General features: G+C 36.3%; 2 protein-coding genes across 2 annotated transcripts; one reads left to right on the top strand and one right to left on the bottom strand.

Annotated features, from left to right (window-relative positions):
* Positions 1 to 12,489: 12,489 nt before the first annotated feature.
* ZP2 (zona pellucida glycoprotein 2) lies at positions 12,490 to 28,267 on the bottom strand. Its single transcript, XM_044657455.1, has 18 exons — positions 28,215 to 28,267; positions 27,856 to 27,944; positions 27,589 to 27,672; positions 26,945 to 27,039; positions 25,003 to 25,155; positions 24,506 to 24,547; positions 24,181 to 24,345; positions 23,293 to 23,389; positions 23,027 to 23,208; positions 19,037 to 19,160; positions 17,518 to 17,705; positions 17,341 to 17,432; positions 17,106 to 17,230; positions 15,791 to 15,980; positions 14,568 to 14,703; positions 14,388 to 14,484; positions 12,984 to 13,064; positions 12,490 to 12,632 (listed from the first exon to the last, which is right to left on the bottom strand). The coding sequence occupies exons 1-18, from the start codon at positions 28,265 to 28,267 to the stop codon at positions 12,490 to 12,492; spliced, it is 2,136 nt and encodes a 711-aa protein (XP_044513390.1).
* A 6,754-nt stretch (positions 28,268 to 35,021) lies between these two features.
* On the top strand, positions 35,022 to 66,428 carry ANKS4B (ankyrin repeat and sterile alpha motif domain containing 4B). Its single transcript, XM_044657454.1, has 2 exons — positions 35,022 to 35,221; positions 64,519 to 66,428. The coding sequence occupies exons 1-2, from the start codon at positions 35,058 to 35,060 to the stop codon at positions 65,606 to 65,608; spliced, it is 1,254 nt and encodes a 417-aa protein (XP_044513389.1). The 5' UTR covers positions 35,022 to 35,057; the 3' UTR covers positions 65,609 to 66,428.
* The last annotated feature ends 5,661 nt before the right edge of the window (positions 66,429 to 72,089 follow it).

Raw genomic sequence — 72,089 nt, 5'->3', positions numbered from 1 at the left:
ATACTGCTCTAGCTTTGCTTACAGGATTTTATGTCTGTTGGGTTTCCATCGAAACAAGCTTTTGTCAACCAATAGCAAGTTAAACTTGCTATTCCTTTGTTGCTTCTCAGAATCAAAATTCTGTCTCCCTGTTTTTCACTGACATATATAACACTAAAATCTCTTTCCATCCAGCTTCTGACACATACTTGTGACCCTAGAATAGTTGGGTTTAACTTCCCAGTGTTCTAAATAACTCTAAGACAGGGCTTCTTGACTGAGGGTCCCTGAATTTGGTATTAAAATATTAATATATCTATTTCAATATGATTAACTTTGTAATCAGGCATTATTCTGAGAGTGGAGTTAAGAACTCTTACTTTAAGACTATTAGTCTAAGAGCAGGGGTTAATGGAGATGGGTTGAATGTTCTTACCCAGATATTTCTTACCAGTTGAAATCAGAGATTGAGAGCTGGAAGAAAACAGAAATCATCTATTTCTTTTCTTTTTTTAAACCTTTACCTTCTGTTTTAATACTAATTCTAAGACAGAAAAGTGACAAGGGCTAGGCAATTGGGGTCCAGGGTCACATAATTAGGAAGTGTCTAAGGTCAGATTTGAACACAAGTTCTCCCAATTCCAGAACTGGCACTCTATCCACTGTACTGCCTAACTGCCCAACATCAGGTATTTCAATCCTCTTATTTTTTAAAGAGGAGAAAATTAAACCCCAGAGGTTGTAGCTTGCTGTAATAGTCACACATTATTATAATAATCACAATTGTCATACACTACTAGGTGATAGTAAAAATAACAGCTACCATTGATATAGCTTTAAGATTTGTAAAATATTTTATACATTTTTGATATTTAAATAAATAATTTAACTTTTTAAAAATGTCTTTTGAAAAATATTTTTATTTAATTACTTCCCACTGATGTGCAAATGTTTTTTTTTACCATATTTGTTTAAATTTCAAATTCTAAATTTTTTCTCCTTTTTCTTGTTCCTCCCCCTTCCTTGAGAAGGCAAGCAATTTGATATCAATTATGCATGTAAAAATATGTATTGCATGATAGCACGTGTATAACCTATATCATATTATCTTCCATCTCGGGGCAGGGGGGAAGAGAGTGAGGAAGAGAGATTGCCATTGATTGCCAAATGTCAAAAGAGGATTGTTAAAAATTATATCAACATGTAAAAAAAAGAAAGGAAAAATTATACATGTGAAGTTATACATATATTATCTTGTTTGATACACAACAACCTACCTAGGAGAAAAATGAATGAAGTTAAACACCAAAGGCTGTACTTTTTCTGCTTAAAATGGGAAAAAAAATTTTAAACTGATCCTAGATCTTTTTCAGTAAGTAGATGACTGGGGAAATCACTTGCTGTCTCTGGGTCTCAGTTTCTTCCCTGGTGAAGTGAAAGGGTAAGACAGTCCTGTTTTCACTACAGCTCCCAATTGCTTTGATAGTGTGATGGCTCTGATAGTATTGGTGAGGGTACTCCCTATACCAAGGGCAGCCATGTGGTGAAGTGGATACAGTGCTAGTCTAATGTCAGGAAGATCTGAGTTCAAATCTAGATTCAGATTCTTCTAGCTATGTGACCCTAAGCAAGTCACTTAACTAACTGTTTGTTCCTCAGGTTCCTCATTTGTAAAATAAGTTGGAAAAGGAAATGGCAAACCACTCCAGTATCTTTGTCAAGAAAACCCCCAGGATTGGTCATCCAAGTCAGACATGACTGAAATGACTAAAAGATAAAATAACAATTCCCTATTGTGAAATATGAATCAAACTTTCTTTGTCTATCAATCAGCAACTTTAAATTTAATCAACCAAAAACTGAAAACATCCCTACTTAACACTTTGTTAGCCATCAAGTAAGAGAATTCACAAGTAACATACTTAGAGAGCTCCACCCTTTTAACTCAATCAGTCAGGAACTTGTGAATCCTTTTGATAAGAGCTTACATTGTAATGATTAAAAATGATAAAGGCTGATATTATGAGGATAACTAATATTTTATTTAGGCCCATGTTGGTAGAATAAAATCAACCACATGCCTGTAAAAATTTCAAATTACTGCCTCAGCCATTACATTCAGTCCCTTACCTAATTTTTTTACATCCCCCAGAGAGCACGCACTCAGGTAGCAAAGAGAGCCCACCTCCAATGACCCCAAGAGTCTTATATCATTCTCTTACATCATCACACTTCCTGTCTGCCTCCATTTTTACAAGAGGAATCATGGGAAGTGTAGTTTCCAAAGTCCTCAAAACATCCACAGGAAGTTTGTCATATATCTACATATCTTAAGGCTCAAATGAGCCCAAATATCTCTAAATGGAACCCCAGAACTTATTTAAATAACACATTTCCCCCCTGAGATCCAGTAAAAAAGGCTGGTCTTTTTTAGTGGATCTTCTAAACATAGTCAACTTCTAAATTACATAAAATTGGGGATAAAAGAAAGGATGATAAAAACTAGCCACATTGACAAAAAGCCAATTTGGGGCAGTCCCCTATTGGCATAAGAGTGTACATTCAAAACAAATGCATTCAACTCATTCAACTCCCCATAGTTCAAATCAACTGCACCCCAAAAGTTCAATTTTGGATCTTCATGATCCAGTGAAGGCTCTTCAGGCATCTTCATGGTGTCTATTTAAAAAAAATCGTATACTTGTCACAAATTCAACAGGTGTAGTAAGCTTGGCTAAGATACTTTCTCAACAACTCTGTTACTGCCTCCATAGCAATTGTGGGGCAGAGCCTAAAAAAATCTGATTTTAAAAAAAACAAACTTTCTGGGTCTAAATTATCCTTAAGAATTCTAGATCCTTCTGATAAAAGCAGGCTAAAACATAGTGACTAACATCATGCATACAGAAGCTCTTCTGGCTTCCTGTAAAAAAAAATACATACACACACACACACACACACATACATATATATGACAACAATTCTTCACAATAAAATATATAAAACCTTATCCTTTAAGACAACAATTCTTTAAAATAAATATATAAAAACCTTATCATTTATACAGAAGGGACTAAGATCTAAAGTAAAATTTAAAACCTCTTATAAAATTAAAATTTAAATTCTCAAGGAATCAAAATCTCCAAGGTTGTACACAATTATCAAGATAGAATAAAAACTTACGGCATGTGATCCTATAGTTGAGATGGTAAATCCAGTATACATAAGACTATTTACAACTTTAAAAAATGTGTAAGATGTTCATAAATGGTACAGAAAATAGCATTGTTTTGATACAGTAAAAAAATGAGACCTTAAATAAATTAGGAAATACAATATGAGTACCAGATAACAAGCTATACAGTCAAAAAACCTCTTTTACCAGTTCTAATATATTTGTTCATTTTTGGGGGAGTTACAATAAAATCATAAAAGGAATTAATCTAGCAGCCAAAATTCATTAGCTTGAAATGATTCAGTGCAATGGAAAAATTAGCAAAATAACAAAATTAATTCACAAAACTAATCAGCAAAATACAGTAAGATACAGAGACTTTTTAAAAACAGAAATAAAACCCATTCAGTTCTGAGGTTTTAAAATCCACCTCTGGTCTGATTCAAGGTCTTTCCAATCAAGCTCTGCTCTGAGCTTGAGTTCAAGTCTTTAGGCAAGCCTAGTAGTATGTATGGGGGTGAATTTCCCCCTTAGTTTCAGTTTAATAATTGCAAGAAAGTTTGAAATAGGCCATGTGGCCCAATTGAAGAGTAAAGGCTAGCCAAGATGGGGAAAAACTTAGGTCTGGAGATCCATGTGAAGGGCTTGTGGGGGAGGGGTGGCTAAAGAATCACATGGAGGGTGATATTTGGAGTAAAAGTTCCTTTCAGGTTAAAAGTCATTAATGTCTATGAGAAAACTGGTAAAGTCCCAGGTGCATAGAATGAGAGAAAAAGGGGTCTTTGCATACTTTCCAAGTCTGAAGCAGCAGCGGCTGAAGCAGTCTCTGGGATCGAACTCAAAATGGCTGGGGACTCAGGAGTCGGCAGCAGGCAGGAGCAGCAGAAGCAGAAATCAAACTTGGGAGTAGATGGGAGGTCAGCAGCAGCAGAAGCGGAGGCTGGGGTAGGAAAATCAGGAGCGGCCGCAAGTCAGGAATGATTATCAAAAATTAAGACCAGGCCCTGGACATTGGGCAAAAGAACTAGCAGCCCAGTGGCATTTAAAGCCATTTTCCACTTTCCCTGAAAAGCAGCCTCGAGGCTGGAGAGAACAAGGAGAAGAGTAAGAGTGGAAAAAGAGCAGGTCTGAGGCTCCTGGAAGGATCCAGAGGTGTCTGAGTTGCATGGCTTGGTAGGCTATCTGAAAAATTGAGAGTCCACATTCCAAACTTCTGGTTGCCAAAAATGTAATGATTAAAAATTATAAATGCTGATATTATGAGGATAACTAATATTTTATTTAGGCCCATGTTGGTAGAATAAAATCAAACACATGCCTGTAAAAATTTCAAATTACTGCCTCAGCCATTATGTTCAGTCCCTTACCTAATTTTTTTACATCCCCCAGAGAGCATGCACTCAGGTAGCAAAGAGAGCCCACCTCCAATGACCCCAAGAGTCTTATATCATTCTCTTACATTATCACACTTCCTATCTGCCTCCATTTTTACAAGAGGAATCATGGGAAATGTAGTTTCCAAAGTCCCCAAAATGTCCACAGGAAGTTTGTCATATATCTACATATCTTAAGGCTTAAATGAGCCCAAATATCTCTAAATGGAACCCCCAGAACTTATTTAAATAACACAACACCCTCAGAAACCGGACGTGATTAGAAGGAGGACTATAAAAGGCAAGATCAAGGAAAAGATTGAAGCATTCCATTCCTTGGCTCTTTGGAAGAGGAGACTCTCCTGGGTAAGGAGGATTCTGCTCTGGAGGCTTTCTGGGTGGATGACTGGAACTAAAGGAAGAGGCTTACTCTGGTGAGAAGCATATTGAAGAGGTTATTGGACTTCCACATGGAGATTGGGACCTGAGGGAGTTTTTGTCAAAATTGACCCAAATTTCTTTGAATTGGCAGTTATTGGGTATTTAGCTAGGAAATTTTTTCTACTTCCTTCTTACATTTCTCTCTTTTGCTGTATTTGTATTATATTAAATTAAGAGCTACTAACAGATTTTTTTGATATAAGAAGTTAATTATTTTTGTAAATGGTGACCACAATCTCAATTTTATAATTCTCATATTTTAGTCAAACCCTAAATTTAAATCCTTACACTATACCAGTGGAGGTAGAAATCCAATGTTCCTTTCTTCATATGTTCTTCCATAACTTTTCCATAGAGGATCTTCCCAACAGATTGTAGGTTTTCCTCTAGCTCCCTTAGTATCTTAAAGGTACCATTTGAGATATCCATCTATTAGTGTCTCATTGTACCTCCTTTTCCAATTATTCATGCCTTTTATATTCCCTCTTCTGCACTAATCATCATTGGTAATAGGTATGGTCTGCTTATAATTGCCATGTATCTTTTCACATGACATTGTCTATTTCTATGAAACCATGACACTCTGTTATTTGCAGTCATAAAGCATTACTGAGAGAATACAGTTGGTAAAAAGATGAGCATTGGCAGCAGTTACTAATTCATAAGAATTATATATTTTTAGCTGGAACATATTAGAGATTATCTACTTCAATCTCCTCCTTTTATAGATGAAGATACTGAGATCCAGTGACACTGAGTACTTGACCTAGGACATATAATCATCAGAAGATCTGAGATCAAGAATGGGTTAGTGTTTAATAACTAGTTCTCTAAATATATATGTTTATATAGAGATTAAAGTTAAATCTGTATTATTAACATTTCCCCCATCATTGTCTTAAGTCTAGACAATCAACAAGACAATGAATCAAGTGCTGATGTATGTTTGCCATTTTCTAAGGTATAAATGCTCACACCAAAATTTTGATAATTGACTCAATTCAAGTTGGCTTCAAGATATCCTGGGACTCAAACCCAGGTCACCTTACTTTGAGCCCACAGTTTATATCAGGGTATGATGTTGCCTTCATGTTGAAAGCTGAAAGTCTTACACAATTTCCCTGATGAAATCTAGCTTAATCTATTTCTTAGACCTGGGTCTAGAACACTCTAGGGTAAACACAGGAAGCAGCATGTTCCAGGCAAGTTGAATTACAGCACCAGTTGACCATCATCTCCCCTCAGATGAGGGTGAAAATAGACCAGGGTCCTGGACCAAAAATCTCTGAAATAATAATGCTTCCAGACCCATGTTCTAAGCCATCACCCTAGGAAGCAACTCTGTGGACTGGCACAGTCTGGCAATTAATTCTGTAGATGAGACAGATATATCTACTGAAGATCTAGAAAAGAAAGTCCTTGTCAAATACAAATGGTTTAACATAAGAAACTGATTTTATCAGTGAAAAGGAAACTAAAGAGGTGCCATTGCCATCTGCTTTGCCATTTGTTTTGTGCCCTAAGGACCAAGGAATCTCACTTCAATTGAAACCTTCCACATGGGTTGTCTCCTCCACTGGAATGGGAGCTCCTTGAGATCAGGGACTATCTTAGTTTCCTAGTTATAGTTCCAGAACTTAACTCTGCTTTGTACAGAGTAAGCAATTAATAAATGCTTCATTAATTTACTACCTGCAGTATTTATCCATGATTATATGTTGATAGACTAAATGAGCTGCTCATTCAGTTACATCTCATAATCTGGGCAATGCAGTTTTACATCTGCTTGAAGCAACAAGGCCATACCATATTTATAATAAGAATTTATGTGGCGAAAATAGCATAAAAGATATAAAAAAATATCATTATAAAATGGTCACACAGTGAGAGCAGAGGACAATAGATGGAGATTATATATGTATGTGTGTTTGTGTGTGTGTATACACACATACATGTATGTACACACACTTAGTGGTATGAAAACCATGACAAAATATGGTTCTGGCATAATATATGATTTTATCTTTATGTCAGTCTGGAGACAAGTGCATTTAGTCTTCCCCCACCTTAATGCTATATATTTAAATTGCTTAGGGCTTATTTGCTCCAGTCAAGGAAAGAGTGTATTAAAGCAAATGTGTTTCCCATTTCTTTTAGGCTGATTTCCTCTAGAATATTTCATATTTAATCAGAAGAGCTTTAAGCTAAAAAGGAAGATGGATGTGGATGGAAGATACAAACGTATGAAGAATAGCTACAATGTAGGGAAAATAGTAATGGATATAACCAGAAATCCATAGGAAACAATTCAAGAAAAGTACCAGCAGTAAAAACCGATGTCTATATATAAAAGCACAAATTATGGTCAACAAGCAGGATCTCTAATTCATTCCAACACAAGGAGGTAAAATTTCTTTCATATTTACTACATATTCGAACTACATATTTGGGTCCTATTCAAGTGGTACTTGTTAGGTATTTTCTACATTGTCATATACAATTCAGTTCTGAGGCATAGCCTGAAAAAAAAAACCCAGAGAGACTCAAAAAGTGGCAAGACTAGAAAGCCACAAGTCTTGCAACATAGGCCTGGCATCTAGAAAAGGAACAATATCCTCGTTTACTACCTGAATCTGCTTCACATTATAGTGAATTTTACTTTTGAGTGTTTTTAAATTAGACCTTAATGGCTTCTGAGATTCCTTTCAGTTTTTAAATTCCATAATTCTAATCTGGAATGATTTTTGGTCTGAAAATGATGAGAACCTTGGGGGAAGTGACCCCTCCAAATTAAATGTCTGATAGAAATGGAGAGGAATTCAGGTCCTCATTGAATCTGAGTTGAAAGAAACCACAAAGTCCATCTTGTCCAGCCCATAATTTCACAAGAATGCTCTTTTGTAACACACTTGACAAGTATTCATCCAGACTTTGTGTAAAAGACTTCCAGTGAGGAAAAACTTAATCTCCCCCTGAGACAAACTATTCTACTTTTGGAGAACTTAAACTGCTGAGAAGTTTTTTTTTTAATTTTTTGATATTTCTATTGATTATTTGGAGTTCTGTCCTCTGGAGCCAAACTAAGTCTAAATTCCATTCCTTATGACAATCCTTTGTCTGGAAGACAAAAATAATATCTAGTCTCTATCATACTCTGGATCTTTTCTTCTTCAGGCTAAGTATCCCAGTTCCTTCAAACAATTCTTCTATGACATGATCTTGAGACTATTACCATCTTGACTGAGGATATACTGCTTCCCAATATATATTCTGTTCCACCCAAACTGTACTATTTGCTATTTCATCTTCTTTCCATCTATGCTTCTTCCTCTCCTGATTTCATCACATAACTCAGCTGCCTTCTCTTCCCCCTTCTACTGGCCCCCTCATCCCACTGGCACATTACTTCCAGGATCCTTTTCTTTTGGGGACTGATCCAGATTGGCCATGCTTCAATCCTCTCCCAGCTGTACTTCTAATTTTCCAGATTTCATCACGATGGTATTTCCTCAGCACCTGGGACCTTCTTACTCTTGAACATCCCTTGTCATGTCAGTCTCCTTTTCCTACTGAGGAGTTCCTTCTGGAGGCCTTCATTTTGGGTATAAGTTCAGGCCATTTCCTCTATAACTACCGATATTAGACAAACTATAAGCAAATTAGTTCAGCTTAATAACAGGGGAAAAAATCCCAAAAATCTATAGAGGAAGGGGAAAAAACCCTTGGTAATATAAAGCATTTATGCTAAAAAAAATAAAAAGCACAGAAAAAAATAGACTTTGGTAAAGTAAACTGTACCTAACAACAAAGAACTAGCATCATCTGTAATGAAGTAACATTATAAACCTTTCCAGTAATATTAGGGGTAAAGAACAGTAGTCCATAGTTACCACTGTTATTTAATGTAGTTCTGGAAAATTGAAAATAGCAATAAAAACTACATTGAGTAAATAAATGGGAGAGGGAAAGGCATAATCATTTATTACCTACGTGTCAGGTAATTATGCTAAGTGTCTTGCAAACCTTATTTAATAAACATAAAAGGAAGAAAATTATTTAGAGAATAGAAGAGATCCAACAATATATTCATAAGAGTTTGACATCTATTCTTCAGAGTTCAGGAAAAATACAATTCCATGAGCTAAAATGCTACGAGAGAGAATTTAATTCTTGAGAATTTCCCTAAGAACTCAAGAGAGAAATCATTCTAATGGGAAATGAAAATGGGAGTTGTATGTAGAGATTGATGTGGATGTATAGAGATCTAACCAGCCCAGACCTAAAAATTGTGTATATTTTACTTGATTGTGCATATTACAACAGAGGGCTTTTTCATTTTTCATTATTTTGGGGGAGGGAGGTCAAGAACATTGGGGAAGTGACAGTGATACAAAACAAAAATGAGGAAAAGAACATAAGTTCAAAAAGATAGCCAAACAATTCAGGGTTGGTTACTGTTGTGCAAAATTTCATATACATTTCAAAAACTTTACTTGAGAGATTTAGTTTCATATACAACTTCTTTCATTCTTGATACATGGAAATGTTCATGTTTGTCGAGATCAGAAAAGAAATTTAAATATAAATATACATATTAAAGTGAGATAGAAGATAAAAGCAAATGTAGAGCTAAAATTTAGAATAAAGAGACAAGCTGAAGACAATAACTTAGAAAGGATCAAAGAGGGGATTAGACCCTTCTAGAGAAGATAGACAGTACCCTCTCAGAGGAGACAGCTGCTCAATTCTTATTTTGTGCCTTTTTTTTGGGTCAGAAAATTAACTGCACTAGATATGATAGCATAATAATAGCTCATGAAGTTTTGACTTCAGACAAGTAAAGAGATCTTGATCAACTTAGTCATCTCACCCAGATGAACTAGGGACTTGGGTAATGAGGAACTGGTGGATATGAATGTTTAAACCTGGTCAGTGATATTTGAAGGATGGTAGAGAATTGAAGTAGTATTTAAGAGAAATGTATAAACATACAACAAATTCATTGGTTCATATATAATCCTGCTAACCTTTAGAAATTAAAATGCATGCTTTATTAAATTGACAATTTTTTTAAAGAAAAAAGAATAAGTATTGAAAGACAAGTGTGTCTTGATTTTCAATATAGGGAAGAATATGGAACATGCATTGTTTAGGTCAGTGAGCCTTTGGTTCTCAGAAAAATTTTACAAGATATATTATCAAAGATATGGTTAGTGAATATCCCAAAAGAGGAAGCAATAAGTTATACAGCAAAAATGATTTGTTACCATCAGTCATATTAGCCTAACAGTTCCTTTTTTGATAGAGTTTTTTAGGTCAGAGGAAAGTACTAGAAATACTTGGCAGAAGTGTTATCCTTATGGAAAATAGAGATGGAGGCTTAAAGAAAAAGGTACAGTTGTATGAATCCTCAATAGCTGCATTTTAAAAAGTTATTAATAGCTTAGTTTGGAATGGAATCTCTAGTGGAGTGCCTCTTTGCTTAATAACCTTATCAAATAGTTGGCAAGATTCGTAAGCAGCAAGTGGCATAAAACCAGGAGAGGTAGTCAATACATTGGAAAAGACAAAGGATCCAAAGGTTCCAACAGGTTAGAATGCTAAGCCCTCTCAAGTTACAGAAACCTTCAGAAATTAGGAACATTTGCAAAGATGGAACATACCACATATTAAATTTATGGCCAGGGAAAATTTATGAGCATTGTGGGAAATAAAATGGATAATTTTGACATTAAGTTAAAAAGTGTTTGTACAAATACAACCAATGTAGCCAAGATTAAAAAGGAAAGCAGAAAATTAGGGGGAAATGTTTATAAGCAGTTTCTTGGATAAAGGCCTCATATCTCAAATATATAGTCAAATTTTTAAGATTGAGTCATTTCCCAATTGATAAATGGTCAAGGGATATAATTAGGCAGTTCTTGGAAAAAGAAAGCAAAGCTATGTAGTCACATGAAAAAAATGCTCTAAATCATTGATTATAGAAATGCAAATTAAAATATTTTTGAGGTACCATCTCACACCTATTAAATTGGCCAAAATGATAAAAAGGGAAAATGACAAATGTTGGAGAGGATGTAGAAAAATTGGGACACTGATACACAATTGGTGCACATGTGAACTGTTTGAACCATTTTGGAGAACAATCTGAAATTTTGCCCACAGTTATAAAATTGTGTTGACCCTTTGGCTTAGCAATACCACTTTAAGGACCATTTCCCAAAGCATTCAGGGGAAAAAGAAAAGATGCTCTAAAATATTTATAGCAGCTCTCATTGTGGTGGCAAAGAACTGGAAATTAAGAGAATGCCCATCAATTGGGGAATTGCTGAATAAGTTGAGCTATACGGTTGTGATGGAATACTACTGTGCTGTAATAAGCAGGTTGATTTGAAAAAATGGAAAGACTTGCATGAAATAATGCTGAGCGAAATGAGCAGAAATAAGAGAATGCTGTATACAAGTAACAGCAATATTGTTTGTAGAGTTACTGTTAATAACCAAGCTATTCTGAGTAATATTAATTTTCAAATCAATTACAAAGGACTCATGAAGGAAAATGCTATCCACTTCTAGAGAAAGAAAAGTAGATATATGAAAGTATGCATTGATGGTTCCACATATATCTGTATCAAATATTGGCCTTCTGTGATGCAAGGATAGAAGGGAAGGATGGAAACAAGTTGGAACTCAAAATGTATATGTATTTATATATGCCTTTACTTTCTTTCCAAGTAACAACTCTAGAATAGAAAAGCAAGAGCTAGGCATAGTTAAGTGACTTTTCTGGGGTCACATAGCTAGGAAGTGTCTGAGGCTAGATTTGAAACCCAGACTATCTTGACTCCAAGTCTGGAATTCTACCATTGTGCTACCTAGCTGCTCCAATAAATATATTTTTAAAAAAGAAAAGAAAACTTACTATTAGGGAAATTATCTTATTTCTTCTTTAACTTCATAGGTATGACAGAATAGGTACATAAGAAATAATTTTAGTGGATTTTTAATGACCTAGATATGCTGAAAATGCAAAAAAGGCAGCAACTCTTTTTGCTAATAAATCTAGATAATGTACACACTATAATAAACTTTATTTGGCAACCTCATCATGTCCAGAGGAAGGGGATGGATCTCAAGAACTGTTTTTAATTCATAAAATATAATCCCTCTAGCTTATTATTGACAGAGCTTGAATTTGATCCACAGATATATTTAAAGTGAGATAGAGAGCATGTTTAAGATCTCCAAGTAGCCCACTTAGTTTCAGTAGAAAGAAAATTGGAATTTAACCATAAAATGTAAATATCTCTATTTCTCCAGCTAAAGAAACCACACTATTTTCTAGTATAAGTACTGATTAAAAAAAAACAGTTTGGGAAGGTAGTCTCCAGGATGGATGCAAAGAGCTATAGAAAGAGGTCAATGGTTGACTATTGTCAACTCTAAACACACAACCAATTCCACTCTCAAGAAGTACAATAAAACAGATGCTTAGATGACTTTATTAAGCAAGTTCCTTTGTTAAACCACAGTTCTTGTCCTACCTAGCACGCATTTAACAAGACAAAGTATTACCACAACAAATATTACTACAACTAGAACAGCCCCTACTTTGAGGGCAATACTTGTTTTTTTGAGCCAAGGTCTTTCAGAATCCATGGGTCCTAAAAGGCAAGGAAAACATATTCAAGAGTCAGATTTTAAGTCATGCCTACACAATAAAATTAAGGTCATTCTTAAAAGTTCCCATGGTAAAGAACAGCACTATCAGTCTTAATAAGATGTCATTAGAAGCCCTAGCAACTGTCAGAATCAGTACTTTCCCAACTAAATTTTCATTTGCTAATGAGGATCTAGTGCTAAAAGGATAAAGCCAATTCTTAATCAGAAGAGTGCTTTTAAAAACAAGTATAATTAACTGGTTTAGGAATCTGAGTACAAGACTTAGTATTTGAACTTAAAGTTAAATAACCCTAAGCAATAAAAATAAGTTTCTCCAATGTCTTGTGTCATACCTCTAAATGAGGGGGCCCAATCTGATACCAAGAGGAAAGGTCCAGGAAGACTTGTAATTGTAGGCTTTTCTTTAATGGTCTCTTTGGGAGAGAAAAAATGTATGTACATATGTATACATACACAACCATGCATGCATACTTAATGTTAACATCTGGTTATCCAAATTAGTGATGGGAACATGGATTTATAAAAGCACGTATTATGGAATGGCATTCCTCTTCAAACCACTATAAGCAACCTTATTAGGACTAGTGGAAACATTCCTAAGATTTTGTTTTCTAAATGAGTCCTAATGTTTCTTATTCTTAATTCTGGTGGAAGTGATGATGTCTACAAAAGATGAGACAACTGATGAAATAGATGCTTCTAAAGCAATTCAGAACAATGGTTCTATGGTGAGATGGTATCCTTGATTTTTTTAAACTAATTTATGGTTCTAGGCAGCTATTTACTCTCCATGCTTTTAAGAGACAAGGTTAAAGGAGTAAGGCAATAGTTAAATGACTATTTAAAGTAGATAAATAGCACTATAGTACCCTTAAACCCTTAACTGTGTTCAGTAATGCACTCAGTACTGGGATACATAGGTGAACAGTCCCTGCCCCAGGAGAAACCTAGTCTGGTATAGCATGGAGAATAACAGGTAAATAGTCATAGAACAATAAAAGAGTAATCTAAAACAAAATGCTGTAGGAAAGTCTATAGAATAAGACTCCCACTATTCCTCCCCCTCAACTGAATCAAGAAAGCCTTCATGGAGGATGTGATATTTGAGTCTCAAAGAAAGCAATGAACTTTTTTTAAAAAGAAGGGGAGAATGTGAACGGAAATGACCTCCAGGAATTGATGCAGAGTGAAAGGAGCAGAGCCAGAAGAACATTGTACACAGAGACTGATACACTGTGGTAAAACTGAATGTAATGGACTTCTGTACTAGCAGCAATGCAATGATCCAGGACAATTCTGAGGGACTTATGGAAAAGAACGCTATACACATTCAGAGGAAGAAACTACAGGAGTGGAAACACAGAAGAAAAGCAACTGCTTGAACACATGGGTTGATGCAGACATGATTTGGGATGTAGACTCTAAAGGAGCACACCAGTGCAACTATCAATAATATGGAAATAGGTCTTGATCAATGACACATGTTAAAAACAGTGGAAATGCACATCAGCTATGGGAGGAGGGATTTGGGGAGGGTTGAGGGGAAAGTAAGAACATGAATCATGTGACCATGGAAAATTTTTCTAAAAATAAAAATTCAAAGTCATAAAAAAATAAAATAAAATAAAAATAAAAAGAAGGGGAGAGCACAAAGATTAGGGAATAGCAGTTCTTACCTCCAAGATGGGCAAGGCTTTTAAAGCTTTGAGCCTGTCACAAGGTCTTTAAGTATTTACCTCTTTTGGTCCTAGATGACGAAGGGCAAGTCACTGAACACAAAGGAGAATCTGGATAGGACTGGTCACAGAGCAAGACACTGCAGTGGAAATAGATCTAAAGAAGGGTATAAGTGAACAAAGGAAAGAAAGTCTAATAACTTATCTCACAGGAGGGCCAATGCAACTTTGATTACTTACCAGGCTAGAGAGAGCTTGACCACCAGATACGAAAGCAAAAGTAGTTACTTCGAATCTTTGGTAGTGATTAGGGTATTTCACTGAAGAGCCCACATGATGAAATTTTGTGCGGTAGTTGTCTAGTTTATAATCACAGCTAGGAGGCAAGAAAAAAAAGACAACATGGTTTGATCCTGTAAAACATAAAGCCCTTGGTGCAGTTTGAATGAGATTAAAGAGTAATTGGGAAATATTAAACAAAATAAATAAAAATGTAATATAATCTCTGTTCCATTTCAAAACTAAGTCAATATGTGGCCTGAAACACTCCTTATGCATGGATTAGTGGTACTATTTCTATTTTCTATTTCTATTTTAATATGACACCATTGGTTTAGACATATTCCACCTGTAACTTTATTACAAAACTTCTAGATGCTTCCAGAGATAAGTCTCTGGTCTTTCAATAAGCATTTATTAAGCACCTATGATGTGCCAGCACTGTGCTAAGCCCTACATTCATGAACCCCAGCTTCTATTACTATTTGAGAATTTGAGAATATATGCTAGCTTGGAACATGATCTTAGATTCAAGAAAAGAAAAATGGCTCAACTAAGAGTCACCTGATCATGCTTGGCCCCATCTCCATCCTGGCTCAGGTCAAGGAACCTCTTTAATAGCTCCTGCCCAGTTCAGAAACCATGCCCTGGAAGAACTTCTGTCCAGGGACCCTGCTTTCATGAATCACTATATTAAGAAAGCCTTAGTCAGGCTTTACTTCACTCCCTCCTTTCAGACCCCCTCATCCATAATGTCTTTTTCAGGCAACTGACATTTCCCCTTTCCATATCTTCCCACACATATACCTTTCCCTAGAGTTCTGATGTCATGAATCATGATCAGATCAGCTTCATCATAGTTTCTAAATGGATAGTGTCAATTTAGTTTCTCACCATAGCAAATTACCCTTTCCCTTGCCATCATTTCCCAACATGTATTGCTTTCCTCATCAGAATGTAGGCTCCTTAAGATCAGAGGCCATTTTTATAACCCCAGTGCTCAAGCTATATAATAAGAGCTTAGTAAATGCTATTTCCAACCATTCATTTTAAGAAGGCAGTCCAACTTCACCTTTCCTATGGACCTGAGTGACTGCATTGTTCCATAGGTAGCTTGTTAGTTTAACCATCAGAATTTTGCGCCTAAGAATGGATTAGTTTTGAGGCATGGGATGTAGACTTACCCATCTACAATGACATTCCAGCGGGGAAGAGAGGCAGGGTCCACTGATGTTGTTGCCCAGCAGTCATCTAAGACTAGTTTGATGTTTGGGTCATTTCTATTTATAACTTGTACTTCCAAGTAAATTGGTTGACGCATGAATTTTACAATTGGGTACTGATTGTCCCTATAAGGTTGTAGATAGGACTTGTCTAGGAGAGAAGGGAAAATTTCTTATAGGATATTTGAAGTGTTGAGATCAGAGTTCAAATATGAGGAAACCAAGAGGCATAGTAAGATAGGGAAGTGCCAGATGGGATTCAAGAAGACCAAAAGGAAAATCCTGCCTCAAATACTTATTAAGTGTATGAGTCTGAGCAAGTCACTTAGTTTTAGTTTTCTAATAATTATATATTTAGCATAATATATCTTAGTATAATTATATATAGTCCTATAAACTATAATAATAATAATAATAGGGGAAGGGAAACAAATAAGTATTTATTAAGTGCTTACTCTTGTCAATGTTATCTCATCAGAAACCTGAGAGATGGGTGCTATTATGCTCATTTTTTATAATTGAGGAAACTGAGGCAGGTAGAGGTTAAGTAACTTGCCCAGGGTCACACAACTCATAAGTATATGAGGCCATATTTGAACTCTGTTCTTCCTGACTCCAGACCAAGCATTCTATCTACTTCTACTAGCTGCCTCTATAATAGCACCCCTAACACATTTGTTATGAGAGCCAAGTAATATGTAAATTGTTTTACAAATATTGAAGTACCATAAAAATACTAGGCTATTAGAATTCATATTATTGTTACTATCATTCCAGTGTGTCCAATTCTGTGACCCCATGAACCATAGCATATCAGGACTTTCTGTGTTCAATTATCTCCTGAAGTCTGTCCCAGCTTATGTGCAAGGGGTTATTTCTTGACAGAGATATTGGAGTGGCTTCTTGTTTTTCTTTTGCCAATGGATCACCTTTTGTTATAACTCTCTACTGTGATTTGTCTATCTCGCATAATCTTGCATGGCATAGCTCGTGGTTTCACTGAACTACATAAGCCCCTCCAACATGACAAGACAGTCATCCAGGAGAGATTATTTTATTGTAATAACACGGTTGATAATAATAGAAGTCACTGACTATAACTACTCAGGCATAACTAGGATTGGGTAAAATTAAGTTGGCAAAGGTCACTTTGCCAATAGGGACTAAAATGCATACGGGCTATGGAAAAGTGACAAATAGGAAATTGGTCTTGTCTTGGGGAGGAGTTCAAGTGCCATGGAATTGTGCTTCTCAGAAACATCTATATTGCTCTTACCTGGATAGCTCTGAAGGGTTAAGGAAACTAATCCTGGTTCCACTGAAGCAATTGGAGAAGGAGGACTGCTGATGTTTGTTCTGACTATGAGGTCAGTACTGCTATAATAGCATCTCACTGTCAAACTAAGGGAGATGGGGGTAGAGGAAGGAAGACATGAAGGTAAGAGTTTCCAAAGTTAGACAATCTGATACTGACCTAGAGACAATCTAGTACTAGGCTTAGAGCCTCTTACCTGAATTCACTGTCTCTCGTGATTTTGCTTGGGGGGAGATTTGCCCAAAGAGCATGTATTTCATTTTCATAGACAGCTTGGTCTCTTTCAAACTTAAGGACAGTTAAAGGAAGAGCTCTTTAGTAACTGGTTAACTTGAGGACAGGTCTTGATCTTTTACCCTTCCACATTACTAACCTTTGCACTTGTTCCACACCCATTCAGGGGTATATGAAATCGAACCATCTCCTGAAATGGATCCTTAAAGGCTGGCTGGCAGGATGTGTCTCTTACTTGGAGTGTGTCCAGGTTCAAGGCTGGCCTAGTTTGATGACTGTAGACCTCAAAGTCCATAAAGCCGTCTTGGGTACAGGTACCATCTATAACTATAGTTTACACAGAAGAAAGATTTGTTTACTGCGTGAGCTTTAGAAGCTACTAACTTGTTGGTTATTTAGTTAAGGAAAGATAAAGCACTGGATCTGAAGTCAGGAAAATCCAAATTCAAATCTAGTCTCAGACACTTAGTGCTATGTGACTATCGTAAAGATGAGGCACCAGGGATGTTAAAATATAACCTAAATGGTTTGTGGGTCCACACTGGGTTGAAGGAGAGACAGGATCAACCAGGATAGGGAGACCAGGATTCACTGTTTTAACATCTGCAGGAATGGCAGTTGGCCTAACGGACACCCAGCTCACCCTAGGCCAGGGTCTATGGAACCAGCAGGCAAGGTAAAAGTTTATACAGTTTAATTGAGGGTAACTAAATAAAGGATGGGATAGGGAATTCTACACTTGAAAACCTAAGGGGCAAACCACAGTGGGCAGGGAAGGACTTAACTACACTATTCTAATTGACCCAAGTCAGGCAGGGCCCAAAGGAGCAGTACTGAAGTCACAGGGGAGGCTCCCTCAAACCTGGTTCCAGCCAGGTTTTGGTCAGCACAGCTAAAGGGCCTGAGGGTGGCTTTGGGGCCTCATGGTAATCCAAGGATGATCACAGGATGCCAAGAGCCAAGGTGATCCAAGGTACTCAGGTAGGGAGAGTGATCTCAAAATGCTGTCCACCAGATCCCAAACCACTTCCCCACTCGATGCAGCTCTGCAGGTCTTGTCCACTTGCTGAAAGCCTCCACGTCTCAGGATCCCAGGGAATCTGGATGCAGTTTTTCCCTAACTCTGAGATCTCCCAGGGTTAGCAACAGTTATGTTCCCAACCACTAATGGAGTCTCTCTCAAAGCACAAGCCCTACTTCCTGTTCCTTCATTCCATTTTGGAATTCTCTAGCCCTTCCCGCTAGGTCCAACACTAATACTAAATTAATTACTAAATAAACCCTCACAACACTATGGACAAGTCACTTGATCTATCAGTCTCAGTTTCTTCAGCTATAAAATGGGAATAATAATAGCAACTACTTCCCAGAGTTGTTATGAGGATCAAATAAGATTGTAAAGCACTAAGCACAATGCCCAACACATAGCAGACAATCCGCAAATGCTTATTCCTTTCATCTCTCCTCAATGGGGGAGAGTTTTACCTGATGAAATACTGGTTTACGACTTCTAGTACCTGATTCTTTGATAGAATATTAGGCCCTTCGATTCTGTGTAACTCACTTGAAACGTACGTCCATAAAGGCTGGTATGGCCAGAACGGAGAGAAGAAAAAACAAAATAAAATGGTAAAGACAAAGTCAAATAATGTCCTTACCTACTGAAACAGGTGACTCACAGGATACAGGATTGATGATCGTGGGTACCATATCCCCATAATAATCAAAAATTAGCTTTACTAAAGGCAAGTAAAACTGAACACCTGCACCATTCTCAGACACCTGGAAAGAGAATAAGGATTAATATAACTAGTCACCAGGGCTAGTGTGAGGTAGCAGGATATGTTTATAGATTTGCTTTTAGTGTTTAAAAAAAAGGAAGGAAGGAAGAAGGAAGCAAAGGAAAGAAAAGGGAAAAAAACAGGTCAAGTGACTCTAGATCAATTCATTCTGGAGGTTTTTTTTGAGTAGGGATTATTTCCCTTTGTACAACAATGCCTCAATGTGATGAATGTCCCAAGTCCTTGTTGAAATTCAATCTTTTTTTGGTCATGTATGACTTCTTATGACCCCATATGAAATTTTCTTGGCAAAGATACCATTTTCTTCTCCAGTTTGTTGTATATATGAGGGATTGAGGCAAACAGGGTTAAGTGACTTGCCCAGGGTCACTCAGCTAGTAAATGTCTAAAAATCAAATTTGAACTTGGAAAGATGAGTTTTCCTGACTCCAGACCAGGCACTCTATCCACTGTTTCACCTAGCTGCCTGTTCTAATGTCTATGCAAAGTCAAAAATAAGAGACAATGAGATAGAGACCACATACAACAACAGAACATCCTCTTCCTCCTCCCACCAAATCACCAACACTTATGTGGGGACCCAGAAATGTAAGCATGGGACAGAAGAAAGGTATAGTCTTAGGAAGAAGTAGGTCTGGCTCAGACATCAACTAGCTACGTGGCCCTGAGTATCTTGTTTTACTTCTCTGGCTTCATTTCTGAGTGGGTTGAGTTGCATTATCTCAAAGGACTGTCTCAACTTGGAAGTTATAGGAAGATGTATAAGTGGGAGACAGTTATCAAAAGCCAGTCACTGTGTTACAAAGGAGACACAAAGACTCCTGGGTCTTTAATCCAGACAATGGTGAAGAACAAATGACTGCAGGATACTGGTGTGAAGAGGGATGTCCACTGACTAAATGAACACGAGGCATATTATAAATCTGATAGGCCTACATCCCTCAGTAGTCCTCACTCATAATGATATGATTATAGAATCCTAGATTTTTAAAAAAATCTTACATTTTTTAAAGTTAGTTTGTTGATTACGTTAAAATTAAAAATACATAAAAAATCCTTCCTTCCCCTCTCTGCACCACAAAAGGCATCACACAACAATAAAAAAATGTATATATGAATTATGTCTTCTGTTTCTACTTATCAGTTCTTTCTCTGGAGAAGGATCCTAAATTTAAAGCCAGAAGTGACTTTATAGGTGAGTGGAATAAAGATGACCACCATCTGAATTACAATTACAAACCTAGAGGCAGAAAATGAGAGCGAAAGAGAGAGAAGTTTACTTCTTTTTCTCATGAGGAAAAGCAAATGCTCTACTGGCAAAATGCAAATCATCTGGGTCCAAATACAAGCGTTTTATAGGCTCCTGAGATCCCGCCCCCTCCTCTGTCTGGCCACTCTTTGGCCAGGCTCACAATCTAAGCACAAATTCTACCCCAATAAGGAAATAGCAAAGTACATGAGCTCATCACATGGGTAAGAGTGCCAACTCTAAATTTTCAAGGGCAAGATGAGATAAGGAAGTAGCAAGCAACTGGGCTGACTCCTTGTTTCTTGGGCCCTGATGATGCCCTTGAAGTGAGAGATAAAAAGTCTGGTCCTAAAATAACTAGACATCCTTGAAGCTGAAAACAGACTTATTTACACATTTCATTTCTGTTGGGGTAGGGGAGGTATAAGCTGGATGCTTTGCCTTGAGAATAGTGGGTAATAAACTGAGTGCTTTACTTTAAGAATTACACACTTAATTCTATCCCATTCACAGGTCATTGGGTCCAAACTCATTCATTTTAAAGATGAGGATACCAGCTACCAGAAAAGGTATACAATTTGCCCGAGGTTACCAGGTAAGTGGCAGAGGTGACCCCATAAAGCAGTACAGAGCTCTTTGTACTTAAGAACTGATGTTGAGACTAGTGAACAAATCTTCAAGAAAAGGCTCCTATGTTTTAACAAAGAATTTTAGAAAATTTTCTTAAAAAAGTAGAAAATGAAAGGTTTGCTACTTGTGAGGTTGAATAGGTGTGTGACCTTAGGCCACTGGGAAAATTCACTCATAGTGCATGAGACATTCACTGTACCAGAGAGCTGTTATGTTTTAAAAACACAGAAAATTAGATCGTCAACAAATAGCTTCCTGGGATCTTAACACTGTAAGTGACCATATGTGTAGAGATTTAGTTTAATCTCTTCATTTTAATGAGGTCTGGATTCCTTAAAGTCATCAATAAAGTAATTTTTCTTACTTATACCTTCTTCCTTTGAGAGGCACTATGAGCTAAAAATTATCTTAACTTTGAAAACAATTACAGGGGTAGCACCAGGTGGTTCAGTGGATTGAGAGCTAGACTTAGGGATGGGATGTCCTGGGTTTAAATCTTACCTCAGTAATTTCCTAGCTTTGTGATCCTGGACAAGTCCATTTAAACCCCCCATTGCCTAGCCCTTTCCTGCTCTTCTGACATAGGACCAATACATAGCATTGATTCCAAGACAAACTAAGGATTTAAAAAACTAAAACTTTAATATATTATTTTATTAAATACTTCCCAATTGCATTTTTTTAACCTTTACTTTCTATCCTAGTATTAATTCTAAGACAGAAGAGAAGGGCTAGGTAATTGGGGTTAAGTGACTTACCCACATATCTGAGGTCATATTTGAACCCTGGTCCTACTTGACTGTGCTGCCTCTCACTGTCCCTTCCTTCCCAATAACGTTTAAGAAATTTTCAAGTTCCAAATTCTCTTATTTCCCTCCTACCCTTTGAGGAGAAAAACATGATATCAGTTGTCGGAAGCCATTGAGGCTGTGAGGTTTAGCATGGCTACTCACAAGCTCTGACAATCCAGCACGGCAGGTTGTCAGGAGGATGGAAATTCCACACTCAGTTTACCCCATGTGATTCTTTTTACAGTGACATTCACTTGCATTGAAATTATTGCAATCAATATCCTTATCCGGCTCAAAGTAGACACAAAAAAACAATACAGGTTCATGGCAAGAACAATCACAGCCATAGACTACCCACTATCCCAAAATAAACCCCTGTGCAACCCCCCAGAGTATAGAAATTTCCCCTAGAATCAGCCCAGCAAAAACCAGCAGTTAGTGAGTTAATGCAAGTTTCTAAAGTTCCCAGCAAGAAAATATCTGGCCTGAGTTTGTTCCCAAACTCCTACAGACCAAAGAAACAGTGAAACACAAGGAAATTAAGGCAATGACAAATTAGCACAGAATCATCCTACCAGAACTGCATTCTTATTAACCCCATAGCAGAAAGAATAGCATGGGAACAAAATTTGGACCAGACTGATATTATTGTATCTTATTAGATGTAATCAACTACCATAACTATCTCCTTGATTTATGATGGGAATGAATAGTATAACGTAACTATATACATGATATAATTAGTTAAAATATAATTAACTATTATGCTTAGCTAGGAACTGATGTTCTAGAACCTTACGGATGGCTGAAAAGAATAAGTTCCAACTAAGCCAGGCCATAATGAATAATTCTTGACAAGCTTGCTTCTTTGTTTAACCACAGTAAGATAATTAGTAAATGCCAATCTTGTGATGTTTCAAAAGTTAATATATGATTTTGAAAGTATGGGAAATCAAAACCTGTATGAGATCATAAAGAAAAAAGGGTATAAAAATGAAAATCAGCAGATGGCACTAGAAGGAACAGCCTCTGCAATTTGACTTGCACTCTGGCTTGTTTTCATTTCATTTTCACCATGCCATCCCACCTCCAGAGACCCAACCAAGCGAAGAGCAGGCTCTTCGCAATCAGTAATACATGTAGAAGGAAAATCATGCCAAACCATAAGAAACTTACTTTAGATTTCAGAATTCTTTTGTTGAAGTGAAGTCTTGAACCATTTCTTGATTCTAAAGCAATACCACTGCTCTTTGACATATTGATGAGAATATTCTGATTCTCTATATTTATGGCTGTCAATGTCCCTGGAAACTCTGGTATAATAAGAGTCAGATGTGTTGAATTACAGGTGGCTGGACCTGGAAGAGAGATTAGTATTGCTCATGTCAATCTTATACAAGACTTCTATATAAATATGTAGTCTTAGCTTCTAGTGGCCTTACCTAATATGCAAACCATTCGGGAGGAGAGGGTAAGTCTCTGTTCAGGAGATCCATATGTAAGTTGGAGAGCCAGGGTATACAGGTGATTGTCTCCTTGCTGTTAAAAAAAAGTTGTTTAAAATTCAAATAGACATCAATTTGAAAAAAAAATTTGAAGAAAAAGCATCAATACCAAAGCTAATCTATGTATCAATGCTTTTGTTTGAATTACATAAAACCTAACCATTTTGATAAAACAGCCTTTTCTCTGGCTGTGAGAAACTAAGTAACTGTGACTTTACTTTATAAATTAGGAAAGCACTTTTTGTATGAAGTAACTGCTTCATTAAGCATTTCTGATACTTCCATTGAATAAGCATGAAAACTTGCGTGCCTACATTTTTTGTTGCTGAAGAATACTAATAGTAGTGGGCAGAATGGTTACAAAGATATTTAGTGGGCAGTTGTCCTTCACAAAATATGAAGGATATGCCGTTGGGGCAGCTAGGTGACACAATGGATAGAGTGCCAGTTCTGGAATCAGGAAGACTCATCTTTCTGAGTTCAAATCTGGTCTCAAACACTGACTTTGTGACTCTGGGAAAATCACTTGATCCTCTTTGTCTCAGATTCCTCATGTGTCAAATGAGAAGGAAATGGCAAACCACTCCAATATCTTTGCCAAGAAAACCCCAAGTGGGGTCATAAAGGGTCTTACACAACTGAAAAAAAGAGTGAGATAAATTGTCAATCTTCACATCTGTGGAAGGAGTTTATATGCCCTAGAGTTCTCTATAACTAATGAAATCACAGGTCCAGACCAAAATAAAGAAATAAGCAAATAAAAAATTCCTGCCACAGAAAGGGATATTCAAATATTACTTTCTTTTTATAAAATCACACACATACCTCATAGTGCAGGACTCCAGCAGCATCGAAAGAAACTTGGAGGATGACCTTCCTAGCATCCCTGACGAAAGTGTAGCCCTGCTGCATGGCTTGATGAAGAGAAAGTGTTTGTGTTCTAGGGCTATCACCCACAATGACCATCCAAGTCATCTGAGGTTCTGAAACCTGAAATCAAAAAGGCTTCTTAGATGTTTATGCATAAATTAAGTTTTATAGGCAAGGTCAAATGATGCTTTATCCTTAAAGCCCTTTAAAATAAGTTAATACCCACAAGTAGAAATGCAAGTTACTTTTAAGTTCTTAATTAAAAAATAACAACCCATACCATAGTCTCATCAAAATCAGGTAGGTTCTGTGGAAAGGAAATCTGAAAGAAAAAGAAATTCTAGTTTTTAAAAAAATGTACATATTTACATATAATCTTAAAAGTTTACAAAGCACTTTATGTGCATTCTTATTTGATTCTTGCCACAACCCTATAAAATAAGAACTAAAATTGATTACTGCCATTATACAGGTGAGGAAACTGAAGTTTAAAAAGCTTAAATAATTTGCCCAAATTGTCCTGGCTAATATGAAAGGCAGGATTTGAATCCAGTTATTCTCAGCTAGAAGTCTACTATATTTTCATTAGACCACAAAACAGGGTTGTGACAGCTATTAAGTGTCTGAGGTAAGATCTGAATGTAGGCCTTCCTAATTCCTGGCACTATCTACTAGGCCACCTGGCTGCCACTTGCTTAGACTTAGATATATATCACATGTATAATAAAGAAATCAAAAAGCTACCCTCCAAAAGGATGATCAGATTGACATACTCACAGACATAGAATCTTTGGTACAGTTTGTGGCTGTCAAAATTCCACCACGACCCTCATCACCTTGAATGGCAGGACATCCGACCTGGTAGATTATAGTCTGGTTGCTTGTGATCTTGTTGGGCAGGAACCGCAGATTTACTTGATACTTCCCATGCTGAAAAGAGACAAGATGCAATTCGTTCTGCTATAACAACTCCTGAATCAATGAAATTTTGCAGGCTAAAAGTCCTGAATTCAAACTATTACCTCACTCAGAGGTATTTTGCACATGCCCATACACATAAACACACACATATCCTTGAAACAAGGGTAAGAATTATATCTCATCCTCCAAGGTTTGCTATCTGTTCCTGTGTTCAAATCCTATACTCAGATTTCTTTGCAAAATTTAAAAAAAATTTTTTTTCTTGAAAAGGAGCAAGGCATATCCTGTACCCATGTGTGACCAACCCCAGGCTTTCCATTTCCAACTCCCTCCCATTATTCTACCAAACAAGCATGAAGTATATATAAATAAAAATGATGCGAGACAAGTTATAGCTTAGGTTTAGAAACCAATGTAGTTTAGGAGTTGGTCTAAATGTCCTCTAAAGATGGATTGGTATTAGCTTACCCACCATGCTATCATTTACTATGTAACTTTCAGAAGGAAACATTTTCTCAAGTCCCATTTTCTTTATCTATAAAATGGAATGCTTACATTTCCTATTTAATGAGATTACTATAAGTATAAAGTCAACTGGATCATAGGATTTGACTTTAAGAAAATATGGAAGGACTTTCCATTTTAGAATAACATAACAGGTGAAAACGAATGTGAATTAAGAGATTTGGTGGAGAATACAATTATAAGGTAACATTTATAGTACAAGTAGTCACACTATAGTATCTCTTACAAAATTAAAGTAAAGGGTAGTAAGAAATGCAGGAAAAAGCTTTTCCTCAGGAATTATGGATTCTTTTATATTATCTAAAAGGGAAAAAGCATTTGTGGAATTAACCTACCAAATTCTGAGAAATATTTGATTGATATTTTTATAATTATATAAGTTTATAAGCAAAAGTAACCAGAAAAATCATTTTACACATTCTTTCAATTAGTTGCATGTAATTTTCAAGGATTTAAAAGTGGCAAATCCCTCAGAAAACTATTAAAGAAGATTTTCCACTTTTATAATTGAAATTTCGGAGTGTATGGCAGAAGTTAGTGGAAAGAAAAAAGTTAAAAAGAAAGTTAATGGGCCAAAAATTTCTAAATAACAATAATTTATATTTTCTAATGGAAATAAAATGAAGACATGCACACACAAAGTCATTGACCTGATTGAGGGGACCCAGTCTGACTCACTTTATTAGCAACTATAGGCTTCACTGTTAATAAACTGATCTTGCTCAGAACACAAAGAATTATACTTTTTTCCCCAAACAAATCTTGTTCTCTGTACTCAGAATCGGGTTGCTGAGATCAGAATACCTCAAACCAAAGTGAGAAGCATTTTCATCATTTTAACCCCCTTACTTTGCAGACAAAGAGCTCCAAAAAGGAAATTGTCCACAATCTCAGTAAATAAGGGAATTAGAACTATCATGCCAAACCTACTCCCAAGTTAGTTTATGCCTTGGCATGCTGTTCACAAATTTTTTTTTAAATGGCTTATATAGCATAGATACCTTGGATACATGAGTTCTAATGATTCCTCAGGTTTCTTTTTTGTTAGTGATGATTATCACTAATAAACAGAGGCTCAGCTATACACTGTCAATAAATATCACAGGCCTAGTCTCCAATTACAGCGGCCTCCTAGAAAATAATAGCTTCTCTTTGCCACCTGTAATATTTATCTGACATCTGTTTTCATGGCTCAGTGGTTTTCCATTTGCCACAACTAAAATACCCTATCCAGTCAGAAATGGCTCAAATTTATCCCAAAGCAAACACTTACCACTCTTTCAGCACAGCTCTCATACATGACTCTCATGGTAAGATTTTCTGAGTTCATAACAGGGGCACAATTCAAGATTTCATTGCCAAAGGAATCTAGAGGAGTCAGAGAGGAAATCAGAAAAAGTCACAAAGCATCACGAAAGTTTCAGCAAAGTGCTTGACTTTGGTTGGTGTTCATTGTAGAATTTGCCCCCCACCTCCAAATATTCCCAATCCAATTTATCTCCTAATGTGTGTGTGTGTGTGTGTATATACATATATATATATATATACATATATATATATATATATTTTTTTTTTTAAGGGTCAGCTAACCCAGAGACAAAGCTTTTGGAGGGTTTGTTTTTCTTTTTAGCAAAACTACACTTTTCTAGGAAAAGCAGGAAGAGATTTCCATGGGAATTGACTCTCCGCTATTCCCAATCTTTCCTGCTTTATAGTCTGTCCTACCCTGCAAGATACTTCAGCTGTTACAAACCCAGAGAACTCATTCAAGGTAGGGATTGTCATTTTCCCTCCTTTTAATCCTAACCTAATGTTCTACACACAGTGAACACGTATTTGTTGGAAGTTCAACCTTGATGAGCCTGAACCAAGTGTTGTCAGTAAGGTGGGTCCAATTAACTAATCGGCAAGACCTACCAACCACATCTGCTTGCCAAGACTCATTGGCAAGATCTTCAGGAAATCCAATCTTCATTTCATCATCATAGCAAGCAACTGTGCCTAAAAACCAGAGGGGAGTGAGAAACATATAGCAGCTCTTTCTTCCCCATCTCGAATACAGGGAGAAAGTTTCTGCCTAGATGTGGGAGGAAGCGGTGAAGGGGATTACTTTACCCACCCTCTCTTTTACTAGGAGCCTCTCCACTGACACTAAGAGGAAGGGAGAAACAGCCTCCAACATACCTGGGAAGCTGGTGGCTGAGAAATGACCAACCACTGCACAGTTTACCAGGGTCACAAGGCAGAAGAGCCAGGGAAGCTGTGGGCAGTAGCTGTGGGACAAAGAGAGAAGTTTGGCCTCAGGAAAGAAACGTAACAGGGGCATCTCTGCCTTCTTTGCTAAACACGGGGGACCTTCCTCCTTTTTGTATCATGAAGCGCTTTGGTGCGCTGAAAAATCTATGAATCCCTTCCCCGAATGATTTTAAATACATAAAATGCATTGGATTATAGAAGGAAATGCTCCGCATTCAGGTTTGAAGATCTCATAAAATCCATCCGCAGACCCCAAATTAAGAATCAATGTGCCTATGGCTACTCACCATGCCCCTTTGGGGGTCCCACTTAGTTTGAACCCAAAGACCTTTCTCCGCATTGTTAACAAACCTCAGAAGACTCAGCTCGCAAGCCTGAGCTTATGTAGGGGAGGTTGTGCGCCTGTAACGTTTCCTACAGTCCCCCTCGCCACTCCCACCCCCCCATGCAGGTGGTGCCTGGGCTCATCCCGTGATTTCTGAATTTCATTGAGAACACCTGGACCGGGCAGAGCGAAACGAGAACAAGCACTATAAGCACAAGCTGGATGCGTACTGAATCCCACTAGAGAGAAGGGGAAAGTGTGGTCCAAGGTCCTCTCAGCAGCGGAAAGTAGGCCCAATGCTTTTGTTCTGGGGAAGTGGGGATTCTTTACAATCCTGCAGTTCATCTGAGGCGTTCCCCATCCCCTTTACAGAGTGAGCATTAGCCTGGAACCTTGAAATTGCCCCAGAAGCCCCAGGTAAGTGTTTTGGAATCCTTCTCAATGGCTGAGGAAAATGGCAATCTTTCCCACCGGGGAGCTATAATACTAATCAAGGTTGAAGGAAACAGTCTCCAGAGAGCTTAGGTAGCTAGTGGATAGAACTCTGCATCTTTGGATTAAGAAGTATTAGAGTTAATATCCAATCTCAGATACTTACTAGCTGTATAACTATTAGGGTCACTTAACCTTTGCCTCAGTTTCCCCATCTGTAAATGGGGACAATAATAGCACCTACCTCCCAAGATTGTAGTGAGGAACAAATGGGATAATGTTTTCAAAACATTTTGTAAGCTTTAAGGAGGTACATAAATGTAAGTTGTTTTTTTTTTTAAAGAATTTTTTAAAATGTAACTTGTTTTTTTTAAAGATTGATTTCACTAGGAAACAGGCTGCTTAAGAAAAGAGATGAGTGTGATGTCTCAAACTCTTCTGCCACTACCATGAGAGCAGAGGATTTGGATATAGAAGAGACCTATAAAATCATTAATGTTCAGTCATTTTCAGGCATAAGCATATTTGGCTGCACTTGGTGTTTTCTTAGCAAAGATACCAGAGTGGTTGGCTATTGGCTTCTCCAGTTCATTTTATAGATAAGGAAACTGAGGCAAGCAGGGTTAAGTGACTTGCCCAGAGTCACACAACTAGTGTCTGAAGCCAAATTTGAACTCGAGAAGATGAGTCTTGCTAACTCTAGGCCCAGCACTCTATTCAGTGTATGGCTTAGCCACATAAGATCATTTAGTTCTAACCCCTCATTTGACAACTGAGGAAACTGGGTCTAGAAAGAATAACTGACTTCCCCCAAAGTTATACAGTTAGATCAACATTCATACTTAGGTTCTCTGATCCCAAATCCAGTGTTCTTTCTTCTAGCTCTGGATGCAGTGAGTAGTTAGACTTTTTTTCTCCCAATTTCTTGGTTAATGTCTAAATTTCATGTTTAGTTTCCACTAAGCCAGTATGGAATTTTCCTTGGAAAATTTTCCTTGGTCCTTTTTTTTTTTCTTTAAGCAAGGATTATTTTTTTAATGTAGGCAATTGCTTGCGAATTCCCCATACTAATAAAATTACAGTACCAGACTGTGCTAAAACTCCAAAATGCTTCACACACAATCAGCAGTATATGTGCTATCTAGAAATGCAGGACACGATTTGAAAATTAATCTACAGTATTTAACATTTTCTCCATCTCCTTCTAATTCTAGAGATATAAATGGCAAGTGAAACCATGTGAATAGATGATTCACTAGGAGAATTTGTTTAGGAGTGAAGCCAAGGAACCTGATCAAGTCATTATCATCTTTTTGTTTTGTTTTGTTTTGCTTATACTCATTTGAGTATTACTTTGATTATAATTCAGTCTGCCATCCTTAAAGAAGATGACCGCCAATAAAAGTTTTCAAGGGGGCATCTCTTCTGTCATTTGCACATGGATTTTAATTAGGGTTTTTTTTTTATTTGAAAAATGGTAACAAATATATGAAAATTGAGATTTTCAGGTCAGAATAATTTATAGGTATGGAATTTATAGGTATGGAATCAGAAAGATAGAGAATAAAAAGAGAACTTTCCATAGATCACTAAAGCCAATCAGGAGCAAAAGTAGAATTAAAATTCATGGCACCTACTATGAGTGCCCCCCTCCCACCACCCACACCCTCTCCATTATCCTTTATCCAGATCTTGAAAGGGTTAGTTTCTTTCTTTCTATTCTTTTCCTTTTTGGCTGGGCTTTAAAAAAAAACCACCCTCTTCATTGTTTCTAGTCCTAATTAGAATGTAATACAGTCTGGGATTTAACATTTTTAAAATGTGCAGTTGAGAGATGCCAAATAATACCTCATGCAAACCAGATGGTACAATAGCAACTTTGTCTTTTTTATTCTGGCAGGAAAATAAGACTGTGAATAGTTTGAAATTTATGTGAACAAATTAAGTGCCACCATCCCTTCAAAGGCATTAAAATTCCACAAATCAATCTACCCATCTAGTTTTCGTTTTTCCTTTTCCTTTTTAATAAGAAAGAGAATGGAGAATGGGTAGGCAATGGCAATGATGGGAGGGAAAAGTGTCTTTTTACATCCTTTTCATAGGAAAACAAGCCAGTTATTCCTAGTGTCTAAAATCTCGGGAACAAAAACGTCTTATTCAAGTTGGCTGAAACAGTTTTGGTTCAGTGATAAAAAGGAAAAAAGAGATCCAGCAGTCATTTTCTGGATCGCTTTTTCTATAACAATGTGCTTATCTGAACAGATAATGAGATTTTATAGGATCATGCACAAGTTCACCACAGATTGCAAGGTAGTAAAGAGATGTATTGTTTGGGCTTCACATGGTTCCTCTGGGTCGTGTTGTAACAAAAAGTTTTTTGAAACTCCCTTATTTCCTTGTTGGTTTTGCCTTAAATAAAATAAAAATCAAGACAACATCAATTGAGAATGCTTTGTGAAAGGCAGATCACTCATTGCCTTTATTCTTATTACCAAAATTCATGTGGGTTTCTACTCCACACAAGCAAATTTCTTTTATAATTGGAAATGAATAGTTTTAGAGACCAGAGAAAAACTGCTTATTGAAAACCAGATCTCTTGAGTTGGGAAGGGAAGAGAGAGCCTACTCATTACATGAATGTATGTATTTCTGGGCCACCCAAGCCCCTGAATTTCTCTTGCAATTAGCAATGAATAGCTTTAGAGAACAAAAGGGAAAAAAAACCTACTGGAAAGTTTGCTAGCAAGTTTTTCTCAGGGTAGATTAGAAATCTGTACACACATGAGTTTGTAATACCCCTTGCTTTTTTCTCTTTGCCCTTCCCAACCCCAACCAAATGACCACACAAGCCTGAAATATCTTGTAGTTCCTAATAAGGTAATTTTACTGCTGTTACTTTTATTCAATTAAAATTAGATTTTCTGACATATTTGATTCAGAATGTACGTGCGCAGACTTGTTGTCTTTCATTTAGTTAAATTTGCAGGAGAAACTATAAATCTGTAAGAATAAAAACCCCAGTAAATCAGACTTTGCGTTGAAGAAATTATTGCTGGCACAATTGAGGAGTTGAAGATGTGTGAAAACCCATATCTAATCCTCTTTTTTAATCCTTTCCTATGGCCAGAAGTGGCATTAGGAGTGGATTAATTATCTATCCCATCAGTCAGGGCTGGCCAAGCTAAGATAATAACAACAACAATAATCACTTATTTATTTTCTCATTCGATCCTCACAACAAAGCTGGCAGGTAGGTGCTAGCATCATCCTCGTGTTATAGTTGAAGAAACTGAAGCAAACACAAGTTAAACAACTTGCCCAAGGTCACACAGTAAGTATCTAAGGGAAGATTTTAACTCCAGTCTTCCTGACTCCAGGCTTATGGTTTTATTCACCAAGTCACCTAGCTGATTCAAGAGAATCCCTAAGTAGCTTTTCAAAACACAAGGAGGAAAGGTAACTAAATATTGGAAGTAGGAACAGAGATAGTAGAACACTGGCCAAATATAAATAAGGCTGAGGCTAACTAAAGATCCCGAAAGAAATTAAATGCTTGATTCCAACAGAAAGATAAAACTAGGCATTGCCTTACCTTCTTTGAAGAAGTAGGGGATCAGAGCATGAAACAATACTGATAATATTTGACTTTTTCATGGTATTGCTTTACTAAACTGATTTCTGTCTCTCTTTTTAAACTTTTTGTTATAAGGAATGGCTTTCTGTGTAGAGGAGGGGGAAATAAGAATTGGAGAAATGCAGGTAATGTAAAAACAAAAGATTCCAACAAAATTTATTTTAGAAAGAAGAAATACAAAGATGTTGAAATATTTTAATTTTTAGAAAAATAGTTGAATAAGAAACTCCACAAATTTTCAAAAAAGAAATAGGTCTGATTAGTGAATAAACCAGAGCTTTTAATGAAGAATTCAGTAAAACAAATGAGAGCATAGGAATTTAATAAATGTTGCCTGGTAAAAACCAGCTTGATTGGTAAGGTCTTGGACCCCCTTTCCCACCCCACCCCCACCCTCCATGATGCAACTATACAAAAATCCAGACACTTCTGAACATTACCCTTTTCAGTATTTCCTAGAATGGTGCCATTAGAATAGTTTCCTTCTTCCCTTCTCCTCATTTCTAGTTCCTTGCTCTATATTCTTCCCTACTCATTTTTTTATAATTTTGTAAATACTCTCACTTTCTTCTGTAGATAACAAGGTAGCCTCTAATTTGAATCATACTGATTCTTTGTCTCAAAAAATCTCTAAGTTTGAGCCTCAGAGTTTTTGTCTTTGATAGAAGTGTGAATTCTCCTTCATTTAGCCACCAGTTGCAGGGATAAGGATTGAACACTGAGATTATCTTTGCAAGCGGCTATTAACTTCCTTCCCTTATGAGTAACCATAAAGTTTTTTATTAGAGCTATCTTTGTGTGGGCTGGAGCTTTTCTTCTAGACCCTCCTGCACTACAAAAACACATGCAATAATTTCCCCCCTAAAATGATAGAAGGTCTAAAAAGAGAAATGGAAAACATGACATTCAAAAATATAAGTAGAGACAATTTGTTAGGATAGAGTCAGAGGAAAGCATCATTGGAAGAATTTATACATTTTTAAATTGTGAATATTTTGTTTGATTCTAATTACATGTAGACACAATTAACATTAATTTTTTCAAGTTTTGAGATCCAAATTCTCTCCCACCTTCCCCTCTCCCCTCATTGAGAAGGCAAGAAATTTGATAATAGGTTATACATGTGCAGTCATGTAAAACATTTCCATATTAGTCATGGGAAGAACATATTCTATAGGAGTCAAATTGACATTAAGAAAAGGATTCAGAGATAATCCAAGGATCATTGATAACTTGGGAAAATATTATTGACTTGAAAAATCTAATGTGGGAACAATGCATAAAAATTACCCAGAATATGGATGGCAAAGTTCTAATAAATAAAAATCCTGGAGAATGAACAACCCAATTTTTAATCGTTAGGCAAGATAGTAATTAAACAACAAAATTTCATTGTCCAACAATAGATAATGCAGAAAAGAGAGAGGCTTTTAGCTATTAAAGAAATGTTATTCAAATAACTTACTATTAAATCTTAAATAGAAAAGATTAGACTATAACATACCAACAAAAATAAAGAAATTATTAGGATCCACTCCAAAATGATATATCATACAATGTGGAGCATATTCACCAATTTTTTAAAAAGTATGCTTTCAACAAAAAAAGAGACAATTGGAAAAAAGTACCATTGATGCCTTTTGATGTTATATCACATTCCCCTCCTCTCCCAACCCTTTCCTTTTCAAGGCCTTTCCAATAAGATATTTTCATCATTCTTTCAGGAGAAACCAGAGACAAATGGGTTATTTGATCCAGAAGTAGTTCAAATGGGAGAAATGTAAGAAAAGTAAATAAATACAGTTAAAAAGCAAAACCAAACCTGTACTCTCTTATGCTCTGGGGCAAGATATGGTTGTTACACTTTACATTGGTTGAGGGACAAAGAGAGATCATCTAGGAACAAAAAAATATTAAGAGGATTAAAATAAGCAAGATAGCAAATTTAATGTTCTAGTGGATTAAAAGTTTCTTTGTGAGTGAATTTCTGTTCCATTTCTCTTTCATTCATGAGGTAGTTATAACTCCTGAACAAAGTTACCCTGCCCTAACAGAATTTATTCTTCTTCTTGGCCAAATCACTCAGTCAGCTATTCCTCCTACTGTTTACTTGGCAATCAGGAAAGGGATCAAAGGTCAGCTTTCATCTCTAATTATTATTGGGAGGTAACTGAGAATGGAAGATATATGAAGCAGAGAAGCATTCTCCTAGAATAATTTCTTATTTGTGACAGTAAGATACAGGAACAAAGAAGACATGAGGAGAGAAGAAAGCATAAATATAAATTTTAAAAGGACACTTTCCCAGTAAAATCTTGAGAGTAGTGCTGGATTATATGACAATGACAATTGTCTCCTATTGTTCAGTGATTATACTGCCTGTGCTACCTTTAGGATAATTAGCTAGTGACTTGCCCACTATTTCAATTCCTATTTTCCCCCAATCTGTGGAATAGTTGGGAGTATGAGGGAAATAAAATAGCTAGCTGCACAGCCATTCAGGAAGAAAAACTCCCACTTTCAGACGTAAGTACTTTTCTAGCTTCCTCTTAGGGAAGCAGGCTGGTGATGAGCTTTGCCCTTTGATTTCTACCTTGCTGAAGGTGGTGCTGCTCTTTATAGTCACTGATTAACCTTCTCCATTGAGGCAAGGCTGTGGGGTAGATTACTCTGCCTGGCTGAAGACTTAAGGAAAACCCTCCATGAGCTTTGGGTGGGATAAAGGGACTTTAATTTAAAATGTCAACCCGTTATCACCAGGCCGCAACTGATGGCTACCTGGAAATTCTGAAAGAGGCTACCAAGCGAGATCTCAATCTTTCTGATGAAGATGGCATGACCCCCACACTTCTGGCAGCCTACCATGGCAATTTGGAAGCCCTGGAGATCATCTGTAGCAGGGGGTAAGTTTAGGCTACAGTTTTCAATAAGCCCAAATTATATGAGGGATTTTTATACTTGAATGGCACTCAGGATGAATTATATGACTCTTTTCTGAAGTGTTTCAATAACTTTCACTATGGGAAAGGGGGAAATTCTATACGTAGAACACCTTCCTTATGCTTTCTGATGACAGGTCAATGCATGGTTTTAATGTAGTTTAAATGGGTTGGAAGTGGACTAGAGGAGAAGCAATTCTATTATGCTCAACCTGTAAGAAGTTCTGTTTCCAGGACTATTACTACTCTAAATTCCAGTTTATAGAATTTTATTTTCTCTTCATTTTTGAAGCCTCAACATGAACTTTCCCTTTCTTGAAGCTCTAGTCCCTGCCTCTGTAGCAAGACCAAGTTCCAAGTTTGGGTCACAGGCTTATTTATAAGCTGAAGTTTTATAAGCCACAACTTTCAGTTTACCCAACTATGACAATCACTTTGTCCAAACCTACACCTAAATAATAATTTCTCTTTGCTTTAATTGAGGCATTATTTGTTGTTGTTCCATACCTGATTCTTCATGACTCCATTTGGGATTGACTTGGCATAGATACTGGAGTGGTTTGTCATTTCCTTTTCTAGCATGTTTTTACAGATGAGGAAATAAGACAAATAGGGTTAAGTGAGTTGGGTTAAGTGACTTGCCCCTGGTCACGTAGTGTCTGAAGTCAGATTTGAACTCAGGAAGATGAGTCTTTCTGACTTTATTATAGGTTCTTTATCCATTGCACCAACAAGTGAGGCAGTTGATCTAAATCTAATTTTTCCCATACCGTTTTCCAATTTTCCCAGCAGTTTTTGTCAAATACTTGGTTCTTGTCCAAAAAAGCTAGGATCTTTTGGTTTATCCAACACTAGCTTGCTGAGGTCATTTACTCCAGGTCCATATCTCTTAGCCAGTACCAGATTGTTTTGAAAAATCACCACTTTATAGTATAATTTAAGATCTGGTAATGCTATCCTTCATATTTTTTCATTAGTTCCTTTGATATTCTTGATCTTTTGTTTTTCCAGATGAACTTTGTTATAATTTTTTCTAATTCTGAATAAGGAGAGTAATTAATTTAAATAATTAAAATTATATTAGCTTGTCTTATCCATGAACAATCAATGTTTTTCCAATTGTTTACATCTAGCTTTATTTGTGTGGTAAGTATATTGTGTTGTGTTCATACAATTTCTGAGTTTATCTTGGCAAATAGATTCCCAAATAATATCTAAAGTGATTTTGAATGGAGTTTCTCTTTCTATGTTTTGTTGGAAATATACAGAAATGCTGATAATTAATGTGGGTTTACTTTGTACCCTGCAACTTTGCTGAAATTATTTAATCAGGAGCAGAACCAGGAGAACATTGTACACAGAAATTGTGGTATAATCAAATGTAATGGACTTCTTTACTAGTAACAATGCAATTATCCAGGACAATCCAGAGAAACTTGTGAGAAAGAACGCTATCCACATCCAGAGAAAGAACTGTGGGAGTAGAAATGCAGAAGAAAAACATATGATCAATCACATGGTTCAATGGGAATATGGTTGGGGTTTTAGCTTTAAAAGATCACTCTATTACAAATATTAATAATATATAAATAGGTTTTGAACAATGATACATGTATAACCCAGTGGAATTGCTCATGAGTTCCAGGAGGTAGGAGGGAAGAGGGAAGGGAAAGAACATATGAATCATGTAACCATGGAAAAATATTCTAAATAATTAATTTTAAAAGTTATTAATTTAAAAGTTATTTCCACTAGCCTTTTAGTTGATTTTCTAGGATTCTCTAGGTAAACCTATCATATTATCTACAAAGAGTAATAGTTCAATTTCCTCATGGCCTACTTTAATCTCTTTGGTTTCTTTTTCTTCTCTAATTGCTATAGCTAGCATTTCTAATACAATATTCAATAGTAGAGTAGTGGTGATAATGGGCATCCTTGTTTCACTCCTGATCTTATTGGGAAAGCTTCTAATTTGTTCCCATGCTTGCTGATGATTTTAAATAATTACTGCTTATTATTTTGAGGAAAGGCACTTTTATTCCTGTACTTTCTAGTGTTTTCAATAGGAATTGATATTGTATTCTGTCAAAGGCCTTTTCTGCATCTATTGAGATAATCATGTGATTTTTGTTAGCTTGACTGTTGATATTGTCAATTATGTGGATGGTTTTCCTGATATTAAACCAGGTCTGCATTCCTGATATAAATCCTACCTGGTTATAGTGAATAATCTTGTGATAACTTACTGTAGTCTCTTTGCTAGTATTTTATTTAAGATTTTTGCATCTATGTTCATTAGGGAGATTGATCTATAGTTTTCTTTTCTCTGTTTTTTGTCTTCCTGGCTTGGGAATCAGTGCCATATTTGTGTTATAAAAATAATTTGATATGACTCCTTCTTTGCTTATTTTGTCAAAGAGTTTGTATAGTATTGAGATTAGATATTCTTTAAATGTTTGATAGAATTCACTTGTGAATCCATCGGGCCCTGGAAATTTTTTCTTAGGGAGTTCCTTGATGGCTTGTTCAATTTCTTTTTCTGAGATGGGATTATTTAAGTATTCTATTTCCTTTGTTATTAATATGGACAATTTGTATTTTTGTAAATGTTTGTCCATTTCATCTAGTTTGTCATATTTCTTGTCTTATGATTGTGCAAAATAGTTCTTAATAATTGCCCTAATTTCCTCTTCCTTAGAGGTGATATTGCCCCTTTCATTTTTGATACTGTTAATTTGATTCTCTTTTTTTCTTTTTTTAAGTTAGGTCAACTAATACTTTATCTAATTTATTTGGAGTTTTTTTTTTTCAAAGAACTGGCTCCAAGATTTATTTATTAGTTCAATAGTTCTTTTATTTTCAATTTTACTAATTTCTCCTTTGATGTTTATGATTTCCAATTTAGTTTTTATCTGGGGATTTTTAATTTATTTTTCTTCTAGGTTTTTTTTTTAATTTTTTAAACCCTTAACTTCTGTGTATTGGCTTATAGGTGGAAGAGTGGTAAGGGTGGGCAATAGGGGTCAAGTGACTTGCCCAGGGTCACACAGCTGGGAAGTGTCTGAGGCCAGATTTTTCTTCTAGTTTTTTTAAGTTGCATGCCCAATTCATTAATCTCCTTCTTCTCTATTTGTTATTATAGGCACTCAGGGATATAAATTTTCCCCTGAATACTGCTTTGGCTATTTCCCATAGATTTTGATATGTTTTCTCCTCATTGTTATTCTCTTTAATGAAGTCAATAATCTTTCTTTGATTTGTTTTTTGACCTACCAGTTTTGAAGAATTAGATTATTAAGCTTCCAATTGATTTTAAATTTGCCTTTCATGATTTTTATGATTTTTCTTAATTATAATTTCTTATTTATTATTTTTATCACATTATGATCTGAGAAAGTTGCATTTCAAATTAAGACATTAATGCATTGCTGGTGGAGTTGTGAATTGATCCAACCATTCTGGATGGCAATTTAGAACTCTGCCCAAAGGGCTTTGAAAGACTGTCTGCCTTTTGATCCAGCCATACCACTGCTGGGTTTATACCCCAAAGAAATAATAAGGAAAAAGACTTGTACAAAAAAATTTATAGCTGCACTCTTTGTGGTGGCAAAAAATTGGAAAATGAGGGTATGTGCTTCAGTTGGGGAATGGCTTAACAAATTGTGGTATCTGTTGGTGATGAAATACTATTGTGCTCAAAGGAATAATGAACTGGAGGAATTCCATGTGAATTGGAACAACCTCTAGGAATTGATGCAGAGTGAAAGGAGCAGAACTAGGAGAACCTTATACACAGAGACAGATATACGGTGGCACAATCGAATGGAATGGACTTCTCTACTAGCAGCAATGCAATAATCCAGAACAATTCTGAGGGACTTATGAGAAAGAATACTATTCACATCCAGAGAAAGAACTATGGAAGTAGAAACATAGAAGAGAAACAATTGCTTGATCACATGGGTTGAAAGGGATATGATTGGGGATATAAACTCTAAGCAATCACCCCAATGAAAATATTAATAATATGGAAATAGGTCTTGATCAATGATACATATAAAACCCAGTGGAAGGGGGGGAATGGGAGGGAAAAATAAAAATTAAAAAAAAGAAAGCTGAATTTCATATTTCTGCTTTTGTGTATTTGTTTGCAATGTTTTTAAGCCCTAGTATATGGTCAATCTTTGTATATGTGCCATGTGCTTTAGAAAAGAAGGTATATTCCTTTTTATCCCTATTCAATTTCCTCCAATCATCTATTAGCTCTAATTTTTCTAACATTTCATTCACTTCCCCTACTTCTTTCTTATTTATTTTTTGGTTCAATTTGTCTAGTTCTGATAGGGGAAGTTTGACACCCCCCACTCTCTATTTCCTCCTTAAGTTCCTTTAATTTCTCCTTTAAAAATCTGGAAGGTGTACTATTTGGTGTATATATGTTGAGTACTGATATTTCTTCATTATTTATATTACCTTTTATCAAGATGTTGTTTCCTTCCTTATCTCCTTTAATCGAATTTATTTTTACTTTGGCTTTGTCTGAGATCATGATTGCTACTTCTGCCGCCTTTGTCTTAGTTGTAGCCCAATAGATTTTGCTCCAGCCTCTTACCTTTACCCTGTATGTGTCTACCTGCCTCATGTATGTTTCTTGTAGATAACATATACTAGGATTCTGGTATCTAATCCACTCTGCTATCCACTTTCATTTTATGGGTGAGTTCATCCCATTCACATTCACAATTACAATTACCATCTGTGTATTCCTCTCCATTTTGACTTCCTTCTTTAATCCTGACCTTTCTCCTTTTATTCTTTCCCTTCCCTCCAGTGTTATGCTTTTAGTCAGTCTCCCCATCCCCCCACTTATATTACTTTCTTTACCCTACCCTTCTTACTTCCTTCTTACTATAGGGCCTTTTGGTCACCACCCCCCCACCCCATTTCCATCCTCTTCTTCCCTCGTATTACTCCCTTCCCCACCACCCCATTTCTTATTCCCCTTCTATTTTCCTATGGAGTAAGATACAATTTTATACCCCAATGAGTCTGACTATTCTCTCTCTGAATTAATTCCAATGAGAATACAGATTTAGTATTACCTGTCACCAACCTCTTCCTCAGTTCCATTATATTGATATTTCCCCCCTCCCCCACTTCTTTATGTGATATATTTTACTCCATTTTACTTCTTTGCTCATTTCTTTTACTATTATTCTCTTTCCTACCCCACCCCCTGATTTTATTTTTAAATATATCATCCTAATATGTTAACTACCACTCCTCTTTGTATACTTAAATACTATGACACTAATAATAATTTTTTTTTAAACCCTTGTACTTCGGTGTATTGTCTCATAGGTGGAAGATTGGTAAGGGTGGGCAATGGGGGTCAAGTGACTTGCCCAAGGTCACACAGCTGGGAAGTGGCTGAGGCCGGGTTTGAACCTAGGACCTCCTGTCTCTAGGCCTGACTCTCACTCCACTGAGCTACCCAGCTGCCCCCTTTAAGAAAGATTCTATTTTATCAAGCATTTCTTTCTTTCTTTCTTTCTTTCTTTTTTTAATTTTTTAAACCCTTAACTTTTTCTGTATTGACTTATAGGTGGAAGATTGGTAAGGGTAAGCAATGGGGGTCAAGTGATTTGCCCAGGGTCACACAGCTGGGAAGTGTCTGAGGCCGGATTTGAACCTAGGACCTCCTGTCTCTAGACCTGGCTCTCAATCCACTGAGCTACCCAGCTGCCCCAACAATTTTTAAGAGTTATAGATATCATTTTTCCATATAGGAATATAAGCCATTTGACCTTATTGAAGCCCTTAAAATTTTCCTCTTATTTTCCTTTTTATGCTTCTCTTGAATTCTGTATTTGGGCATCAAATGTTCTGTTAAAGTTTGGTCTTTTCTTCAGGAATGGTTGGAAATCTTCTATTTTATTAAATGACTATACTTTCCCCTGAAAGAGTATAGTCATTTTTCTGGATAGTTGATTCTTGGTTATAGACCCAATTCCCTTGCCTGCCAGAATATCATATTCCAAGCTTTTCAGTCCTTCAATGTAGAGGCTACCAGGTCCTGTATGATCCTGACTGGGGCTCCATGATATCTGAAGTGTTTTTTTCTAGCTGCTTGTAATATTTTCTCCTTGTCCTGGGAGCTCTTGAACTCAGCTATAATGTTCCTGGGAATTGTCATTTGGGGAGAGTTATGACCAGTAGGGGGCTAAGTTAGTATTTAAGATAACTCAGAAGAAGCCCACTGGCACAGCTTGATATGAAAATAAGATTTGATCCTCACACCAGCTGAGCTAAGCTTCCTTTAAGAGTGAGAATTCTCTAGCCAAGAAGACCTTAGGAACAAGTCACTGGTTGTCAGTTGGCTAGAAGGTAACCAGGAAGTTGAATGTTGATTTCCTGAAACCTTTGGTTATATTTATAAAGTTAGCACTAGCTTGAAATGGCTATGACCAGCTTAAGATGTTATCAGGATCTGACTACACTTTCACAGATATTGTCATCAAAGTAAGTTTTTTTTTTTACTTTTAAAGATAACTATAGGCTTAAACTGGGTTTATTTGGTAAATCGAGGAGTAGGCAAATTGGGAGTAGGAGAGTAAGTGATGCAAAACCTGAATAATTTTGCCTAAAGTATTATAAGCCTAAATAAATATTTAAAATGAAGATGTACCCTAAGGAGCAGAGTACAAAGGGACATTGGAGGGCTCCCTCTGATTCTGAAGCTGTTTGATGCTGAGCCCAGGGCTATGAAGCCCCTGGGTCAGATGCTGGTGTAATTGTTGTTGTTTGGTGAATAATCCTGAATGGAAATAAAGCTTTTTGGTTAAGCCAATAAAAAGTGTTTGATATGGCTACCAATGAAGGTTGACCTTACCTGCCTGCCTATATCAAACTTCCCACCTCCCAGGGCCCAGTCTGTCACGTCATGCCTCCCTAACCCAAGGAGATAAATGAGAACTTGAGGGGGTCTGTGGGCCTCAATTTATACCCTGTCCCTAACTGTTACCTTGGCAGATGCCCAGGGCTGCTTTGCCAGGTTCTGAATTCCAAAGTGGCAAACTGCTTTTTTGTACCTACAGAAAATGGCTGCCCATTTCTGTTCATTACAGGAGTTAATGCAAGAGGTGATCCATGGATTCTTTCAATTTCTATTTTACCCTCTTGTTCAATGATATCTGGGTAGTTTTCTTGGATGATTTCCTGAAGTATGATGTCTAAGCTTTTTAAATTTTTCTTTTTGGTCTTGGTCTTCTGGTAGACCAGTAATTTTAAAATTCTTTCTCCTGAATCTTTTTTCAAGGTCATTTGTTTGTTTGTTTGTTTGTTTGTTTGTTTTGGTGTTTCATATTTTCTTCTATTTTTTCATTCTTTTGATTTTTTTTTCTAGATTCTTGATGCCTTGTGAAGTCATTTGCTTCTAATTGTTCAATTATAATTTTTAAAGACTCAATTTCATCCATGACCTTTTGATCCTTCTTTTACTTTTGATTAATTTTTCTTTTTAAGTCATTCTTTTTATCTTTTTTTTTGCCTCATTGTCTAGCTGTCAACTCTGGATTTTAAGACACTATTTTCTTGTTTTAGTTCATCTGTCTCTGTTGCCAGATGACTTGCTTTGCTTTTTTTTTTTTTTAAACCCTTGTACTTCGGTGTATTGTCTCATAGGTGGAAGATTGGTAAGGGTGGGCAATGGGGGTCAAGTGACTTGCTCTGGGTCACACAGCTGGGAAGTGGCTGAGGCCGGGTTTGAACCTAGGACTTCCTGTCTCTAGGCCTGACTCCTTGCTTTGCTTTTTAAGTTCTCTTTTTCCCAATTTTCTTCAACCTGTCTTATTTGGTTTTTTGAATTCTTTTTCTGAGCTTTTTCAGAGCCTTAGTCCAATTTATTGGATTTTTTTTAGGTTTTGATTGATGTTCCTTAATTCTCCTCTGTTCCATCTGTTCTTTGTTCTTCATCCAAATAGAAGCTTTCAGTTGTAATTTCCTTTTTTCTTCTGTTGTTTACTCATATTTTTTTCTTTTCTCCTCCCTCCTTGTGGACTATACACTTGCTCCTCTGTTTGTTTGCTGGATCTGTGAGTTTGAGCATTTCTGCCATGAAGGGGATTCTTCTCTGTTCTGATGGTATAATGGATTAGATTGGTTGAGCTGTCCTGCTGAGCTAATCTTCCCTGAGGCCAAATCATCCCCAGGTGCCCACAGAAGCTGAAGGTGAAGGTGTGGAGGCTGAAGGTAACCAGCTGGCCCTCCTCTCTCCTCCTATTTGCCAGCCACCTCCCTGCCAGTTGTAGTCAGAGCCTAGAGCTTTAAGTGGTACCAAGGTACTCCATTACAATTGCAGACTTCACCTTGGAATCCCACAGTTAGCCAGAGTCCTACCACAGGTCTCAGTGTAATAAATGGGGGAGGGCTGTTGGGTCTTTCCCTTATACCCTAAAATTCAAATTTCTCTGCATATCTTTCAGGTTGTATCATGTAGGAGAGTCCTGTGGTTCCATTTTATTGTTGGGTTTGGATTTCTGTCTTTTTTAAAGTGCTTTTTTTTATTGGTATGGAAGAATAGTCACAGAGGATTTGGCTTCTGCTGCTTCCAAGCTGGCATCTTGACTCTGTTGCAACTGAGGCATTTGAAATCCCCTTTACCCTGAGGACCAAAAATAAAGATAAGCCGTGGGGGTGGGGGAAAGGAAGAGAAGTAGAAGTAGGAAAGTTTATTTTGAGGAATGTCAGGATCCAGGTCAGCTCCTATAGTTGTGAAGTTAGCAAAATTAGACTTTTGTGTATTCTGTTCAACGTTAACTTTCTCCAGGTCCCAATTATGGGGATAAGCCTCCCCTACTTTGCTACTCTCCTGTTATTCCCTGATTATTTCAACCTATTTTCCCCTTGAAATTTGTTTAATGTCTTCTCTCATTAGGTTCAAAGATGATCTGATAAATTAACTTTTCCTAATGTGCTAATGGAAAAGGATAATTCCCAAGTTAATTGCCTTAATGTTTATCCTTTCCAACTTTGTCCTCTAATCCATTTGTAATCCACAGATAATGATTTCAAAGCAAAAAGGTAATAATCTCTTTAGGCAGTGAGCTTTCTCCTATCCCTCTAGGATGGTGCCTATCCACTTATTTACATATAGTGTGTGTAAATAGAATTAGCTTGATCCCATTAATAGTCAAAAAATCTACTCAACCCAGGCGTGCTAATGATGTCACTCTCAGCTCCCTTAGTGGGGAGGGGAGACGAGTTACCCACACGTGACAATAAGTAACAAATCAAGAATAAGGGACTGCCCTTTGGGCAGTCCAAATCAATGTAGAAACTGCCATTTGTCCATTTGAATTAGAGGTAGACCACAGGAAGTGATGAAAGACACTATCTCTTTAAGTAAGTTAGTGAACTTCCTGTGGGGGCAGTTGCCGTCTCGAACTGGAAGAAGAAGCATCTCCTGAGACCACAGACAGATTACGCTCTATATTGTCACGTGGGTAAGTTAGGCTGACTTCTTTGGCCTAGCTGGGCCAATTCTAAACTCTGCCTATCTGGCTGTTGGGCCCTGTGGCTTACAGCTTCATTATTAAGCTTTATAACCTTCTTCTCTCTCAGTCCAGGCTGGACTAGCCTCTACTTTTCTCTTTATTCCTACTTTTACCTACCGATTGTAAATAAACTCTTCAACCCGATGTTGACTTGGGTCTGATTTAATTATGGAATCAACCTAAATTGTTGATTCCTGGCGGCCACATATTTTTAATATATATAATACCTAAATTTTATTCCTTACAAGTGTCAGCCTTGAGCAGAATGCCATTAATAACTTCTTCAGGATCCAGTTTGCCTACACTGTTCCAAATAGAGAAAAGAAAATAATCATATCGCTACTTAGGATGAGGTTACCACAAAATCTCTTGTATTTGACTCAAGCAGCTAATTTTCTGTGAATAGTAGAACAAGGTCCAAAAAGGATTATTCATTTAGAAAAACAAAAGCAAAAACAAAAATGTGACCTCCCCAAAATGTAAGAACATTGTCAGCCAACACAATGTAATTCTGTCAGATAGAGTGAAGGGTGCTATGGAATGTTTGGTAGCAAGGGAGAGGATGTTCCACTTTAATTACATTATTCAGGTAAGAGAAGAAAACAGGGAGGAAAGAGTTGGAACTTCCACCAGATACTTTCAAAGACTGCTAATCTCAATACAGTATGTGACAAGTATTGATTTGAGGAGTCATAGTAGAGAAATGAGAATGGGGAAGGAAAGGAATCTAAAAAGGGTAGAGAAAAAAATATATGTACCCTAAATTTCATTCCACAGGGGTCTTTAAAAATAGGAGAAACAGCTATCTGTCTAGGGTGATTTAGGTATAATATTTTCTAGAGGCAGGGGGCTAAACCTTGAAGGTCTTCCATTCTAGCCTTAATGTAAATTAATGAAATTTTCAATACCTATATAATGTAATGGAAAATATATTGATACAGTCACCCCTTGACATTGTCCAATGGACCAAAGGACCAGTAACAGAATGCTTCCTAAACAGCTAAGTCCATCATCAACCTAGCACATGTGACCTAACAGAGATGTCCTAAGGCAGTGATGGTGAGCCTTTTAGAGAACAAGTGCCCAAACTGTACCCTCATGCTGCACGTGAGCCAACCACTTACCCCAGACAGGGGAGGGAGGAAGTGCTCCCATTGGCCTATTGGGCAGAGGAGTTGGTGATGTGAAAAATGTCCTGAGGCACATTGGACAGGGGGGAGGGGAGCAGCCCCCTCCAGCATATGTACCCTGGGTTCTCCAACAAGGCCCTAAAGAAACTCAGCTCAACTACAGGCATGCCACATGGTATGACCTCCACTGCATATTTAATTATTTATTTGTTTCTTTGTTTTTTAAACCCTTAACTTCTGTGTATTGGCTCCTAGGTGGAAGAGTGGTAAGGGTGGCAATGAGGGTCAAGTGACTTTCCCAGGGTCACACAGCTGAGAAGTGTCTGAGGCTGGATTTGAACCTAGGACCTCCTGTCTCTAAGCCTGATTCTCAATCCACTGAGCTACCTAGCTGCCCCCTCCACTGCATATTTAAATATGGAATTTAATAACATTTATCTTGATAAGCATTACCACTGGCATAATTAGGCCCAGACAGGGTCCCTTTGATTGGGGAGGTACAATTGACACAAAGTGGCAGGAATTACAGAAAGAGGAAGTAAAATAAGAGAAGCCAGAATAGAGGATGGAAATTGCTCTTTCTGGTGCTCTAGCTTGAGACTTTTTATTAGGCAAACCAATACACTCTGATTACATGATTGATATCCATGATAGAAGAAACAATACAGATGGTTACCTCAAAGATACAAGATCCAGTTTTAACACAGGTCAGACAAATTCCTGTTATAGGAAAAGCTCATATTTTTATGGCCATGTGACTTGTTGATAAGGAAGTTTGGGAAGAGGTGAGAATGAAGATTCTTGGAGACTTTGGGTCTGGGATATTATTCTAGGTCAGTAGTGTTGGGAGTGTTTGAAATGCTAAATCCAAGGATGCTTGTAATGCTAATTAGGAAACACCTTAAGAAGGAGGCTGAATTTCAATTGTGTATTAGCCAGAGTCACTGAGGAATAGACTTTATGAAATTTGGAGTGCCAGCCAATTCTTATTATATTTTAAGGGTAGAAGGTCAGGACTCATTAACTCATGAGTATTTTTTATTTTGACACAAGAAAAATGTCTTGCAATACTATCTTGTTTTTTTTGAAACCCTTACTGTGTATTGGCTCCAAGGCAGAAGAGTGGTAAGGGCCAGGCAATGGGGGTCAAGTGACTTGCCCAGGGTCACACAGCTAAGAAGTGTCTGAGGTCATATTTGAACCTAGAACCTCCCATCTCTAGGCCTGGCTCTCAATCCACTGAGCTACCCAGCTGCTCCCACTATCTTGTTTTTAATGAATCCTAACTTTTACCTTGAGATCCAGGGTGGCAACATCATTTCTCTCATTGTAATTCAGTCCTGGCAATTCCTTCAATAAGCTTACTAGAAACAAAAACCAGAAGAAAAAAGTTGTGGCTAAATGGATGGATGGTTAATAGGTGTTCCTTGGAGAAAAAAAGGAATCAGCAGATTCATTTGTTGTGCATGTTGAATAGGTGGAAAATTTATGTGAAAAACTTGATAAGATTTTCCAAATTAAATCAGTATACACTTGGATATTTAGTTTTCATTACAAAGGATGAATAAGTAACAATGGCAAGAAATATATTGGGGGGGGAATAGATCAGCAAAAAAGAATGAGAGAGTCTAAAGACTTGTAGATCACCCAGAAACCTTAAACCTAAATACCCTAATTATTTTTTTAAAGAAAAGAATCATTAAACTCTGAACATGATTGGTACCAAATAGCATTTAAAAAAAAACCCAACCTGATTTTTTTAAAACATCTTTAAATAACTCATTACTGGTGTGGGAGTTACTCAGAATCAGCTGTCTTGTCCTCCCAGTAAGACTATAGACTTGTAAGAGCAAAAATAAAAATTAGTACTGTTGTGTAATTTCTAACCAGGTACACAAATGAAAGTCTCCGAGCCATAAAGAATTGGGTTTATTGTATGAGGGTCAATCCTACAACAAAGCCAGACTTCTGGTCAATACCAAAAGACCCCCAACACTGTGAGAGACCTTCTACATACCCCAAAGAGTAGCACAATTTATATACCAAGTTAAAAATACTGTGCTAAAAATAGATCAGGACATACTTCTCATTGATAGAAAGAAGTCACTTGAAGATGACTTAGAAGTCACTTCATGGAAAAGAGGGGAACGGTAGAATCTGGAGTAGTGAAGCAAAGGAAGAGAGTAGGTGGTGTTGGGTAGTACCAGGCTTTGAACTCTGTGTTGGACCTATTTCAAGACCATGATTATTGCTGAAGGTACATGATATAGCAGCCTTGAAGGGTGGGGCTGACACCAAGGCCTGTGCTAAAGCAGTTATTTACTTAATTCAAAACTTTAATGTTTATACTAGAATAATCACAAAAAGCCTACTAAAATTATGACTTATGCTAACTATTTTAGAATTATAATTATGATTATCTCAAGACTACTACTACCAACATTAAAATCTAATCCTCATATAAGGGGGTAGGGTTTTTTCTCTCACATTATAAAGTAGGAAGAAAGAATAAAATGAGAAAAAACTTTATTCAATTGAAACAATTTAATCATGACCTACTTAAACAAAATTTTTTATGAAAAAGAGGTGATAATGGAATAAAGGGCATTGACATAGACAATGATAATTTCATGCATTAGTTTAACTCATAAAAACCATAAATTACCATAAAATAGAGAATCAAAGAGCCAAAAAATGCCTTAGTTAGCAAACTAATAATAACTTGATTTGTTCACCAAACAGAGCAAAATGGCAGCTAGAGGAAGCACTAGTTTAGAACAAAACTCATTTGAAGAATCTTGTGTAGAGGGATGATAGAAGATTATAAGTAGTATGTACTTATGAATCAGAGAGAAACAATATAGGGTAGAAACAATTTAAAGAAAGTCTGGTAATAGACCCAACCAAACAAATTTGATCCTAAGAAAATTTAGGAATGAAAAAGGATAGAGAACAACAAATAAAAAATGGGGAAAAAATTTTATAACAAATGTTTTTCATCAACAAGGGCAGTAGAACCACCACACTTGTACTAACAGTTCGAGATGTGCTTATAGGGGAGGTAAAAATGATACTAGAGAGACGGAAAGTGGGAAAAGCAGCTGGATTAGATCAAGTATAAACAGAGGGGATTTGTGTTAGAAGTGACACAATTAAGAGGAAAGTATGAATCAATTCATTAGGTATATCTATAGGCAGAAAAGAAACTAAAGATATATTTACTGTGAAGATTAAAATTAGTATGCAAAATACTAAATATTATATTTATAAATATTTTATTAATAATAAACTAACAAAAGAGACTAACTAAAAGGTACTAACAGCTCTGGCTCCCAGGAACAAAGAGAAAGAGGGAGGAGTTACAGCCAACTATAAAACAATAACGTGATCACGCAAGCCTGGAGGCACAGGAGAGATTAAAGGGAATTTTGAGAAAACTAAGGGACTTATGGGGGATGAAGTCCAAGGTTCAAAATTTCCATTTATACATTACTTTTTGCTTCTGTAAGAATAGAGGACAAGCCAAATAAGGAAGGCGACAAAGGGTAGGTTTCTTGGAAGAGTTTGAACCACTGAGGTTTGTCTCAGTTTAAATTTGACATGGAAACACTTTTCAAAACACTGGATAAACTGAGGAATATTTTAAGAACAATTTCCAAGCCCAGATGCTGAACTATATTCTATATTCTTAGGTTGAAATAAGAACATGGTTAAAGACAACTAAAGAGGAAATGATAATAATAATAATAATTACTAGGATTTATATAGTGCTTGAAGGTTTACAAAGTACATTTCACCCTCACAGTAACCCTGGAAGATAGATGCTATATTATTTCTATTTTATAGATAAAGAACTGAGGCAGGTGGAGGTTAATTGACTTACTTAACTAATTAGTTTCTGAGGCTGAATTTGAACTAAGATATTCCCATCTCCAAGCACTCTGGTCTATTTAAAGTATGACTTAGCAGTGGCATAAGATTAGGGAGTAAGACCTGAAGAATTATCAGTTTTAAGAAGGATTAAAAAGGAAGTAGTTTCAAGATGAGGAAAGGGAATTAAAAAAAATTTATTTAGAATGTTTTACCCACCCTTCTTACCTCTCCCCTCCCGGAGCTGACAAGCAATTCCACTGGGTTTTACATGTATCACTGTTCAAAACCTATTTCCATTTTATTCATATTTGCAGTAGAGCGATCTTTTAACATCAAAGCCCTAATCATATCCCCATCAAAACACGAGATTGATCCTATGTTTTCTTCTGTGTTTCTGTTCCCATAGTTCTTTCTCATAAATTCTTCTGGATTGTCCTAGATCATTGCATTGCTGCTAGTAGAAAAGTTGATTGTGCCACAGTATATGAGTCTCTGTGTACAATGTTCTCCTGGTTCTGCTCCTTTCACTCTGCATCAATTCCTGGAGGTCTTGAGGAAAGGGAAATTTTTAAAAACATGTTACTGGAATAATTACTGAGTAAAGCAAATTAATAGAGGGGATGAGTTGGTGGGGCAAATTAGGGAAACCTATAGAGGGTTGGTACAAGGATAGGGATGTCATTGTGGAGTTGTTGAGACTGAGGAAAGGAAGTTGAGTCGTATTTATTAACTGGTTATAAAAAGTTTAAACAAGTGGATTGAGGAATAAACATCCACAAGTCATTAAAAAAATCAGTACTGAAATCTCAACTATTATGGAGAGTATTATGTAGCAACTTATATGCTTTTTCTGCTGCAACTGAGTGACTACTATCTGTTTTTCCAAATGTAGGCAAATCTTCTTTGTGGGTAGTTATAGTATCATAGATTTAGAACCAGAAGAGATTTCAGTTCCTCTCTCACTCTCATTTTAAAGATCAGGAACTAGGGAAGTCAAGTGCCTTGTCCAAGTTCATACAGATAATAAGAGTCAAAGAATGTCTTTCCATAGTTATAAGCAAGAGAGAGGTCATCCAGTACCTAAGGTGTCTATGATTGGCCCCTTTGGTGTTATAAATTTTTGTCAGTAGCTTGGATGAGCAATAGATGACAAGCTCATCACATCTACAGATGGTTTGACTTTGATATAGTGCTCTGGTATAGATAGTCCTACTGATTCAGATCAAAATCTCTCTACATTTCCTCATCCTGTATGCTTCTTTATCAAGTCTTTATATTAATCCTCTGTAGAGTGTCCACTCAACATGCTAAGTCAGCACATCCCTGGTTATCAGAATGCCTTTTTTTAAAAAAAGACTTCCATTCATTTTAATGGCCAGAATGAGTGTAGGATTTAAGACCTGAGTTAAAAACCTCATCTTTGCTAAGCACTGTTTGTGTAACCTGAGGCAAATTTCTTAACCCTCTGGGATTCAGTTTACTCATCTGTAAAATGAGGAGACTGGACTCAGTGACTTCCAAGGTCCCTTCCATATGAGTATCTACGATCCTATAACCTAAGATTCCTTCAAGTTATTTGTAAAGATTTGATTTGTATAATAGAAATTGTCGCATGAGGAGTAAGAACTATAATAGGGCAAGAATGGGCAATAATAATTTCTAGAGATGGGAGGAGAAATTATTCCAAGGTTTGAAGTATATCTATGACTGACCCAACTTTGAATATAAGGTGATCCAAAAAAAACATAGAAGTAGAAATTTCCTTCCTTGAGGCAAGAAGATTTTTTTTTATCCAATGTAAAACTTTACATATTATCTCTATTTAATTTCATCTTTTTAGATTAAGCCCATTGTTGTCTGTTGAGAACTTTTTAGAACTTGGATCAGTAAATGACACAAATTTGAGAAGGCAAGCTAGAAGACAAATTTATTGATTGTGCAATGCTGATGAGACCCTCAATTGTGTCCTGCTTTGTACAATTGCATTCCTAAAAAGTGGCATATGAATTTAATTTTTGTAGGTTAAACATTTTAAATATGCTTTGGAAACTCACTGTTAAGGAATTTTGCAAGAGATTCTTTTGTGGTCTTTAATGCTTTTGTAATACAAATTTTATTTCCTGATGTGTTTGTTTTGTAAGTTTGGAATTTTGTATATTGGATTTCCTTAAAGTAGGGCATATTAGCAGAATCAGATCAATCCTTGTTAATACAATTTCTCCCATACTGGAAACCCCATGACAGGACAATCCCACTATCTTGTGAGGTTTTAATTTCAAGTATTTATGGTTGGAGTCAAAACTTTGACTTCTGCTGGGAAGAAAATGTTTTACATACTTTTCTTTCCAATTTCAATTTCATTTCAACCCAAGTGTAACTTCAGGGAAATGTAATCAAGTTTTTTCTTTTAATTTTTATATGACAGTAATTGAGATGATTTATAATTACCCTTTGATGGTCAGAGTTTCTAAAGAGCTTTTCAACTGTTTTGTTGTTCTAAAATAACAGAATAGTGAGTTTGGGGATTGAGATGTTATATATGGCCCCTTTATGTCTTGAAGCTATGCTCCTCTCAGTACAGCCCAAAATCACATTGGCTTTTTGGCTTCCATGTCACACTACTGTCTCATTGAGCTTACTGTCCATTTAAACCTCATGTCTTTTTAAGGCAAATTTTCTAACCATTCTATAATCATGAAGCTATTTTTTTACACTAACGGGTAAAATTTTACATTTATCTGTATTGAATATCATCTTATTCGGATCAACACAATGTTCTAACCCAGTGATGGAGAACCTTTTATTATTTTTGAATTGAAAATTTTTATTTAATTAATTATTTAGAATATTTTTCCATGGTTACATGATTCATGTTCTTCCCCCACACACACACACCCCTGTAGCCAATAAATAATTCCACTGGATTTTACATATGTCATTGATCAAGACCTATTTCCATATTATTAATATTTGCATTAGGGTGATTGCTTAGAGTCTACATCCCCAATCATGTCAGATGGCAAACCTTTTAGAGGGGTGAATGATGTGAGAAATGTCCTCAGGCAAGGGGGAGGGTAACAGCCCTGCCCTGTGTCCCTCTGACTTTCTAGGAACAAACTCTGGTGAACTCTATACTGGGGCAATGACATGTGTACCCACAGAGAGGACTCAGAGGGCCCCCTCTGGCACATGGGCCATAGGTTTGCCACCACAGTTCTAACATGTTGAAACCTTTTGGGATCCTGACTCTTTAGATGCTACAAAACTGAAAAGGATAGCTAACACACTGGATGACACACTTGATGAACATGCCATCTATTCCCTTATCTAAGTCATTGACAGAAATGTTAGAAATAATATAGGGCCATGAACAGGCCCCTGGAACATTTCAGTGAAAATCTTTAGCTAAGTTGTCATTAAACCATTAACTACTGCTTTTTTTTTTTTCAACTAGTACCAAATCTTTCAAACTGTATTATTATTGAGCCTATATCTCTCCACTTCTTCCATAAGAATAGTATGAAATAATTTATAAAAAGCTTTGCTGAAGTTTAGGTAAACTTTATATACATTATTCCTCTTGGTTTCATAGCCTTTTGGAAGATGAAGTAGATATACTTCAGATAATAAGAGGACTCCAAAAGATATCCTTCAAAAGTGTAGTCTGATCATGTCTCTAGCCTCAAAGATAAAATTTAAACTCCTCATTTGGGTTTTTAAGGACCTTTTCGGTCTGCCTACTAATCTATCTTTCCAGAATTGGTATTCTATATTTCCGATGAACTGAATTGGACAGGACAGGTTTGATTTTTTTCTACTTAAGTGTAAAACTATATTTTTTTGGCCCGATGCTCTAGACCAGGGGTCGACAACGTATGGCTCTCGAGCCATATCTGGCTCTTTTGAGGGCCAGATATGGCTCTTTCTGCAGGAGCCATAAAGTCAATTTTTTTTCAGGTGCTGTTACAGGAGCATGCACTGTGAACACTGTACGGCTCTCACGAAATTACATTTTAAAAAAATGTGGCGTTTACGGCTCTCACAGTCAAAAAGGTTGCCGACCCCTGCACTAGACTCTAGACTCCTCTAGGAGAAGAATCATTTTGGATTCCAACTCTGTCATACAGTATAGTTGCTCTCCCTCTCAATTTTTGTGATATTTAAAATTTGATGGTTACACCATTTATACCTTTATCCAAGCCATCATTGAAATTGTTAAATATCACAGGGCCATAGCCATTTAGATACCTGGATCCCTGCTATAGAGACCTCCTGCCAAATTTCTTTTTTCATTGAACCATTAATGACCATTTTTAAAATCTTTTCTTATTCATTGGATTCTTGCCTACTGCTTATAAGCATGTGTGGCTTTTCAACCAGTTCAGAATCTAACTCTATGACCATCTATCCCACATCTCTCTATCTTTCTTGAAAGAATAGTATGTAATACTTTATCAAATATTTCTCTAAAATTTGGATAAAGTATAGGCATTGCATTTACCTGTCATAAAAGGAAATAAGATTCGTTTGGCATGATCTATCTCTGACAAAGCTTTGCTGGATCTTTGAAATCATCACTTCCTTGGTTAGCTATTCACTAACAGTTTCTTTAAATGATTCATCTTCAATTTTCTCAGGAGTCAGTGCTCACTGAAGAATTTATTTCCTTTTTTTCTTCTGAAAATTTAGCCTTCTCTGGCACTGCAGTGCCCCTCCCATTTCCTATTATATTGTAAATATCCCAAAGAGTGGGCTAGCCATCATATCTACCAGTTCTTTGAGTACTTCAGGATACAGTTCAGCTGGGTAAGGCAGTCTAAATTGATCAAGGGTGGTGAGATGCCCTTTTACTCACTCCTTACTTGAGTATTCCCTTTGGCCATTTTTGTTCTATTGTTTACAGTTCAAAGATGATTCTCCTTAGCAAAGAAAACTAACACAATAAGAAATGAGCACTCTACTTTCCCCTGCCATCCCACCAACTTCCAACCCAAGCAATAATTCTGTACCTTTTATCATCCTCTTTTTCTCTCCCTTAATATAGGGATTTGTTTTTTCAAAACTCAACCCATTTTGGTTGACTTGAACTTTCTTCAGCAAATTAAGCTTATTCTAAGCCTTAGGAATACTGCCACTTTTTTGCCTGGCACATAATAAGTGATTAAGAAATGCTTTTTAAATTCATTTATGGGAGCCATGACAACTAGTGCCCTTTCCACTTATTTTTGCTTATATTTCTAAGCAATCTGATTTTTTTTTCTCATCAAATTTTCATAGCTTCACTTCTTCCTGTTTTGTATTGGCTTTTACATTTGAAAGATGGTATTTTGGCACAAGTTTAAAGGTCTCTGGAGCCCTCCAGTCACAACAATACTTACCCCTATCAACCTAATTTCATGATTGTCTATTTTCCTGAATATCATTGAAGAAATTGGGGCTATCCACCATAATTTAGTTCCCTCTTCTCTATAGATCTATACTTCAAATCACTTTCATGTCATTCTCCATTTTCTCTTTCTTTGCTATAATCTTTTTTCTCTCTTTTTTAAAATGTTTCATTTTTAACCTCAATTACATGTAAAAATAATTTTAAACATTCATTTTCTAAAATTTTGAGTTTCAAATTCTCTCTCTCCCTCATCTCCCTCCTCTCCCCTCTCTGAGATGGTAAGTACTTTGATATAAGTTATACATGTGGTATCATGCAAAACATATTTCTATATTAGTCATGTTGTGAAAGCAGACACATTTTAAAAAATCCATAAAGAAAATAAAATGAAAAATACTATGCATCAACAGATTCCATCAGTTCTTTCTCTGAAGATGGATAGACATTTTCATTATCAGTTCTTTGGAGTTGTCTTGAATCATTGTATTGCCCAGAAAAGCCAGACCATTTCAGTTGATCATTATACAATATTGCTACTACTGTTTATACTGTTCTTCTGGTTCTGCTCACTTCTCTTTGAATCAATTCATATAAGTCTTTTTAGAATATTTTGCCATGGTTACATAATCCGTGATCCACTCCCTCTTCCACCCTCCCAAAGCCAACAAATAGTTCCACTGGGTTATACATGTATCATTGTTCAAAACCCATTTCTATGTTATTCATATTTGCAGTAGAGTGATCTTTTAACATCCAAATCCTAATCACATCCCTATCGAACTACATGATTGATTATACATACATACATACATACATACACACACACACACACANACATGTATCATTGTTCAAAACCCATTTCTATGTTATTCATATTTGCAGTAGAGTGATCTTTTAACATCCAAATCCTAATCACATCCCTATCGAACTACATGATTGATTATACATACATACATACATACATACACACACACACACACACATATATATATATATATATATTTTTTTTTTTTAAATAAAACCCTTACCTTCCGTCTTGGAGTCAATACTGTGTATTGGCTCCAAGGCAGAAGAGTGGTAAGGGTGGGCAATGGGGGTCAAGTGACTTGCCCAGGGTCACACAGCTGGGAAGTGTCTGAGGCCAGATTTAAGCCTAGGACCTCCCATCTCTAGGCCTGGCTCTCAATCCACTGAGCTACCCAGCTGCCCCCTCATATATATTTTTCTAATGCATTTCTGGTTCCACAGTTCTTTCTCTGGAAGTGCATAGCATTCTTTCTCACAACTTCCTCTGGATTGTCCTGGGTCATTGCATTGCTGCTGGCAGAAAATCTATTACATTTGATTGTGCCATAATATATCAGTCTCTGTGTAAAATGTTCTCCTGGTTCTGCTCCTTTCACTCTGCATCAATTCCTGGATGTCTTTACAGTTGACATGGACTTCTTCCAGGTCTTTATTCCTTTCAGCACAATAATATTCCATCACCAACATATACCACAATTTATTCAACCATTCCCCAATTGAGGGACATGGTTTTCCATGTCCCTCTCATTTTCCAATTTTTTGCCACCACAAAGAGCAAAGCTATAAATATTTTTGTACAAGTCTTCTTCCCATTTTCTCTTTAGGGTACAAACCCAGCAGTGGTATGGCTGGATCAAAGGGCAGGCAGTCTTTTAAAGCCCTTTGCACATAGTTCCAAATTGCCCTCCAGTCTGATTAGACCAATTCACAACTCCACTAGCTGTATTAGTGTCCCAATTTTGCCACATCCCCCTCTAACATTTATCACTTGCTGTCATATTGGCCAATCTGCTAGGTGTGAGGTGGTACCTCAGAATTGTTTTAATTTGCATTTCTCTAATCAGGAGGGATTTAGAACATTTTTTCATGTGTTTATTGATAGTTTTTATTTCATCACGTGAAAACTGCCTATTCATGTCCCTTGACCATTCGTCAGTTGGGGACATGTAATTCTTTCCAGCTTTTTCTGAAGTCATCCTGCTCATTATTTTTTATAGCACAATAGTATTACATTACAATCACATGCCACAACTTGTTTAGCCATTTCCCAGTTGATGAACATTCTCTCAATTTGCAATTCTTTGCCACCACAAAAAGTGTAGCTATAAATACTTTTGTACATATATGCTGCCCCACCCCACTTTTTTAAAAAATCTCTTTGGAATACATATCTAGTACTAGTATTGCTAGATTAAAACGTATGCAAAGCCATTTAAAATCACTATAGAAAATATAAACTATTTGGGAATCTATCTGTAAGACAAACACAGAAATTATATGTACACAATTACAAACACTTTACACAGAGAATGAAATGTTAGAAAAATTGGAATGAATAGCTATCTGGAGAAAACTGAATAGTAATAAAAAGGAATATACCTTCTTCTCAGCAGAACATGGTACATATTCAAAGATTGACCATGTACTAGGGCATAGAAATATTGCAAACAAATGTAGAAAAGCAGAAATAATGAATACAACTTTCCTAGGTCATAATATGATAAAATTATACTTAACAAGGGTTCATGGAGAAGCAAACTTAAAATTAATTGGAAACTAAATAATCTAATTCTTCAAAACTTTTGGGTCAAAAAAGAAATCACAGAAATAATTGAGGACTTCAGTAAAGAGAATGACATTGAGGAGATGCCATATCAAAACCTATGGGATATATCCAAAGCAGTACTCGGGAAAATTTATATCTTTGAGTGCCTATAGCAACAAAATAGAGAGGAAGAGATCAACTTAAAAATTTAGAAAAAGAACAAATTAAAAATTCCCAGATAAAAACTAAATTGGAAATCCTAAAAATTAAAGGAGAAATTAATAAAAGTGAACATAAAAGAACTGTTGAACTAATAAATAAGAGTAGGAGCTGGTACTTTGGAAAAACAAAATAGATAAAGTACTGGTTAATCTAATTTTAAAAAAGAGAGAAGATTTAACAGTATCAAAGATGAAAAGGGTGATCTCACCTCTAATGAAGAGAAAATTAAGGTAATTAGTAAGAACTATTTTGCCCAATTATATGGCAATAAATATGACAATCTAGGTGAAATGGGTGAATATTTACAAAAATATAAATTGCCTAGATTAACAAAAGAGGAAATAGAATACTTAGATAATCCCATCTCAGAAAAAGAAATTGAACAAGCCATCAAAGAACTCCCTAAGAAAAAATCCAGATGGACTCACAAGTGAATTCTATCAAACATTTAAAGAACAACTAATCCCAATACTATACAAATTATTTGACAAAATAAGCAATAAAGAGTCTTACCAGATTCTTTTTATGACACAAATATGGTATTGATTCTAAAGGCAATCAGACCAAAAACTACAGATCTCCTTAATGAACATAGATGCAAAAATCTTAAACAAGATACTTGAAAAAAAGACTACATCAAGTTATCAGGAGGATTATCCACTATGACCAGGTGGGGTTTATACCAGGAATGCAGGGCTGGTTTAATATTAGGAAAACCATCCACATAATTGACAATATCAATAACCAAACCAACAGAGATCACATGATTATCTCAATAGATGCAGAAAAAGCCTTTGACAAAATACAACACCTTTGATAAAATACTACACCAGAAAGTATAGGAATAGAAGGGCCATTCCTCAAAATAATAAACTATGTATTTAAAACCATCAGCAGGTATCATCTGTAATAGGGACAAGTTAGAAGCCCTGCTGATAAGATCAAGAATGAAGCAAGGATGCCCATTATCATCTCTATTATTTAATATTGTACTAGAAATGCTAGCAGTAGCAATTAGAGAAGAAAAAGAAATTGAAGAGATTAAAGTAGGCAATTAGGAAACTAAACTATCACTCTGTAGATGATATGATGGTCTACTTAAAGAATCCTAGAAAAAATCAACTAAAAGACTAGTGGAAATAATTTAAAACATTAGCAATATTGCTGGGTACAAGATATACCCACATAAATGATAAGCATTTCTATATATTTCCAACAAAATTCAGTAGCAGAAGTTAGAGAAACTCCATTTAAAATCACTCTAGACCAGTGATGGGCAAACTACAGCCCGAGGGCCAGATACAGCCCCCTGAAATGTTCTATCCAGCTGCCATTATTCCCAATCTGATGAATACAATGAGTAGGATACAATACAATGAAACTTTGAAAGAGTTGCCTTAGAAACAGTCTGACAGATGAGCATTTCCTCTCCTTTAATTTCTTTAAAAATTTGCCCATCACTGCTCTAGACAATATAAATTATTTAGGAATTTATCTACCAAGACAAACACAAGAATTATATGAACACAACTACACTTTTCACACAATTAAGACTAGATCTAAATGACTAGAAAAACATTAATTGCTCATGGGTAGGATAAGCTAATATAATAAAAATGACAATCCTACCCAAATTAATTTTCTTATTCAGTGCCATACCTATCAAACTACCAAAACTTTTTTTATAGAATTAGAAAAATTATAATAAATTTCATCTGGAAGAACAAGATATCAAAAATATCAAGGGAAATTATGAAAAAAAATGTGAAGGATGGGGGCCTACCAGTCCAGATGTTAAAGGGGAAATAAGGTAATCCTAAAAGATATTAGATAACTAGCTAGTCAGAGTGTGTGTGACCAGGCTAGCTGAGTTACCCTCCCTTCTAACTAGAGGGCCACAAAGGGTTAGTCCCTGGGATGAAACTGAGAACAGGGACGAACAGGACTCTGTATTCAGATAGAGACACCTATGGGGTAAAGTATTGGCGTTTGGCCAGGACTTAGCGAAATGCCTGGCACCCCTTGATGTCCTTTCTGATCCAGGTCCTATCAGGGAAGCAGCAATATTGAATGGCTTCAGGTTTGACCTCACTGAAGCCTATTTAGAGATGCTCCCCGTTAGCCCTCCTCTACACCCTCAACCTCCCCTTTATATCTCTAAAGATTTTATCTGACTGCGTTGGTATATAAACTCAGGAAAAGATTTAATAAATTAGTAATCAGGGAAGGATTGGGAAAGAGGGAAACAGGGATGCCCTAAGTTAATGAACACAGGGACAGTTGAAGGGTCCTTTTGGCATTTGGCAAAGGCCAAATGCCGGGTCTGAAAGCTCCCTCAGCTCTTCTTCTTCTTGACTATGCTGCTAATCTAAGCTAATTAATGAATGATCGCAAAAGTCTTTAGACTGAGAGAGACAAGTTTCTTCCTCAAGACTGGCCCAGTCTGTCCTCCAGGATAAATCCTCTGGACAGCTGATGGGTTCTGCCAGTCTATTGAGAACACTATCTACATCCAGAGAAAGAACTGTAGGAGCAGAAATGCAGAAGGAAAACATATCACATAGTTTGATAAGGATATGATCAGGGTTTTTATATTAAAGGATCACTCCACTGAAAGTATGCATAACATGGAAATAGGTTTTGAACAATGATACATGTCTAACCCAGTGGAACTGCTTGTCAGCTTTGGGGGGAGGTGGAATCATGTAACCATGGAAAAATATTCTAAATTTAAAAAAAAACATGTTGCTAATAAAAATAACAATGAAATGTTATTCCACTTTCCACATAAAACTAGATCTAAACAATAAGAAAAACATTAATTACTCATGGATAGGATGAGCTAATATAATAAAAATGACAATCCTATCTAAATTAATTTATTCAGTGCCATACCTATTGAACTAACAAAAATATTTTATACAATTTGAACAATAATAATAAAATTCATTTGGAAGAATAAAAGATCAAGAATATCAAGAGAATTAATGAAAAAAATGTGAAGGATAGTGGCCTAGCAGTACCAGTTCTTAAACTGTACTACAAAGCAGTGATCATCAAAACAGTCTGGAAGGGAAGCAACAGACTGGGAAAAAAGTTTATAACAAAATTCTCTGACAGTGGTCTAATTTCTCAAATATACAAAGAACTAAATCAAATCTATAAGAAATCAAATCATTACCTAATTGACAAATGGTCAAAGGACATGAATGGGCAGATTTCAGATGAAGAAATCAAAACTATCAATAATCATATGAAAAAACATTCTAAATCCCTCCTGGTTAGAGAAATGCAAATCAAAACAATTCTGAAGTACCACCTTATACCTAGCAGAGTGGCCAATACGGCAGTAAAGGAAAATAATAAATGTTCAAGGAGATGTGGCAAAATTGGGACACAAATACACTGCTGGTGGAGTTGTGAATTCATCCAATCATTCTGGAAGGCAATTTGGAATTATTCCCAAAGGGCTTTAAAAGAATGCATGTCCTTTGATCCACCAATACCACTACTAGGTTTGTATCCCAAAGAGAGAAAAAAAAATTAGAAAGGTTCTGTTTGTACAAAAGTTTTTATACCTCAATTTTTGTGGTTGCAAGAAATTGGAAAATGAGGGGATGTCACTTGATTCGGAATGGCTAAACAAATTGTGGTATATGATAGTGATGGAATACTACTGTGATATAAGGAATGATCAACTACTTGATTTATATAAGAAATAGAAAGACCTACATGACCTGATGTGGAGTGAAGTAAGCAGAACCAGGAGAACATTATAAACAGTAACTGAAACAATGTGGGATGATCAAATGTGATCGACTTTCCTAGTAAAAACAATCCAGGATAATTCTAATGGACTTATGAGAAAGAATACTCTCTGCATCTAGAAAAAGAATTGTGGGAGTAAATCCAGAAGAAAACATGATTTGTCATTTGTTTATGTGGGTATATGATTTTGGGTTTGGTTTTAAAAGATTACTCCATTACAAAAATGAATAATATGGAAATAGATTTTGAGTGATAATGTATGTATAACCCAGTTAAATTGTTTGTCAACTTTGGGAGGGGGGAGTGAAAAGGGGAGGGCTACAACAAGAATCATGTAACAATGGAAAAAAATTTTAAATAAAATAAAATTTAAAAGAAAAGAAAAAAGGTATGCAGAGTTTTATAGCCCTTTGGGCATATGTCCAAATTGCTCTTTAGAATGATTGAATTAGTTCCCAACTCCCCTGATAGTGCATTAGTGTCCAAATTTTCCCACATTCCCCCCAATATTTCTCATTTTCCTCTTCTGTTATATTAACTAAACTGATATGTGTGAGGTGGTCCTTCAGAGTTGTTTTAATTTTAATTTCTCTTATCAATATTGATTTATAGCATTTTCCCCTATGGCTATAGATATTTGCTTCTGTCTGAGAAGAAAAGCTGGCTTTTCTCCTGGACAATACCATTTCTTCTACTCATACCCCTGATTCTATTCCCTCCTGTTTCTTCTGGGATTATATCCCTTCAATTAGCATCCCATCTCTAGTTTTCAATTTCTCCTTCATTCGGTGACTCTTCTTTTACCACTTACAAACATGCCCAGATCTCCCCCAACCTTTCAAAAAGATCCTCCTCTACCTTCAAACTACTATCTTATGTCTTCTCCCTTCATAGTTGTCTACACACAATAGCCTCATTTTTTTCATACTTCTCAACCATAGTACAACAAATATCTCATTTCTTATTTCATTAATCGTTAAACTATTTTTCCAAGGTTATCAATGATTTATTCATTAACATATTTAATGATATTTTCTCAGTCCTCATCTTTTTTGACCCCTCACTCTTTAACAATATTGACCACTCTTTCCTACTTGGGTTTTGGAAATTACTTTATTTTATTTCCCCTAAGCTTCTTACAAGGCTGCTACTTCTGTCTTCTTTTCTGGGTTATCATTAATGTCCCACCAACTATGCAGAGCTGTTCTCTGGGGCCCTCTTCTTTACAGTTTCTCTCAAAAATATCATTAGTTCATCTGTATTCAGCTACCACCTCTGTGCAAACAACTTACAGATCTAACTCTTGAACCCTAATCCCATATCACGAGCTACCTCAACCTTTACACACCTAAAATAGAACTCATAATTTTCTCCTAATCCAGGCCTCTTTCTAAGTTCCTTTATTTCTGTACAGATAACATTATCCATTTCACTATCCAGTTCTCAATCCTAGAATTATCTCTCCTGGACTTTTTCCCTCTTTCTCTATTCTCATATTTAACTAGTTTTACTAAGTTTTGCCAATGCTATTGCCATTAAATCTCTCTTTCTCCTTAGTCTTAGAGCCATTACCCTAGTTTATGTCCTTATCGCCTCTTGCCTAACTTATTTCAATAGCCTCCTATGTGAGTTTTCCAACTTCCAGTCTTTCTTCCTTTCCAATCTATTTTCCACATGGACATCAAATTGATATTCCTAAAGCACAGTTCTGATTGTGTCCCTCAAGAAATTCCAATGGGGGGCAGCTGGGTAGCTCAGTGGATTGAGAGCCACGCCTAGAGACAGGAGGTCCTAGGTTCAAATCTGGCCTCAGATACTTCTGAGCTGTGTGACCCTGGGCAAGTCACTTAACCCCCATTGCTTAGCCCTTACCACTCTTCTGCCTTGGAGCCAATACACAGTATTGACTCCAAGATGGAAGGTAAGATTAAAAAAAAAAAAAAAAAGAAAGAAATTCAAATGGCTTCCTCTTGACTCTAGAAGAGAATAAAATAAAATTTCTTTGTTTGTTAAAGATAATCTGTCTTATCTTCCTTCCAAGGTTTATAATAGTACTCATTTACATGCTCTTAATTACAGTCAAACTTTTTTTGTTTAAAATTTTGTTGTTCTCATTGCATGACATTCTATCTTTTACCTCAATGTCTTTGCATTAATATTTGCTCCCAAGTCTGAAATGTATCCTCTTCACCTCTGCCTCATAGATTCCCTAAATCCAGAGCTTCTTTCAAATTTCAATTCAAGTGCCACTGTCCAGGCAATCTCCACAAGAGTTAGTTCCCTCTCCTCCTAGAAAGTACTTTGTAGGGGGCAGCTGGGTAGCTCAGTGGATTGAGAGCCAGGCCTAGAGACAGAAGGTCCTAGGTTCAAATCCAGCCTCAGACACTTCCCAGCTGTGTGACCCTGGGCAAGTCTCTTGACCCCCATTGCCTACCCTTACCACTCTTCTGCCTTGGAGCCAATACACATTATTGACTCCAAGATGGAAGGTAAGGGTTTAAAAAAAAATAGAAAGTACTTTGTATCTATTTTATGTCTGCTGTTCTGTGTTCATTCTGTTTATCACCAATAGAACATAAGCTTGTTGAGGTCAAGTACTATTTTAGATTTTGGGGTTTGGGTTTTTGGGGTTTTTTTTTGCATTCTTCATACTTTGGACAGTTCCTGATATATAATAGGTACTGAATGAATTAATGGGAACTTGAATGATGACAAGTCACTAATGTATGTGTTTCCTGTACTTTCTCTTCTAGGGGAGATCCTGATAAATGTGACATCTGGGGAAATACTCCTCTCCATTGTGCAGCCTCCAACGGATACACTCACTGTGTCTCGTTTTTGATCAACTTTGGTGCCAATATATTTGCCCTGGACAATGACCTACAATCTCCACTAGATGCTGCTGCCAGCAGAGAGCAGAATGAATGTGTTGACATCCTAGACAAAGCTGCCAGGGACCAGAATATCCTGAATCCCAAAAGGGTTGCTAGGCAGAAGGAACAGGCCCAAAGAAATGCCAAGAAACAGATTAAAGATTGTGAAAAGCTTCAAAATAAGCATCAGAATAAAATGAATCGCACATTCAAGAAGGAGAAGGCTGGGACTCTAACTTCTTCCAAGGGCACTTTTTCCAGTTCTTCAAATTCCTCCATTCCCACTGCATTTGGGACATTCTCCAAGGGTCTGAAAGATACCTTCAAGATAAAGTCTAAGAAGAACAGGAACACAGAAGAAGAACAGTTGGGGAAAGGAACAGAGAAGGAGAGCAGGAGTGGGCAGCGAAATGTGATGGAAGTCTTCCAGGAAGATGAGGAAGAGTCATTTGAAAATGGTTTCAAAGACAAATTACAGCTCACAGAAGATGAAAACAGAGATGTGCAACAAGAATCCATTTTCAACCGTCCTGGTCTTGGCAATATGGTGTTTAGAAGAAATACAGCCCTGGAAGATATCTCAGGCAGCAAGAGAGAGGTAGAGTTTAATATAGTTTCAGGATTACTCCAGCGAGGAGGATCAGGGGATCCTGAGGAAACTGACCCAGAAGCAGAGATAGAAGAAGAGGATGAAGATGATATGCCTTGGAATGAGAATGAAGTGGAATGGGAGGAAGATGAAGCAGATATTACTCCCCTTGAATTGTTTTTGATGTCTCAAAACCTAAGTGAATTCATCCCCATCTTCATGAGGGAACAAATAGATCTAGAAGCCCTCCTACTTTGCTCAGATGAGGACCTCCAGAGCATACAAATGCAACTGGGCCCAAGAAAGAAGATCCTCAGTGCCATAGACAGGAGAAAGCAGTTACTACAGCATCCTGGCCAGATGACTGATACAAGCCTCTGATGAATGAGTGTGTCCAGGAGCAATGGAGAGTTATAGACATGATTATATGATCTCCATAATGCAGGTCTGTGAATTATCTTGATGTCAGGCTACTGTTTCTCTTCTCTTCTCTCTCTACACCTAAAAAACAAACAACAAAACCTAAACGGACACTTGGAAAATCCCCCATTGCCTTCTGGGGAGTTTTACCTTTACTTGAAGCAGTCCTCAAGTCCTTCACATCCTGAATTCTGGGGATACTCCTTCCAAATAAACTACCACTGAGTATCATGAAGAGACCAAGGGAATATAGAAATGGTGTCTCATTTCACAGGACACTTCTCAAGTGTCTTTTCTGATTCATCTTGGGAAAGGTCTAGTAAGTGACAAGGAAGAAAAATACACCTTCTTTCTGGTTTCAGCTTTGGACTTGAACTATCATTTCTCATCATATTATGACCTACTTGTTATATTCAAATTCTTCTAAAGTGAGCAGGCACTCTATTTTTAAAACCTTTTTATACTTCTGAACTGAATACCACAAGCATTGTCTGAATACATAAAGAGATCCCTTACCTCAATTTTGGACAATCACTTAGCATTGTTATCATAGGGTGACCTACTCAAACTATGTGTCTACTAACAACCCAACATACCAAAATCACTTTTTAGTAATCAGATGGTTCTTATTCCTAACAGCACAAAGACAGATGGTATCCAATGCAATAATTCTCTGACATCATCTTTCTTATTACTACTCGATGCTCCCAAATCAAATGTATTCATGAGGTGCTTCTTTCCAAACCCACAAATAGTGAATAAATATAAATGCTAAATCATCTTAAGACTTCTACTTTAAGTTCCTTAAGTTTATTATCAAAATGCCAGAATTCTCACTGGCATAGGCTTTGGGGGTAACATATTCTTTGTCTTATCCCAATGGAAAATGATTTTTACCTGAGATGCACCTTGATGCAGTCTCTTCTCTGCCATATACTGGTTTTGTGACCCTGGGTAAGTCATTTGCCTCTCAGTGCCCAGATAATTCTTTAATATGCAAGTAGCAGAGAACATATAAATCTTCACTGGCAGAGGAAGTTTCCTCCCTATATTGATGAAAATGCAAGCCAAGACCAAAAAGAAGAAAATAAACTGATTCTATTTGAGAAGAAAAAATGTATCTATATTCCAATTACAAAGATTAATTGAATTGGTCATAACTGCAGACTTACGAATTTCTAATGCTGTTATCAGACAACAGATCCAAAGGGATACTCTCCTCCACCCCTCATAAAACTCAACTAGCAATTTTGATAGTAAGAGGGTTTAGACTAAATCTACAACTCATCCAATTTTTTGCTCAAATAATTTCTAACATTATTGAAGCCTCTTCAAGAATCACTGGGAGTGAAGCATAGAACGATAGACCTAGAAGGTACTTTAGTGACCTAAATTCATTATTTTACAGATAAGGAAACTGAGGCTCAAAAAAACATGATGAATTACGGTCACTTATCTAGAAAGTGGCAGATGAGGATTCAAACCCTTATCTTCTAAGTACAAGTTTAATGGCCATTAAACCATACTGTTTCTTTTTGTAAGTTAGATTCAGGAGAGGGACTAGATAATTTCTTAATACCCATGAAAAATCAGTTCCTTTGAGTTAATCCTTTGTTGTTATTGTTTGGTCCTTTCAGGCACATCTGACTCTTCATGACCCAATTTGGGGTTTTCTCAGCAAAGGTACTAGAGTGGTTTGCCATTTCCTTTTCCAGCTCAATTTACATATGAAGAAATGGAGGTAAACAGGTTTAAGTGACTTGCCCAGGGTCTCACAACTAGTAAGTGTCTGAGGCTGGATTTGAATTTAGGCCCTCTTGATTCTAGGCCTAGTGCTCTATTTCTTGATCCATCTAATTGCCTTAATCCTTTGTAATGAAAATACAAGTAGTTCCAGAAAAGGTCTCTGTTTATCTAATTCTTGTTGTTAATCAGGTTTGTCTAATCTGGACCCCACTGAGAGTTGGTGAGATGAAAACTATGACTGTACAATGGCTCTGGATGCAAATTGTTGTTCTGTGGATTTCATTTGTGTCTGACTCTTGGCCCATTTTGGGGTTTTCTTGGCAAAGATACTGGAGTGCTATTTTCTTTTCTAGCTCTTTTACAGATGAGGAAACTGAGGCAAATGGGATTTAATGACTTGTCTAGGGTCACATAGCAAGTAAGTGTCTGAGACTAGATTTGAATTCATGAAGATGAGTTGAGTCTTCCTGATTCCAAGCCAAGTGCTCTATTGATTGTGTCATCTAGCTGCTGCCCTCCTCATTATCTTAGTAGTCATATATCAGTGTTAATAAGTTGACAAGTTATTTTCCAAGGCCAGTATTTGATGGGCAAAGGGTAAAAAGAGAGTAAAACTACTGGTAACTAAAAGGAAGAAGGCAGAGTACCACAATGAGAAAGAAGAAAGAGTAAGATAAACTTCTCTTACATCACAAAATATGGCCTTGGATTTGACCTGCCTTCAAGAGAAAAAAAAAAAGAATCTTCATAGAGAGGAATCAACAGCTCAGACAGACAGACAGACAGACAGACAGTGTCAGAGAGTTACATGGCACTCCAGTAGGAAGAAAGAAATGGTATACAGAAGCTGACCTCGCTTTGGTACAGTCTCAAACCTCAGCTGTCATAGGGTTAGGAGAGATGGCCAAAAGAGGACAGATGGTTTGCTACATCATCTCAAAGGATTAAACACTTCAGTGTGAGCACTGGCCCACTGGAAGTGGACCATGGTTACACAGATTAGGTGGACTCACCTGTTTGCTCTAATTACTCTTGCTACTTTTAGCCAAATAATTAGCTGTCCAATACCTCATTTACATTGTACATTGAGTATCTCTACTCATTTCCCTTTTGGGGAGATCCCAGACAAGAATGAAGTTCCCTAACACATATGGCCCACTGAAAATGCTCAAGTCCTATAGATCAGGGCTGGATGGACTCACCTATTTGATCCCATTACATATAGCACACATAGAGAGGACCCAGTCATTACAGTGTACTTTCAGCTGCAAATAAGAGAGAAGAGGGATGAATAGGAGAAATCATAGGTTGGAATTTTGGTAAAGGATTAGGGGTAATAAGATAAGGAGACAAGAACATATTGTTTTTAATGGAATAATAATATTCCATTTATTCATAGGATGTGTTCCCTAGACAAGATGATTATAAGATGTGTACATGATGCACAAGGAGAGAAATATCTTTCAGGTCCTCTTGAGGATAAACACACAATCTTCATTCCATAGTATTTCTATATAGTTACTTACCTTATAAATGACTTCTTTCATGGAATTCAGTCTAGCAAGGATGATTAGAAATTACTTCAAAAATTACATAAAAATGAAAAGTCTCACTTTAATTAGTTTTGAGCCTGCTCACTCTCATAAAATCCCTTTACCATAAGCAAGCTACGTTCTCAGATACAGTCCTCAAACTCAGTTTAAGAAAAATATCAACATTACTAACAATGTAATTTATTAACAATAATATATAATATAAAGACACAGAATAAATATTTAAGCATTGTATATGCTGTGAGAAAGGCCATGGGGTCCTCAACAGCTCCAAATAATTTCTGTTTTTTCAGAATGGCAGTTAGATTCTTAATTCCCCTCAGAAATCCTCCTTAGAATGTCTCCCTGACAATACAAATTTATCTCACTTCATTTCTCATCAGAAATGAAATACAATAGTTCAATTCATTTAGTTCTTTTCCAGAATGGTAGTTAAATTCAGTGCACTTAAAATGTTTCTTTTAATTATTAATTTAAAATTTATTTTCAGTTCCAAACTGAGAGGATCTATTTTTTGACATGATATTATTTCTTTAAATTTTTTTTATTTAGACTATTTTTCCATGGTTATATGATTCATGATTCCTGCCCACCCCCTGCTCTTTTCTACCCCCCTCCCGAATCTGACAAGCAGTGCCACTAGGTTATACATGTATCATTGTTCAAAACTATTTCCATATTATTCTTATTTTCAGTAGAGTGATCTTTTAACATCAAAACCCCAATCATATCCCTCTTGAACTACATGATTGACCATATGTTTTTCTTCTGCATTTCTGCTCCCACAGTTCTTTCTCTGGATGTGGATAGCCTTCTTTCTCCTAAATTCCTTTGGATGGCCCTGAGTCATTGCATTGCTGCTAGTAGAAAAGTCTATTACATTTGATTGTCCATAATGTATCAGTCTCTGTGTACAATGTTTTCCTGGTTCTGCTCCTTTTGCTCTGTAGATATGACATTTCTAATTTCTAGCTTTGTATTGAGGCTCATATCTATCCTTCAAACCTCTTTCCTCATTTCTTTGTTCTAACAAGTACAAGGAATGCTTTTGACATCTCCTATCCTAGAGCATCTTCTATTTTAGGGTAATTTAAAAGTGAGATTGTGGGTTCTATCCTGCCCAGTAAATAAGAATCTGCTCAGGCCAGATGTGTCTACAAATAATAGGAAAGTCCTTAAGTCCTGAGTTGGGATGAAAGGACAATGTCACTCTTAAATGAGTGGGACCTGATTTCTCCTTCTAGACATTAGAATCCTAGGACTGGGCATGTGATTTTCCATCATCAATCAAGGAATTGAGGAGGGACTGAGAGAATGTTGGACTACTTCCTCATTAGCTATTCACCAGTTAGAGATGTCTTGGGCTGTCTAGGGGAAAGCTGAATAACAAGATTCCAAAATTATATTTAATGATGCATAAGGCCGAATTTCTTGGTCTTTGGTCACCAAGAGAGATCACTGATCAGTTAATTTATTGGTTATTGCTAGCCTAATCAACAAAATGATTTTCTTACCTGGAACTCATGGAATTTTAAATTATCACAAAATTCTCTTTCTCCACTCCCCTCTCACCAACTGAGGAGGCAAGAAAGATGATACTCACTTTATATATGAATTAATGTAAAACATATTTCTATGATAGTCATATGGGGTGAGGGGCAAGAAGAATAAAATGAAAATAAATGCTTCAGTCTTCACTGAGTCCTTCAATTCTCTAGTGCAGCTTGGGGAGGGAGGGAAGGAGATAAATGGGAACTTTCATGTAACAAAGAAACAAATATATTTTTAAAAAGAAACTTTGTCTATAATAGTTTTTAAAAACTACAGGTATCCCTTCCATGTCTCATCTTTCCACATCAAGATTTCAATATAAGAAATATAGTAGGAGAAATTAATTGGGAATTTTTTTGGGTTTTGTGGAAGCCATAGATGACATAAAGGCCAGCAGACAACAAAAAATATAAATGTATATATATATATATATATATATATATATATACACATATATATGTATATATATATATATATATATATATATATATATAACTATGTTATGTATCTATTTATCAGTCCTTTCTCTTGAGGTGACCATTCTTAGTTATTTTTCAAATAATATTTCTGTTGCTGTATTTAATTTTCTCTTAAGGGTTCTATTCATTTATAGGTTTGTAAAAAAATTAATCAACTTATAATTTCTTACCACCCAGTGGTATTCCATCATAATATTTGCCCCAACTTGTTTAGCCATTCCCTAAATGATGGGCATCCTTTCAATATCCAGTTCTTTGCCATCATAAAGAAAGCTGTTATAAATATTTTAGAACATCTAGGTTCTTTTCCTTTCCCCCTGATCACCTTGGGAAATAGACCTAATAGTGGTATAGCAGGGTCAAAGGGTATGCACAGTTTTATAATTTTTGAGGCATAATTCCAGATTTCTCTCCAAAATGGTTAGATCAATTTGCAGTTCTGCCAACATTATTTAATGCCCTCATTTTTTCACATCCTCTCCAACGTCTGCCATTTTGACCTTTTATCACTTTTGCCAATTTGAGATATCTCAGAGGTTTTTTTTAATTTGCATTTCTCTTATCAGTAATGATTTAGAGTATTTTTTCATATGGCTCTAAATAGCTTTGATTTTTTTTTATCCAAAAATTGTCTGTTCATATCCCTTGACCACTTATCAATTAGGGAATAGCTCATATTCTTATAAATTTGGCAAAGTTCTATATTTTATATGTAAGACCTGTATTCCAGAAATTGTTTATAACCCTACCCAATTTTCAGCTTTCCTTCTAATTTTGTCTATATTCATTTTATTTATACAAAACCTTTTGCATTTAAATCCATTTTACATTTTCTAATGCTCTTTATCTGTTGTTTATAGATTCTAGATAAATCTGATAAATAATATGTTCTATGTTCTTCTAATTTGCTTATATCTCCATTTATGTTTAGGTCATATATCCATTTTGATCTTATCTTGGTAAAGGATATAAGATATTGATCTATACCTAGTTTTTGCCAGACTACTTTCCAGTTATCCCAACATTTTTCTTTTTTTTAGCAAATAGTGAATTCTTATCTCCAAAACTTGGTTCTTTACTTTTGTCAAACATAAGGTAACTATAATCTTTTAC

This window comes from Gracilinanus agilis, chromosome 1 (assembly GCF_016433145.1).
Source record: "Gracilinanus agilis isolate LMUSP501 chromosome 1, AgileGrace, whole genome shotgun sequence".
Taxonomy (NCBI): Eukaryota; Metazoa; Chordata; class Mammalia; order Didelphimorphia; family Didelphidae; genus Gracilinanus; species Gracilinanus agilis.
The sequence above is the reverse complement of the archived record's forward strand: the minus strand, read 5'-3'. Positions and strand labels throughout refer to the sequence as shown.

Coding starts and splice junctions, on each gene's coding strand:
- ZP2 (XM_044657455.1), bottom strand. CDS start 28,267: ATGCGGAGAAAGGTCTTTGGGTTCAAACTAAGTGGGACCCCCAAAGGG. Junction 17,231..17,340: donor ACGAGAGACAGTGAATTCAG/GTAAGAGGCTCT, acceptor CATCTCCCTTAG/TTTGACAGTGAGATGCTATT. Junction 14,485..14,567: donor GTCAAGCTCTCTCTAGCCTG/GTAAGTAATCAA, acceptor ACCCTTCTTTAG/ATCTATTTCCACTGCAGTGT.
- ANKS4B (XM_044657454.1), top strand. CDS start 35,058: ATGTCAACCCGTTATCACCAGGCCGCAACTGATGGCTACCTGGAAATT. Junction 35,222..64,518: donor GAGATCATCTGTAGCAGGGG/GTAAGTTTAGGC, acceptor TTTCTCTTCTAG/GGGAGATCCTGATAAATGTG.